Below are 71,914 nucleotides of genomic sequence, written 5' to 3'. Positions count from 1 at the left end.
ACTAGCACGTTATTTTAGTTACTTCAATCCATTTGTAATGTAGTGCTGTTTAACTACCTGCAAATAACAACCCGCTTTTTCTAAATCTTTTGGTCTCCCTCCTTTTGTTTTCCCCTTCCCTTACAAGACTGAAGCACTTTCTTTAACCGTCTTTTTAAATGATTACCGGTTGAGACATTGTTGTTTTGATATCCTATTTTTGCAGAGCACTGGATGGATGGGTGAAGGGTAGCCAAGTAAATGATTTTCAGCGGCTCTATGATTTGGTTGCATGGGAGCACTTGTCAGATAATTGTTTTCCAGAGCTACACCAGCACTTGATTGACAATAGGCTGACTGACCCCAGGAAGCTTGCTGTGGAGGCAGACCGCGGGGTCAGTAACAGGGTCCAAAAAGGTTGTGTGGGAGACTCCGCCAAAGGTGGCCAGGGTTCCCAGCGGAAGAGTGGGGGGACAAGGGTAAACAGAAGGAGTTCCAAAAAGGGCCCCAAAGTAATTCCTAGTGGAACCAATGGAAAAGTTCCTAGTCTCCCACTGAAAAGAAGCCATGGGTCCCTACAGATAAGCCTGTTCAGAAGGGCCACAGGTCATGTTTTGGTTGTGGTCAGGTGGGTCACTTCCAGGGGGACCCTAGGTGTCCCAAAAAGATTACCAGTACATCCACTGGTGCACCACCCCAGGAGATGGCTAGTGTAGCCTTGGGTGAGGAGTCGGGTGCCCAAGATGGGTGGGGGACCGCAGAAATTACCCTGGTATCTTTAGGAGACAGTGAGATTGTCCCAAAAGCTCATCTGCCTGTTAACACTAAAAGATACAGGCAGTGGGTGACCATCAATGGCCACAGTATGGAAATTCTGAGAGACACTGGAGCCAGTGTGACAGCTGTCAGTTGTTGGCTAGTGTCTGGGAAGCAGGTGGTCCCCAACACATTCTACCCAGTAGTTTCAGCTGACAACTCAGAGTGCCTCTGCAAAGTGGCACAAGTTCCCTTTGAGTGGGGGGGGGGGTCTCAGGTACCTTGAAAGTAGCTGTGAGGCCAGCCAGGCCTATTGACTGTCTGTTAGGCAACAATTTGGAGAGTTTCCCTTGGGAGAAGGTGGAATGTAAGTCTCATTTGGAGATGTTGGCTTTGCCTGAGTGGGCGTGTGTAACCACTCAGTCCATGGCAGCCTGTAAGGGCGATCAGGAGGACCTGGAGCCTGAAACAGTGGCCCAGGTGCCTGCCAGAAAGAGAAGAGGCAGGGGGTGGGGGAAACCGGCCCGAAGATCTCAAGATCCAGGAGGAAGCAAACCTCACGGGGGATGCCCTGGTGCCTTCAGGTGAGCAAGTAGCCGAACTGGGGGACCTGCCTGGGCTGATCCGTTGGCAGCAGGAAGTGGGCCCCTCCAGTGAGGAATGCTGCCAGGAGCAGCAGAAATGCCCTTATCTTGTTGGTTTGTGGCAGCAGGCTGCAAATCAGGCAGCAGGTGATCAGTCTGGATCATATTGGATTTACTGGGAGAACGGTCTCCTGTATAGTGAGCCTAAGGTTGCTGAGCCTGGGTCAGCCTGTCTGCTGGTGGTACCTCAGAGCTTCAGAGCCTTCCTACTGGGGCTGGCTCATGATGTGCCTTTGGCAGGGCATTTGGGGCAAGACAAGACCTTTGAAAGACTTGTCATCCACTTTTACTGGCCCCAAATGCGTAAGAACTCTGACACACATTGTAGGTCTTGCCAGATTTGCCAGGCAAGTGGTATGAGTGGGAGGAAGAGCAAGGCCCCCCTCCAACCTTTCTCTGTAGTCAGCACCCCCTTTGAGAGGGTGGGTATTGACATTGTGGGGCCTCAGGATACCAAGACAGCCATTGGCAACAGGTTCATCCTGATCTTGGTGGACCATGCCACCCGGTACCCAGAGGTCATCCCTCTTCAGACTGTGACGGCCCCCGTGGTGGGTCGAACCTTGATGGGGATCTTCTCCCGTGTGAGTTTGCCCACTGAGGTGGTGTCTGACCGGGGTACCAACTTCATTACAAGTATATGCCGTTTCTGAGGCAGGAGTGCGGTGTTGCCCACAAGTTCACCACTCCTTACCACCCCCTAGGTAATGGGCTGGTTGAGAGATTCAACCGGACACTGAAGGGCATGATTATGGGTCTTGGCGAACCCATGAGGAGTAAGTGGGACGTCCTCTTACCATGCCTGTTTGCTTAAAGGGAGGTACCGCAAAAGTCCTTAGGGTCCAGTCCCTTTGAGCTCCTGTACGGGCATCCTGTAAGAGGACCTCTAAGTCTGGTCAAAGAAGGCTGGGAGAAAGCTCCCAGTACACCTCCTCAGGATGTATATAGCTACATGCTGGCCTTCAGGAACCAGACTAAGCGCGCATGTTAGTAATCCTCTCCATAGTACTCTGCCATGGTAAAGGTGTCTGCCCCACAGTAAAGACCAAAGACTAAACAAAATTAGTCCGGGACAAGTAAGTCCCAAGTAGGAGCAGTAAGGGGGAGTAGAATCTAACTCCTAATCAGGCCAGGCAACGATAGATATTCAAATATGCAGTATCTAGTGGAGGGAGTGCCAGCACAATACTTTAGGCAAAGCCTAGGGCAATTTTTCAACCCTGTGCTACACCTGGGCTACAGGGCATCTCTTGGCAGCAAGCCACGAGGGCCTGGGACTGGAAGAGTATCACCTCTTCGCGCATTCTGTTCAAGCCTCCGAGTATCGGGGGCAACCAAAATGGCCACCACGCTTGCGCAGGGCTACCCAAATGTGAAATAAAGAGAGGGCTGTGCGTCAGACAGACGCGCCTCCTCTCTCTCATCTCCCGCCTCACAGAAATCAAGACGTGGGCGGCTGGCGCCTCGTCGGGAGGCAGAGCGCCCCCAGTGACCCTAAAATACAAGTAAACAAGAGCGGCAGGACCACGACTGAACTCCGCTAAGAAATGCCAAATGTACAGATTAAGCAAAGACATTCACCACAAAGCAATACACAAGAGGCGCAGAGCGCTACACAAACAATTAGCGAGATCAAGTTAAGTTAACAATGAACCATTACACTCAAGTATAAGAAGAAGTGCACTTAACTGGTAGCAAAGCAGCAAAGAAAGAGGATACTCTTACGTTATTATTTGGTTATATAGGGTGGTGGCTCTATGGTTAGTCATGTGATAGTAAAGTTTCATGGGAAATGTAGTATTTTTATAAAGTTTATTGTGATTGGCTGCTGTTTAAAATAGTAGTAAAGAAAGAGAAGCATTATCTGAGCCTCCGGTCCTGACATAGAGTTTGCCTATTAGTGTCAAAGCTTCCACGTTAAACAACAGTAGAAGTTACAGAACACAGGATAATGTGCTGCATGGCTAAATACGTATAAGACCCCAAGAGTGAGACCCATTGGCAATGCCAATGCTTGTTTGCTTAAGAATAAAAAATCTGCTGACATTTGCGCCAAGAATTTTCAATTCTATTAAGGACACTGAGGCCAGGATTATTGCTTCACTTCCTTTGCTGCAATTTTTCAGCAGCCAATGAGAAAATGTTTAACACCATCACAACTACATTTCCCATGATGCCATGTTCTCTAACCTACCAATCAAAGACCCCCAGTCCGCATGAGGCATCCATTTTACAAATCGCGAGCCTCTCTTTTTGCATCGAAAAAGTCAGTCATCCAACAGTGATAAATCCCCAGCTTCTACAGCCCAACTTTGCGGCCATCCTTGAAGTAAAAGCAACAGCTCACGCCATAGCCAGGACACGAAGTGTCAACCTTAATCGGGAACCTGAAACAGGATCACTCAGTCTTCTGTTCAGAGCCTGAAATGAAAAATACGTCATAGCCAGGACACGAAGTGTCAACCTTAATCGGGAACCTGAAACAGGATCACTCAGTCTTCTGTTCAGAGCCTGAAATGAAAAATACGCCATAGCCAGGACACGAAGTGTCAACCTTAATCGGGAACCTGAAACAGGATCACTCAGTCTTCTGTTCAGAGCATGAAATGAAAAATACACCATAGCCAGGACACGAAGTGTCAACCTTAATTGGAAACCTAAAACAGGATCACTCAGGCTTCTGTTCAGAGCCTGAAATGAAAAATAATCAGTAATATCCGTGCAAACACCCACCAGACAAGGGCGAGTAACACATTGTAGCAATCATGATAATGACTTAATGAGCGAGATAATCCTCGCCTCCGTGTTCTTAATAGAATTGAAAATTCTTGGCACGAATGCTAGCAAATTTTTTATTCTATTACAGGACTGGAGGCCTCAGATTATTGATGGTTTAACGCTTAACAAAAACCACAGACATAATATCACCCACAAGTTAATAATAAAACTGTTTAAAAGTAGATTCAGAAGACCAATCAGCAGATTTCATTATATCTTGAATAGTGGAACCCAAGATGTATGACTTAGATGCCATTGCTCCTCTGACAGAATGAGCACCAAAAACATGCGTATCAATACCAGCCTCTGCCATGACCGATCTCAGCCATCTAGCAATTGTGGAAGATGTAACAGGTTTAAAAGGCTTTTGTAAAGCAATCAGCACTCTTGTACAACCTTCAGGTCATAGAGGACGTGAACATTCATCGTACACTTTTAAGCATTGAACTACACATAGTTTCTCATTAGCAGGAAAAGCATTATATTCAATGCAATGTGAAAATGTTTTTGTTCTGCTATAAAAAGTGAACGAAACTCCTTACGGAGTGAAAAGTCTACCTGTCAAGTCAAGAACCCTCACATCTGAAATGCGTCGACCAGCAGACAGGCACAAGAGCATAGCCAATTTGGCCCACAATTGTTTTCTGGACAACTGGGAATTGTCTGGCCATCATTCGAACAAGGCTAAAACCAGGGATACATCCCACAAAAAAGGATACCTACCCTTAAGGGATTCACCGCTTGAATACCTGTAAGCAGCTTACAGACCAATGGATGCATACCTACCGTCAACTTGGACGTGTCCTGCAGGCATGGCAGATCGTTATATACTGACCCGTAAGACAGGCCCTCTGAGGCCTTATGAGAAAAAAAAATATTACTTGGGATTACTCTGTCTCCACAGGATCAACATACCATTCCAGGTACCAACCCACCCAGCATCTCCAGGCTGAAGAATTCCGCTTCCTGGTGGAAATTGCCCAGGCCTGTTGAATGAATCTGGAAGCTGTCTCCGAAATGCCTGGCAGCGTCCACTGTTGCCTGAAGGCCTCCAGGCCATCAGGGATAACTGCCCGATATTGTCAGAGGGTACAACTCCCCCTGAGGGCCCTGGAGCCTCGTCCAAGACCAAGGGAGAAGAAGAGGGCAATCGTGGAGCTAGCATCTGGAACCATAGTTGAGGCTTCCACAGAGGGGTGACCAAGACCATGTCCCCTGATTGGCGAAAGATCGGAGTTGCCACCTCTAGAATAAGGATAAACAGGGGAAACGTGTAATTCCGAGAGAGTGACCAGTCCTGCGAGAAGGCATCTGTTGCCCTCGCGAGATGGTCCGGCCTCCAGCTGTAGACAATCTCTAGCTGGGAATTCACCCTAGAGACGAACAGGTCTATTTCACTGCGGCCCCAAATTGAAGGAATCATCTGAAAAAGGGATGGATGGAGCTGCCAATCGCTGTAATCCCTCAGGTGCCTGGAGTTCCAGTCCGCCACTGTGACCCGGAATTTACTCTGCTATTATTATTGTAGATCTCACTGTTGAGATGTCCATCCGAAGGGAGAAAAGGTCCAAATCGCAAAGGATCCCGCCAAAAGCTCCAGGCAATTGATGTGAAGGGACAGTTCCTGAAGGGACCATCTGCCTCCCTTGGATACTTCCCCATAACGAGCCTGCCAGCCAACGACTGGCGTCGGACTCTATCACTTCTTTCGGAAGGGAGCTGAAGATGGCACTGCCATTTCAGGCATCCACGTGTCCCAACTACCAACAGAGTTCAGCCCTCACTTCCTCTGTCAGGGGAACCTGATCCAAGTAAGACAAGCCCTTCTGAAGATGGTGAATCTTCAGGCACTGGAGCGCCCGATAATAAAGAGACCTGGAAATATGGCTTGGATCGAAATGCCAGAAGACCGACTAGGCATGCGATAGCCCACACGGATACCACCTGCTTGGAAAGGGTTGACCGCAATTCCTTCTTCAAAGTCACGCAACTTGGACTTGGGAAGTTTCAGTTGTGCCGCCTGGGAGTCGATCACGAACCCCAGAAATTCTATCAACTGGGAGTGACAGAGAACTGATTTGGACATGTTGACGATGAAGCCCAGGTCCTGCAGCAGTGAGATCTTCACATGTAAATGAAGGGAGGCCAGAGGCAACGACGGAGCCCTGATAAGAAGTCATCCAGATAAATCATCAAGCGAATTCCCTGCTCCCTCAAATGGGTCACTACTGGCTTCATCAGCTTGGTGAAGCACCATGGATCCGAATAAAGCCCAAAATGAAGGACCAAGTATTCCAACCTCCTGCCCTTCCATCGGAACTGCAGAAAACGCCGGTGAGGAAGAAAGACGGGAAAGGTTAGGAACGCGTCTTTTAGGTCCAACCGGGCCATCCAGTCCCTTTCCCTCAGCAAACCTGCCAACAGAGGGATACCCTCCATCTTGAAATGTTTGTAAGTGAGAGAATGGTTGAAATCCCTCAAGTTCAAGACCAGTCTGGGTCCACTTCCCCTCTTCTGCACCAGGAACACGTTGCTGCAGAAACCCACTGAGCTGTGGTAGCAGTATGCTAGCACGTTTTTCTGTAGCAAGTCTCCTATTGTGTCTGTGAAAGTCGTCATTCTCATGAGCAGAGATTTGCGTCTTTCCTTGGAGACGGTGCAGTTGGAGTTTCCTAAGAAACAGATAGCTCGCTGTGTCCAGCCCGCTAGAATGTCAGGGTCCTCCGGAGAATCAGTGTCTTTGACCACTAAAGCCATCTCTAGGATTTTCTCCAGGGGTCCAACCAGATCCTGTAGTTTATCTTGACAACCTCGCCATGTGCGGCCGATACCTTTCATTGGGTCCTTGGTGAATTTCTTCAAGAAAGTCAACACGTTAGGATCAATATCCAGGCTCTCAGCTTCTTTTGCATGTTGGGGCAAGGGCACTCAGCCCGCAAACAGTTGCGCTTCCTCATCAAAACCTTTACGCAGGTTTTCGTGTAGATAGTCTGCAAGCTCCAGGGTGGGAGCCCAATCAGAGGATCGAGGCTGCACGATGTCCTGGGGGTTGAAATCAAATGGATTTCTGACCTGCACGGTGGAAACAGACGATCTGGCTACAGACGATTTTTTTAGAAGACTTCTTTTTTGGTGGAGAAGTATGGTCGGTGGATTCGGTATCCGTGCCCGAGTTGGCATCTATGCCCACTTTGCGTTTTTGCTGCGCACTGGATGAGGCAGAATATTCCTGGTCCCCTAAAGAAGCCTGAGGTAGACTAAAGCATGAGGCTTAGCGGACGACTTGGCTTTTGTTTTAATAGCAACGTCAGCAAAATCTGATTGCGATCCAGAACCCTCCAGACTTTGGAGACCATGGGGCTTGGCGAAGTTCTCTAATTGCATCATAATCATTTTTAAAGCAGCTGCCAGAGCCTGATTAAGTGTATTAGTGACGGCTGTCTCTGTGGCCCTGTTAATTGACTGCTGGACGGAGGCATCTAGGGCATCCACCAACTTGTCCTCTAGATGGGGCCCTTGCTGTTCCTCATAGTTGGCAAACTACCCCGTGTGTGGCTCGACAAAAAAGTATAACTTGAAAGGATGTTTAAAGCGCAGGTTGACAAGGATTAACGCGATTAACATTGACCAAAATGGATTAACTACTGGATCGCCACGATGGCGCACACAGCTGTGCGACTGGCAGGGGCTAAAAGGACGCCCCACCTTCTATTGCTTTAATCAACCCGGTGCCAATTGGGCAAGGCACTATCCACCAGTCTGCACGCACTTGTTGTATAAGGAACTAAATTTGGATGAACAGTAGGAATAGGTGTGCATCCCTTCCCCCCACAATTGTTCATGTTCCTCATAGTAGCCATATTCACCCTCCTCAAAGGTGGCCAAATCCTCCATTCTGAAAGGCTTAAACGTATCACTCACTAATATGCAAAGTCTATTCCAGGGTAATTAGTCAGGGGGGAGCCAGCCCTTAGTGCACCAAGAATAACCTGACAAAAGGGTCTCCTTTTTTCAAAGCTGAATCACAAATTATTACAGGCCTACCAACAGGGCATCAAAGAGCCAAAATTATACGAGCCTGCACCCAGCTCTCAGGCAAACTCACGTTTTTGCAGCCAGAGACAGGCATCACCCCCACTCTTCGAGGGTTAGAAAGGAGTGTGCTGATCCGCATTAGAAGAACACCGATTGAGGAGGGGGGAAAGTAGATGCCGTGTAGCCCAAAAGGAGCCCAAATATAGCCCAATTGGGCTACACGCATCTAGCTCTGTGCAATGGAAGTCGCTGGCCTGATGAGGGAAGGCTTTGCATCACTGTAAAAGGAATGCGGCGATAGTCGCCGGCATATCGGGACTGAGCGCGCACCCCAAAGGGGAAACACAGCTCACTGAAGATGCAGTTAGAGAAACGATCATTGGCCCGCGACGTGAACGGTGCGGGCAACGATAGGAACACAATGCCAATATAGTATCATGCAATTAATTACAGGTCAACACGGTATAAAACATTCAAAACAATGTCAATGTAGACACAAGGCAAAACAGTATGAGGGAGAACCTCATGAGGCACTTAACTGGGCTGCAAGCAGCCAAGAAAGAGGCGCGCTTTATGTAAAATGGATGCCTTTTAAGGGCTGGGGGTGTGTGATTGGTGGCTTAGAGGGCATGGCATCATAGGAAATGTAGTTGTTAATGTGTTAAACATTTTCTAATTGGCTGCTGAAAAAATTGCAGTAAAGGAAGAAAAGCAATTATCTGAAGCCTCCGGTCCTGTAACAGAATAAAGAAAACTCTAGCTAACGGGTCAAGAATTTTCGGTTCTATTAAGGACCCGGAAGCAAGGATTATGCTTCTCTTTCTTTACTGAGGCAATTACAGCAGCCAATAAAACTTTAAACTACATAACCCAGAAGGCATAGTCCGCCTTCGCTCCACCAATCAGCATTCACACATCTGGGTATATAACATAGTAACACGAAAGTCCTTCCTCTTTCTTTGCAAACCAGTCAAATTAAATCCATGAACATCAAACCCAAAGAACTAGAACTTCGCCAGTCCTCCGCCACCATCTCGTCACCAATTCCACGAACAAAAGGAACTCCCCCATCGTCCACCGAAACAGCGGCCATTGTCCTTTAAGACCCTTCAGGTTATCTTGGTCTCACATCCTGAAATGAAAACAGGAGCCATAATATCTCATGGCTAGGAAATACGTCATCAGCACTGGGACCGAATGCATAACAAATCACCGTAACGTGTTAATATAACAACTGGTAACCCATATATCAAAGATAACAGTCAATAGAACAACACATCAATTCCTAGGGTGGGAGAATCCTCGCCTCGTGCCCTTAATAGAATTGAAAATTCTTGACACGTTAGCTAGAAAAAAATTGTAATCTATGTCTGTAAACGGAAGCTTCTGATTATACTAGTTTAAAGTTTTGCGACCTCATTAGATTCTACATCAACAATTGGTTTATGATAAAAATATTTTAAATGTCGAATCAGAAGAACAATCTGCCGCAGTCATAATGTCCTCCAAACGGGAACCAGTTATAAAAGCCTTTGAAGCTATAGCCCCTCTTACTGAATGAGCCCCAAAGATGGAGACATCCATACCAGCTTCACCCAGCAACCACTTAACCCATCTGCCCAGAGTCACTGAAGAGACAGGGCGGAGAGTTTTCTGCAAGGATATCAACAATTGACTGGTCACATCATTTCTTAATTCACAAGTACAATCCTCGTAGCATTTCAAACATTGGACTACTCACAATTTTTGTGATGTGGAAAAGCAGGATAACTCACACATTTGGAAATAGTCTTATTCCGCTGAGAAATTGTAAAAGACACTTCCGAAGGAGTAAATACTCTACCCGTCAAATCCAAGGCCTGTACATCCGAGACCAGACTGCAGGAAATGAGACACAACAACAGAGTAAGTTTCGCTGATAATTGTTTGCATGAAATCCCCTAGTTCGTGGACCAATTCCTGATGAAACAAAGTACCACATCCCACACAGTGGAATATCTAGGTTTTGGTCGTCGAACCAATCCAATCTAATCTAAGAGTTTACAAACAAGAGGATGCTCCCCCACAGGTTTCCCACCCATGTGCGGATGGCCCGCCAAAATCGCGGAACAAAAATAATCAACAGTTCTATACGCCAGTCCCTGGCTGGCCACGTCTGAAAGAAAATTCACAATCGTATGAATACCGGATCCCAGGGGATCCACCTCTCACTCACCACACCAATGAACCCATCTATGCCAAGCCGATTTGTAACGTTTCTGCGAAGCGGGAGCCGAAGATTGTGACAGAAAAACAATTGCGTCTTGCGAAACTCCCGGCACTTGCCAGCGTCCACGGAAAGTCTCCAGGCCATGAGAGACCACTGTGCCTGAACCACAAGTGGGTGTAAGAATCCCATCGGGTCCTGCAGAAGCTCCGAGAATCATAGAAGATGATCTGGGGAGCACAGAACAGGGTTAATGCAACTGGAAACCATGAATGCGCCTTCTAATAAGGAGTGATCAAGACTACCTTCGCCCCCTTGATGGCGATTCTGCCAGTACCCTCTGAACCATGGCGAACAGGGGGAATGCATAAAGTGTGGCCGTTGTCCAGGATTGAAGAAATGCATCCGAATTGAGCAGTCGCCAACTGTAAAACAGTAGTAGTTGAGTGTTCAATCGAGGCACAAAAAGATCTATTGTGCATGGACCCCACTTCAAGTTCAGTTGTTGAAACACTTTGGGGTGAAGTCTCCAATCACTGGAATCCCAAAGAAAATGGGAGTTCCAATCCACCACCACAGTGGAGCTGCCCGGAATGTATTCCGCCGTCTCTGAGAGTTGGTGTTGAAGGCAGTAATGCCAAAAGTCTTTGGCTATTTCTGCCAGTAGACGTGACCTCGTGCCCCCCAAACGATTGATGTACCGTACCGCTGAGACATTGTCCATTCACAGAAGGATACAACAACTTGTTTCTGTGGGGATAGAGTCAGAATAGCAAAAGACCCTGCCAGGAGTTTCAGGCAATTGATATGCAGTAGCAGTTCCTATAGGGACCATCTGCCCACCCCGTCTCCACTGACCTGCAACGGGCACACCAGCCCCATCGACTGGCATCCGATTCTATCACTGCTTCCAGTATGGATGCGAAAATGGCCTTGCCATTCCAAGCATTGATAAGATACAACCACCCTGGCTTCCCTGGATAGAACAATTTGCTCTGAGTAACTCAAGCCCTTGCGAAGATGCAATATCTTCAATCGCTGCAGAGCTCGATAATGCAGAGGGCCGTAAATATCGCCTGAATTGAAGAGGCCAAAAGACCCACCAGGCTAGCCAGAATCCTCAAGGATATAGTCAGAGAGGCAAGCGCTCTCCTCAACTCTTTCATGATCGAACAGCTGTATTAACAAGAGTCCACTAGGAACCCCAGAAATTCCATTGTCTGGGAGGGGATCATGACCGATTTGTTCGTATTGATGACGAACCCCAGATCCTGGCGGAGTTGGGTTGTCCAACATAAATGGAGTAACAGTGTCTTGACGCTCTGCAACATGACAAGAATGTCTTCTTGTTAAATGATCAGATGGACTCCTCTCTCCTGGAGGTATTGTAATACCGGTCTGAGCAACTTTGTCAAACACCAAGGGGCGGAGGAGAGGCCGAATGGCATGGCGATAAACTCGAACCATCGATGTCGCCATCGAAACTGCAGGAACCTTCGATGAGGCGGGAAGACAGGAACTGCCAAATAAGCGCCCTTGAGGTCAAGTCGAACCATTCAATCTCCAAGTGTATGTCCTCATCCTGAAGTGGCGATACCCAATCCAGGAATTTAACTCCTTGAGATTTAAAACAAGATGGAACCCTTGATCCTTCTTTGGCACCAGAAAAATCGTGCTGACAAAGCCGTGAGGGTGAGGAACTGATTCTACAATCGCCCCTTTCTGCAACAGTGACGCAACCTCATTGTCTATAAAAGAGCTCTCTGTAAGGGAAAAAAGGAGATGACTCAGTCTCCGATTTTGGATTGGGGAGGAGTAGAATTTGAGGTAAAAACCCTGAACTGTCTGAAGGACCCATGGATCTTGCGTTAAACTCTCCCAATTGTGAAGAAAACAAACCAATCCTTCCTCCCACCAACACCTCCCAAGGAGGAACGATCCTTACCTGAATAGGAGGTGTCACCGGAGTTGTTTCCTCCTCTATAACCACCAGGGATTTGCTTGCCTCTACCACCTCGATTGCGGGTGGGGTAGAAATTACCTAACCTAGTAGGGTAGAACGAGGGCACTCCGATTTTAACGTGCTGCGCATTTCGCACTCAAAGCCCTGCGTGTTCTCTTGCATGTAATGTGCAACTTCAGCACAGAGTACTCATTCTGTAGATCTTGGGTGGATAACGTTTGCAGGATCAGAAAGAAGATTTTTTATTGGAGGGGCCCTACGATCCCACATAATGTGCTTTATGCTTGCGTTTGGCCGCTGGGCGCGGTTTCTCTTGCACCTTATATGAAACTGAAGTATACCGCGAGGAAGGAGAAGACTCCTCTGCCCCCCCTGCGGTGGAAATGGAAGAGGTACCCAGGGTACCTGATGGATAGGAGCTTCCATACCCATGGTCTTTAAGGACTGTCAAGGCCACCTGTGACAATACTTTCGCCGAAGAGTTGAAGGAAGACCTCTCTTGGGCAAAGCCCTGCTCACCCAACTGCACATTTTTAACTGAGGATTCCCCTAAAGGGCCGCCCAACACTCGTCTGCCATAATTCTTTGATGGTTGGGTAATAGGTTGTAAGGCCTTAATCAATGTCCTGATCACCGAATCCTGTACGTGTGAATCCAGGGCCTCCACAAAGTGCTCCTCCATATGGTGTTCATAAGGCACCTCTTCAAACTCAGCGTATTCAGTGCAATCGTCTGCCTCCTCGGTGAAGTAAGCCATTGTGGTAGTGGAGAGTTGGAGGAGATTCAGGGGGAGAGTAAGCCCAGGGGTGATCAAGTATGGGACCCTCACAGGTCTAGAGCCTGAAGTCAGCAAGCTTAGATCTATGAATAAAATAAAGTAAAGCACCAGCCTGCTCAAATGTGGAGGGAGCCACCCCAAACTCTCCTAGGGCAGTGCCCTTTATTGTTTTTGAGCCCGGCAGGAGTTTTCTTTTTTTTTTCAGATTTATATAGCGCTAACTCTACCGAATATATTGGAGTGCTTTACATGCGCACCAGTTACATTACACAAGGACACATTAATGTTTTGTTTTTGGTAGGCACAGGGAGATTAAGTGATTTGCCCAGAATCACAGGATGTGGAGTCGACCCCGAGGCTCGAACCTTGGTTTCCCAGCTCTAAAGTCGGCAGTCTAGCCGTGAGACCACATCCTCTCCCGAGGGACCTAGGAACAGGCTGCTCATGTAGGACAGCACGAGGTGCCGATTGGAGTGTAATTATCTATGAGCAGCTGCTCGTGCATGCGCGAGTCAGTCAGTATTGAAATGGGGCTTCCTCATTTAGCAGCGCGAAGCGTGTCTGTCCTGCTCCCACTCCACCAGCAATTATGGGATAAGTGGATAAAGGGATCCTAAGCACAGCACCTGCAACAAACACCAATAAACATCCAAATGTCCAATCACATTATAGTGAAGAAACAAAGGTACACTTATCTTGCTGCTGCAGCAGCAAGGAAAGAGGAAGGACTTTCGCGTTACAGTGTTATATACCCGGATGGGTGAATGCTGATTGGTGGATAGAAGGCGGCCGAGATATGCTAATCGCTAGTTCTCTCTAGACTGGATTATTGCAATTCTCTTCTGACTGGCCTACCCAAATCCCTCCCCTCTAAAATTCATCCTCCATTCAGCAGCTTGCTTTATTTCAGGGTCCAAACGAAGTGACCACATCAATCCCACAAAGCCTTGCACACTTCCTCCCCTTGTTACCTGGCGAATAAACTGAAAATGTCTGGAGGCTCGAGACCTTCTCAGAATGCGGAAAAGTTTCTGCTTGATCCCCCCTCCTTCAAAAGGGTAAGATCGATGGCTCAATCGTTCTCAGGTAATGTGGTGAGAATCTGGAACTCGCTACCTCCATTGCTCTGTGCCAGCACCTCTACCCGGATCTTCAAAGCTGACCTCAAATCTCTTCTCTTCCAAAGACACTTTCAGAACTAATACCTTCATTCTCAAACCCCTATAGGAAGTTCGTTCATCGTTGTAAATTTGTAATATTTTTTTCTTGTACATTCCTCACCCTTGCTTGCTGTGTTTGATATTGTGTTCTTGCCTTCCATTGTTTTCCCTACCTCTTCTAGTCTCCTGTCTATTTTTGTAATGTTCTATTTTGTAACATTTCTCTCATGTAACTCAACTGGTTCTATTCTATGTCAGGACCGGAGGCGAGGATTATGCTTCTCATTTCTTTGCATTTATTACACAGCAGCCAATAAAAAAACGTTTTTATTCGTAAACTACAAATCCCATGAGCACTAGGTAGAGAGTACCCTATATAAGGTCTCACAGAGGTAACCACTTCCTCTTTCTTTGCTGCTCCGCAGCCAGTTAAATGCCTTTCCCTTACTACTCTCTTTTGTGTGGTGGTGTATGGGTTTGAGTCATAGCTTTAAGATTGAGTGTTTACGCTTATGCTGATCTCTGCTTACTGTAGGTAACGTGATTGTGCTGTTGTTTTCACTCGCGCAGGTTTTCAGTTATTAGTTACCTCTTTGTGGTGGCTTTACTGTTTCGGCGCGGCGCTCCTCAGTGCATGGTGTTGCTTGTAGCACTATCTGTATTCGTTCCGCGATATCGTTGGGAGCGCGTTGGCCTCCCCTGCCGGGCGCATCGTGCCCGAGGCAGCTTTAGGTGGAGTGGGAGTGTGGGGTGAGGACGCGCGTCGCATGATCGCTCAAGATCACTTTCTATAGCGACGGACTGCTGTTACCGAGCATGCCCGGCGGCCATTTTAACTCATTCTCCGGTGGAAATTTAGCGATACTGACAGAGCGGGATAACGCTCCCGATTTGAAAATACTTGTTGGTCCGTCCTATGCCCCGGTGACGCCCAACGCTACTGAAAGGCTGAGGACAGTATAATACAGCATAGGCTCTGCCTAGAGAGGTTTGGCAAGTCCTCCCTCCACCACAAAACACACTTTGATTGCCTGGCTTGCCTGGGGTTGTTTCCTCTCCCCCTGATTCCTCCATAACAATTGAGACACACTCTGTTGGGTTTATAATAGTGCCCGATTCCTGAGGCTCATACACAATGGCCGACTTCTTTTTTGAAGAAGACTATCTGGAGGAGCAGCCATCAGGCTCAATGAGCAGGACCTCGTTGAGGTCTGTAAATACAGCCCTGATCAGGGCGAGTGCACCCCTCAAACGCCACTTCAATAAATACGCGCTCCAGCAAGGGTGGATCCCTGCAACAAGCGCTTGAGCACCAACCAGTGGCAAAAAGGGTTCCAATCCTCACACAGAGGATTTTTCTCAGCTCTCCAGAGCTTTGGCGAATGATCATGCATATACTGCGCCAAAGAAGTCTACTAACTCTATTCAGAGAGAAAAGGGAGACTCCTCATCAGACAGAGATTCAGAGGAAGATGAAGCGCCCAGACCGGCGATGAAATCTAGGAAGGAGCACCACCCTGAGGTTCCCACACAGCCTAAGCTCCTAACGTTTGAACCGGCAGACATTGTCCACCCAGTACCACCGCGTGGCTCCTGTCGCAGGAGGTGGCGGATTACGTGCAATCGCACCTCCGACGTCCCTTTGACAAGGACATCAGGGCACGACTGTGGTTGGAGTGCCCAAGGCCGGATCTAGCAGTGTGAGTTGCGGAGACCACCGAGGTGGATCCTACAATGATCACCTACTTGAAAAAATATGCAAAAGACCCAAAGAAAGGCATAGACCGCGCATGGCGGGCATGCCAGGATAAACCATTAGACCTATCAGGACAGCTCACCAAAATACTTGAAATTAGGTTTCAGGCCAAAGAGTCCGGATCTCCGAGAGACCCAGATGCCCTGATAGAATGGGCGCAGCGGGCAGTGTGCCAGTTGGGCAATGCCAACTGCGCCATGTCGAGTGAGAGGAGGCGATCTATCCTCCTCAAGTTGGATCCTAAGCTAGCGGAGTTGTCTTCCTCGAAGGCGGGACCCGTAGCCCAGGGTCTTCTTTTTGGACAGCCTTTCTTGAAGGAATTAACAAAGTTTGTGGCCACCTTTAGTGGCTTGGATAATGTGCAGGAGTCACTCAAGTGCATCATCCGCCCGGTTTTCACCAGGGCCAGACAAAATCGAGGGCGGTTGTTCGGCTGTGGATACGATCAAGGTGCCCCATGTGGCCAACAGCAACAAAGAGGAGGCTATCAGGATCATAACTCTGGCAACTCCTCCTTCTATCCCTCTCGAAGAGGGAGGAACCGTTTCCAAAAAGGCAGATTTGGTGGCAAACAGGGCAACCATCAAGACTCCGGAAATACTGGTGAGACTCATTCCATGGTCAGAAGTGGTTCTGGGGGGGCGGATTCAATCTTTCCTACAGGTCTGGCAAATGATCTCGCAGGATGCTTGGGTCTTGGAGACGGTCAGGGGTACAAACTGGAATTGTACAAAACTCCCTCCCAGAGTTCCCCTCCCATACATTGTTCCAGTCAAGATCAAAGTTTCATTACAGACGAAATACAATTCCTCCTCGAGAAGGGAGCTATCGTTGTCACTCAGCGCCATCCTCGTGGTTTCATCAGCATGGTTTTCTTAGTCCAGAAAAAAGGGGGCGGATCCAGATTGGTTCTGAATCTGAAAGAGTTCAACGGGTGGATCATTTACCGACACTTCAAAATGGAGGGCATCCATTTGGTACAGGACCCTCTGCAGGAAGGGGATTGGATGGTCCGTCTAGACCTGAAAGATGCATATCTTTCAGTGCCCATCTACGCTCCGCACCGGCGATTTCTTCAGTTTCTCTGGCAGGGCGTTTGCTACGAGTACAAAGTCCTTCCCTTCGCACTTTCGTCAGCACCTTGATGCTTCACGAAACTCCTGTGCCCGGTCATGGAGTTGTTGAGAGCTCGAGGAGTTCGCCTGATTGTCTAGCTAGACGAAATCATTATCATGGCCCGTTGCCCTCGCCTAGTACTCATGCACCTAGAATGGGCCATCGATTTGCTTCAGAACCTGGGCTTTGTGGTGAATCCTCAGAAGTCCATTCTGTCCCCCATGCTATCTATAGAATTCCTGGATTTTCAGGTCGATTCTCAGAGCTGCCAGCTAATACTTCCCACGCAAAAGATCAGAGCAATCAAGAAGGAATTGAGATTGAATGTGAACAAGCAGATTGTATCCTTGAGGTCAGTAGCCCGAGTGGTGGGCCTTTTAGCCTCATCGATCCAGGCTATCTTTCCGGGACCTCTGCATTATCTCACACTCTAACGTTTGAAGATTCAACATATCCGCAAAGGCCTTGAATATGCAGAACGGCTTCCTCTTTCCGAGGAAGCGAGGTGGGAAATGTTGTGGTGGTTGAAGCACATGGAGTTGTGGAATGGCAGAGCCATATTCGGATCCAGTCCCGAGATAGTGATCGAATCGGACACCAGCCGCTGGAGCTGGGGAGCCCACTGCGGTCCGATTTTGACAGGGGGTTGTGGTCTCCGGAGGAGCTTTGCCTACACATCAATTGTCTGGACCTGTTGGCAGGCTCGTTTGCAATTCGCTGTCCCTCCCCACAGAAGACGAATTGCTGTATTCTATTCTGGATGGACAATGTATCGGCAGTCCGATACGTGAACAAACTAGGGGGAAAGAGGTCACGGATTTTTGCAGAAATCGCCAAGGATTTTTGGCACTATTGTCTGCACCACAAAATATCAGTCGTGGTGGAATATCTCCCGGGGCGCAGCAAGGAGGTGGCGGATTGGCACTCTCGATACGTATGTGATTACAGCGATTGGAGGCTTCATCCTCGAATGTTTTGCTTCCTGAATCAAACGTGGGGTCCTTGTCAATTAGATTTGTTCGCATCCCGCCTGAACAAACAACTTCCTAAATGTTTCAGTTGGCGTCCGGATCCGGAAGTGATTGCCTCGGACGTGTTCCTGCAAGTCTGGCCTCCCGGCCTTTGCTATGCCTTCCTGCCGTTTGCAATGATACCCAGAGTCCTGGCGCAGGCCAGGCATCAGCAAACGGAGCTTCTTCTAGTCACTCCATTGTGGAAAGCACAAGCTTGGTTCACGGTAATTCTAGAAATGTCTTGTGCTATACTAATTTTACTTCCACAGACATGGAACCTGTTGCTGGACCCTCGCAAGCAACCTCATCCCTTGACAATAGCAGGGCAGCTCCCTCTGGTGGCAAGGCAAGTTTCAGGGATAGAGGGGGGATCCCTGGCCTTTCGAGAGACGCTAACGCCTTCATTAAACAGGCATGGTCTGATAATACCCCCAAGCGGTATTCATTAGCATGGAACAAATGGTGTAGCTGGTGTGCTCAATGGGATTTTGATCGCACTACAGCAAATGTCTCCATGGTCATGAATTATCTGGCTTCCCTGTGCTCATCGGGTCTCGTGAACAGAAGGGTTAATACCTTTCGGTCTGCGATATTGGCAGGACATGTCCAACTAGATGGCAAACCTGTAGGTGAACATCCCTTGGTTTGCAAATTGCTTAGAGGCATTAGGATGGTCAAACGTCTGTGTCCAAAGTACTCATTCCTATGGGACGTCACAGTGGTTTTACCGTTTTTAGAAACCTGGCCTGCTAACAAAAATCTATCACGCAAGCAGATCTCTGCCAAATTGGCCATGTTGTTATGTTTGGTCTCTTGCAAGAGAGTGTCTGATATCCGAGCTTTGGATTTGGCAGGTTGCTGTTTCTCCCCTGAAGGGGTCACTTTTATTATCTACAGACGTACCAAGTGTAATATCACATCTGTTTCATATCCTAGTTTTCCGGATAATCCAAAATTTTGTGTGGTTCAATGTCTTAAAGCGTACGAGGTGAGTACGGCTGTGTTTCGTTCTAATATGCAAGGTCAACTATTTATCGCCTTACAAAAACCATTTCGTCCAGTGACCCCAGCCACCTTAGCTCGCTGGGTGCGTTGGCTCATGAGCGAAGCAGGCATTGATGTTTCTAAATTTGGGGCTCCTTCTGTTCGAGGAGCAATGGCGTCTAAGTCATTTGCGCTGGGAGTTACGCTTACCGATATAATGACTGCAGCTGATTGGTCGACAGAGTCCACCTTTAAGTCTTTTTATTATAAACCTATTGTGGATGTAGCATCAGTAGTGGTGGCTAAGCTTTGAAGGAGCATAATCGGAGCCTCTGGTTCTGACATAGAATTAAAAATTTGCGAACAATTCGAGACAAGAATTTTCAATTCTATTAAGGACACGGAGGCGAGGATTATCCCACCCAAGATTATGTATTAAACTGAATCATATGTCATGAATTTACAGTGATCACTGTCAATGTTTCTTTTGATTGTACTATTGAATTATTTCCCACCCTGATTTTGAAGGACTTAATGTTTCACGATGATTCCTAGAGTGACCGTTATCACAGGATTTTCCTCTTTGTTTTCAGATACAAACGGCAAGTGAGGAGCTCTTCCTCCTTTTACAATGGTTCGTTGGAGTGTTCTTCCTCCTTTGAGGTGTTGCGGTCTTTCACCGATCTCAAGACACGTAGTTTCCTCTCCGAGAACGGAAGTTTCCCTGTTGGACTTCAAGATGTTTGGTTATTGTAATGGATTGTCTGGTCATGGACAGTATTCAAGATTAAATGGTTATCTCAAAGAAGTTGGACTTAATGGTTTTCAAAAAGACTCACACAAAGAAAGAGGAAGTGATTACCTCTGTGAGACCTTATATAGGCTACTCTCTATGGTTATGGGGCACCTAGTGCTCATGGGATTTGTAGTTTACGAATAAAAAAGTGATTTTATTGGCTGCTGTGTAATAAATGCAAAGAAATGAGAAGCATAATCCTCGCCTCCGTGTCCTTAATAGAATTGAAAATTCTTGTCACGAGTGGTTCGCAAATGTTTAATTGTACAGCGCTGTTACACCTTCGGGTAAAGTCTGCACTATATAAAAATGCACTAAATAAATAAATAAATAAAATAAAAACAAATAAATGTCTTTTGGGTTATGTAGTTTAAAGTTGTATTAGCTGCTGTAATTGCTTCAGTAAAGAAAGATAAGTATACATAGTACGAAGCCTTACATAGAATCAGATAAAAATCAGATCTATTGGCAAGTATGTTGTTCTGGACGTGCCTACTTGTTCAGAAGCGTTGGCTTAAACGTGCAGAATGGTAAACTTGTCTTTGCGCGTGCGTTTCAGATGTATGAAAGCACGCGCGGAACAATGAGCATCATTCTTACACGCATTCTTTTAATAGTTTAGTATTTTATGGTCCAATTGTGCTCATGAGCTGTTGGAGGTATCTCTGTTCTGGGCATGCGCAATACATATATATATATAAGGGCTACGCGCCTTATAGATATAAACCTGTTCTGATTGTGTCTCTGCTCAGGGCATGCGCACTTGTAAAGTAAACCAAGCCTGTTTGGACTTACGCTTTGGATCGCGTCTCGGCTCTGTGCATGCGCTGTATCATTACAAGCTTGATTGGCATGCGCTCCGGAGTAGTGTTTCTGCTGTGGGCATGCGCATTGTGTGTTTCCTGCCCCATGGTATGTTTTGCATTGCGGGGCATGGCTGTGTCCTTGGGCTCCCTGCGGGCTCCTCTGAGCCGGATGAAGTGCGTGAATCCGTCCTCTGCACCCGTGCGGTCTGCGGCCGACCCATGAGGGGGGAGACACCGCAGTAGGGGGAGAAATGCCCCTCCCGCATCCCGTGGCGGTGAGTTTCAGCCGCCCTCGCCTGGAAGCGTCCGTGGTCTGCCGCACCGCCCTGTCCGTGCAGGCTGAGGCTCGGCTGCTCGGCGCCGCTCTCCCCTGTTGGAGTAAAAAGGCTGATCCACCATTTAGAACTTCTGAAATGGTTGGAGATGAAAGGCAAGCTCACACCTCAAACCCTGCAACACCCGCTGCACAGACATCACTGCACAGCTAGAGGGGCTCGAGCCGAGCCCAGGGTCCCGCCCACGAGCCGAGCCAAGGGTCCTGGCCACGAGCCGAGCCAAGTGTCCCGGCCATGAGCCGAGCCAAGTGTCTCGGCCATGAGCCGAGCTAACGGTTCTGTGCACGAGCCGAGCCCAGGGTCACGAGCCGAGCCGCCGAGCCAAGGGTCCCGGTCTCGAGCCGAACCAAGGGTTCCGTGCACGAGCCGAGCCAAGCGTCACGAGCCGAGCAAAGGGTCCCGGCCTACGAGCCGAGCAAAGGGTCCCGGCCTACGAGCCGAGCCAAGGGTTCCGGCCACGAGCCGAGCCAAGGGTTCCGGCCACGAGCCGAGCCAAGGGTTCCGTGCACGAACCGAGCCCAAGGTCCCGGTCCCGGTCACGAGCCGAGCCAAGGGTCGGCTCTGGCTCCAAGAGCCCGTGCACGAGCCGAGCCTTAACAACATTTTCATGTAAATCATACAATTAACAACATGTTAGCAGATGACTTGGTGTCTTCAAAATTCAAAATGTGCGTTTCCTTAGCACGCAGAGTTTAAGATCGTACTTCAGATTATTTATTAGATGTGAGAGTTTTCAAATATGAACTGAAAGGCACACCTGGCCCGCCGCGATGACCTCCGCACCAGTGAACGCGGAGGCGGGTCGGTAGTTGTGTGCACCCTCCAGGGGTCTGAGATTGGAATTTGAGTTGGAGCGACATTCATGTCTGTTAAAGGCAATTGAGGCTTTTATAAAGCCCGACTTTGCATATTTAAAAGGTTTTCCGATATGTGACAATGAACATAAAGGAGACTAAGTGAAATAACATATTTGCTTAGAATCACACAATTTGATCTACCAGAGAAGCCAAGATTGATATCAGATGATCAATTTTCACACGGTGCAATTAAATTACTACAAGGGCATCTCTTAGTGACACCAAAGGTTAATATTTTCCTCTTCATTCTTAGAGGATGAGATTGGAGAGTAGGTGACATGCAAAATCCTTATTTTTATTTTTGGAGGTTTTACATTGCATGATCTTTGTCCAACGACATAAGAGCGCTTCACAACAGACACAGTCCATGTTTTATTTCAGCACATGGAGATTTACTAGGATTCACAGGGTATTGAGCCGAGGCTAGGATTCAATCCTGATTCCCTATGTTGCATGGACGGCAGCTGACCACAAGGTCTCATCGCTTCCGTGAAAACTCTGCCCGCTTTGGACTCAAGGTTCCAAGAGGAACTTGAGCTGATCAGAGCCAGACATCTGCCTCGAAATTGGTTCCAGCTTGCAGTGGCTCACTCACCCCTACAAACATCCACACTGCTACAAACATCTGCACAGATGGTTATCTCTATATGTGTTCGCTGACTGTTCCTTCATTCAGCCCTCCCACACCACATATATCCCAAAACATCACATCCCATTTACACAGAAACAAAATCTCTGTGCCTCCCCAGAACCATTCTACATCACATATGTTCCTTCCCTGAAATACAACCACCACTCCCCACACTACCAACACACTTCCTATCCCTTATTACAGACCCTTCTCTCTCCCGATACCACTAAACACCCAATTATGAATTTCTCAAATCCAGACTCCATTCCCATCCCGAAAACCATGGCTGCAAAGCAACCCCATGACCTGTGATGCCTTCAGCCTCAGCAGCCCTTGTCCTTTAGCCAGTGACGCGGTGTGTGCTGGGATTTTCAAGTCCTTGCCAGTGGAGCACGCTTATCTATGAGGTGCTAGCAGCGTCCGAACTCCTGCCTGTGATGTGTGTGGGTGCGTGTGTGTGGGTGGTAGGACCAGTTTTCCTTTCAGTTAAATCATTGAGATATTTTATTCATTCTCCTAACTGAAAGTCCCTGTGTTCTGTCTAGGTTTTGGGCCCATCTCCCAGTGACAGCCAGGAGTCCATTGACCAACCAAAGGTTGAAGGGGAGGAGCAATCTGCCAGGTACCATCAGCACTCAGGGGACTGGGTGGAGTGGGACCGTCAGGACTCTATTCGCCTGGTAAAGATTGAAGAATCAGACGACCCCTCTTCCTGTAACAGCTGGAGCTCTAATGACTGGGTGAAGGATGAAGTAACGCAGAAGTCCAATAAACTTAAGAAGCTGCCTGAAGGGGAGGAGACACCTGCAGAGGATTACAAGGATGACATTCGTATCATTAAAGTTGAAGACGAGGAGATACCAATTGAATTCTGTCAAGAGTCCAAGAACCATTGGAAGAATGACATGCAGGCGAAACCCACTAAAAGAGATCCACAGGACTTTAGGAAATGTAAAGATGGTGAGAAGGGATTTTCCAGGGATCCTCAGGATTCAGCGGAAGAAGGGAGGATCCAAGACTCAACTGAAGGTAAGGAGAACTGCATCGAGAAAGACTATTTCATACCTTTTGTGATGGGTTCCAGAACACACTGCATTCATCACTGGCAGGCTAGCACATAGGGATTTTATAGAGTACAATATTAACCATTTACACGCACCATCTTTTCTGTATTCATGCTGGAACAGGGTTATCAAAGAGCACGATGCTTTTAGCGATGTATGTGTTTGAAGAAACAAGGGAACCCAATTGGAACGGTCAGGGACCTTGGGTAGTAGTTCGTTACAATTACAAATGTCCCTGACAGGGAAGATGCATAGAAAGAACAATAAATACAAGCCTGACATAAGAGCTATATTAAGGCTGTCCATCCGGACAGAGTGATGTTAATAACGTTTCAGATCACAAAAGCAATAATCAAGTGGGACACTTTGCTTTTGTGATCTGAAACATTAAGAACAACTCTGTCCTGCTGGACAGCCTTAATATAGCTCTGATTTCAGGCTTATATTTGTTGTTCTTTCTATGTATCTTCCCTGTCGGGGACATTTGTAATGTTAGCGATGTATGAGCAGGCACCAAATGCCGAGGTAAACCTTGGCCCAGGTATCGATTAAAGCACTAGGCAGAATAATACTCGTGAGGTCTTAGCATCCCAAAAAGCACACCTAGGTGAGCACCGTGGCATTCCAAGCAACTATACTTCAATGTACTGGCTTGTGTGGAGAACGTCTGCTGAAGCTGTGGGGTCAGGTGGAGCCAGACATTCAGAAAGCATCTTATTTTAAAAAAACGCTTCTCCTTTGCCCTTCCCTACCGACTCTCTTTCATGATACTGGTCGCTGTACTTGCCTAGCCCTGTGTCTGTTTCTCTCTCTTTTTTTGCTCACTTCTGTCCTAGCTCTAATTTAGTGAGGCAGTAGAAGGAAGCTGGATTCCATGCAGGGTGTAGCAGCGGGTGACACAGGACACACAGCCCTATCTACCTAGTGCTAATATCCTCATTAGCCTTGTGGCTGGTATCCTTACCTCAAAAGTTATCAATAGTTGGTCAGTAGAATATAAGATCCTCGTTCTTGCTAAATAAAAGTGAAAGGCATGCTTGACATCCAGGTTGTGTAACATCTCCTCACTTTAGGAGGCTTGAATAGAATGGATAAATGCCAGGGGAAGGATCTCTCGATTATGATGGAATTCAAAGAGCACGTTTGGTACAGAAGTAGGATGAGTCCTTCGGATCGCCTTATTCTGGCAGACTCATAACTGCAGTGCAAATTGACTACAGCTCGGTTATATGCCTGGCTTACGAGACCGTTACCAAGAAAGAAGTCTTCATGTAAGATGCTTTAAGTCACAAGAAGCCAGTGGGTCAATACATTTGTGCATCAACCTGACTTGGACTAGATGTAAGTCCCAGGAGTCCATGGGGTGCTTCACTAGATGAAACAAATGCATTAGTCCCATCAGTTGTCTTGTTACCAAGTCTGTGCCAATAGAGAAGGGCCCCTTAGGCCTATTTTGACAGGCTCCAGTGGCCGCAGTGAGTGCCTTGTAGTTATTGACCTGCCTGCTCTTGTTGGGTTAGTGACCAGAGAAAGACCTAACGCAAGCTACTGAGCCTGAGGTAGGTTAATGTTCCTCAATAGTAGCCACTGACAGAAACCCAGCCACTTTATGTAACACGGGGTCTCTGTTTTTCCAGCAGCCACCAGGACTTGCAGGTTTTCCCAAGAGAGCTCTAGGTGTGCAGAAGTTGGCTCCTCAAAAACCATGTGATCACACAGAGCAATGGTTGGAAGGGGTGGAGCATCCCCCAACGCGAAGAACTGGCTGACTTTTTTCTCTGGGGGAGGTTGATGTGGTTTTTCTGAATCGATGGAACGGTTCTAAGAACCACACTTGCCAAAATCAAGTCAGAGACACCAGGATGACTAAGCACCCTAGGCTATGTCTGATCTTCTAAAGAACCCTAAAAATCATAGGTGCTTGCTGATAGTCACACTAGAATGCCCCTTCAGTCCATCTTCATGCTGTCTAATGTTTAGGTAAGTGATTAAGGTGTCTATGCATGGATGACCCCAGGTGTTGCGATAGTGCTGAGAATTTCTAAAGAATTAACCACTCGTAGCAAGAGGAACTGCTTTCTCCTGCTGTCCACTTTGGTGTTGTCCAACACTGCAATGCAGCTATCAGGGCATACTGCAGAGACTTTCTGCTGGCTTTACCAAAAAGGTTAGTCCGTCAAGGAGGTCAGTTATTACTGGGCATCTCTCTTATTTACAGTTGAACTCTCTTAAGGGTAGATTGGTCTAGCAGTCATGAACTAGGCCCTCATTTTGAATGTGCTGGAGTTTGGCGCAAATAAAGAATACATTCAGGCAAATTACAAGTTTTCGTGATGATACGACGCAGTAGTATGACATGCTTTTACTTGTTCTTTCCCCCCACTTTGAGAAGAAACTGCTGATATTTTCTGGTAGGTCAGATCAGATGGAAAGCCTCAGCATGAGGGCCTTTGGAGGTAGGGGCTTTGGTTTGAGGAGGTCGAAGGGACAGAGGAGCTTTGAGTCTGTCCATGGGGAACACTATTGGTGCCCTATTCAATCAATCAATCAAGGAATTTGTAAAGCACACTACTTACCCGTGAGGGTCTCAAGGCGCTGAAGGGAGGGAGGAACCGCTACTGCTCGAAGAGCCAGGTCTTGAGATGTCTTCTGAAGGTGAGCAGGTCCTGGGTCTGCCGTAGGTGGGTGGGGAGGGTGTTCCAGGTCTTGGCGGTGAGGTAGGAGAGTGATCTGCTGCCAGTGTTCTTTCGTTGGATGCAGGGGACGGCCGCGAGGGTGAGGTTTGCTGAGCGGAGCTGGCGGGTGGGGGTGTAGAAGTTGAGTCTGTCGTTCAGGTAGGCTGGTCCGGTGTTGTGGAGTGCTTTGTGTGCGTGGGTGAGGAGTTTGAAGGTGATACTCTTGTCGACGGGGAGCCAGTGCAGGTCTTTCAGGTGGGGGGTGATGTGGCTGCGTCGGGGTACGTCGAGGATCAGACGTGCGGAGGCGTTTTGGATGCGTTGTAGTCGATGCAGGTGTTTGACTGGGATTCCTGCGTAGAGTGTGTTGTCGTAGTCCAGCCTGCTGCTGACGAGGGCCTGTGTAACAGTTCTCCTTGTTTCGGACGGGATCCACTTGTAGATCCTGCGGAGCATGCGGAGGGTGTTGTAGCAGGAGGAGGAGACGGCGTTGATCTGCTTTGACATGGAGAGGGAGGAGTCGAGGACGAATCCGAGGTTGCGTGCGTGGTCGGTAGGTGTGGGTGCCGTTCCCAGCGTTGTAGGCCACCACGAGTCGTCCCAGGCCGAGGGGGTGGATCCGAGGATGAGGACCTCCGTCTTGTCCGAGTTCAGTTTCAGACGGCTGCTCTGCATCCATTCGGCGACGGCCTTCATTCCCTCGTGGAGGTTCGTTTTGGCGGTGTGCGGGTCCTTGGTGAGGGAGAGGATGAGCTGGGTGTCGTCGGCGTAGGAGATGATGTTGAGGTTGTGCTGACGGGCTACTTGTGTGAGGGCGGCCATGTAGATGTTGAACAGCGTCGGGCTGAGTGATGATCCCTGGGGTACGCCGCAGATGATGTCGGTGGCTTCGGATAGGCAGGGTGGGAGTCAGACTCTCTGGGTTCTGCCGGAGAGGAAGGATGTGGTCCAGCTGAGGGCTTTCTCATGGATCCCGGCTTCTTGAAGGCGTGTTTTTAGGGTGCGATGGCAGACCGTGTCGAAGGCGGCCGAAAGGTCCAGGAGGATGAGGGCTGAAGTTTCGCCGTTGTCGCCTGATGTCAACTGTGGCGGCGATGAGGGCTGTTTCAGTGCTGTGGTTTCGTCTGAACCCGGACTGGGACGGGTCCAGGATGTTGTTGTCATCGAGGTGGCGGGTGAGTTGCGCGTTGACGATTTTCTCGATGACCTTCGTCGGGAACGGGAGGAGGGAGATGGGTCGGAAGTTCTTGAGGTCCTTGGGGTCCGCCTTGGGCTTCTTGAGGAGAGCGTTGATTTCGGCGTGCTTCCAGCTGTCCGGAAATGGGGCTGTCTCGAAGGAGGCGTTGATGACCTTCCGTATTGTTGCTGTAGGCTTCAGGCCGGGATCAGCCCCTGCCCCTGGAGCGTGAAACAGAGGATCTGGTGTCTCCGGGCCTGAAATAAGATTCGGAGCTTGTGAACCCGGTAATACAATGCCCGTAGACACTGGAGCACTCGTAAGTGCAGGTGGCAGCATTTCAACGAGAAATATCATTCTGGGTGAAAGTTTACCACTTGTAATGAGGGCCTTATCAAGCGATGATTATTTGGAACTCAGTGCATGATAAAAAGCAATAATACTCGGTTACAATAAAAAGTTTCAGGTCATTCTTTACGATATCAACGCACTTTAGGTAAAAGGTGTTATTACCCAACTTAATGTTACTTAGTTGACTTACTTCAGAAGAATGGAAGGCTAGACTGCATTGCTGAAGTTTGAACATGTGTCATGCACATCGCAGCAGAGGCGAGCCATCAGGTGACTAACCGTCGTGCTGTGCGTGGGTAGTGATTCCCAACACACCAGCATGATCGTATGATCCAAGTTCCACATCCAAAGCTCCAGTGCCCATTCGAGGGGCTTGCTGTTGGGATAATGAACACAGCTGTGGACCCATACCTCATAGAAGGTTGTTGACATTCGGGCACTGAAATGGAACCTGGAACACCACTGGATCGACTGCATCCCAGTGACAATGAGGGGAACTGGTTTTAAAGACTAGTCAAGTAGTTTATTTGCATAGTTAATTAAAACCGTTACAGCACAAAAAATATGTTCAATTAAAAATATATAAAACTCTTGTATCTAAAAACCGTGCTAAAAAAGCTTTCTAATTCTGTGCAGATATAGTAGCTTAAATAACTTGTCAGTTTTACCAACTTGAATTATATGTTCGAAGTGTCCTCAGACCCCTTGCACGTTTACATATATTTTTTCTGACTAGGTTCCTATTGTCTGCATTTCTGGCATTTTGCTGTTCTGCAGTTCAATTGTGGATTACTAGATGCAAAACATGCCAGCAGAGCTTGCCTCCTGGTGCGAATCCCTCGTTGATTGAAAGGTTGTTTCAGAAATTTCTTTCGTGCTGTTGTGAGTTCTTTACAGGAGCACAGTAGATGCGGCATGTCTTCCAGAGCCGATCCACATAAGCCGCACACAGAGCCTGCTTTGTTGCATAGCCAGGGAGGGAGATGCTGGGCGCAGGGGAGCAGTCCAAATCTATATTTCATAAAAGCAAATTTTATGTTTTTATCATATCCCAAGTTGAAGTACGCTTGGGTGCCCGGCTTCGTATATGTATTCAGGGTCATCCAACCGTGGGCTCTCTTTGAGAGTGCGTCCTTGTCCTCTAGCCATGAGAGGAGTTTCACTGTCTTCCACGCTAGATTTTTAAAGGTTGGAGTAGTTGTCGGTGTTTCCCAAAGTTGGTTTAGCCCCAATTTGTGTAGACTGCTATGTAGATATTTCGCAGCTGGTAGTGTGGGGTGCGATTGTAACTCCTTCCACAGCTGTTCGTTTAGCGTACCCCGTTCGGCTTTTCGCACTTTGTCCCATGCAATGATAAAGGCCCCTTGTCTACCAAATTATTGTTTCAAAACGCCAAATTCAAGTCTGATTTGCGCAGGTGAAGTATATTTCGGCAGCCCAAAATTAACCCTATATGCGGTTGTTACTGTGGCATCAAGTGTATTCGCGTCCCTGCCTTTGTGTGCCTCGCTATCGTAGGTGATTGTTGGCAAAAGTTTTGCCAGAACCACGTCAACGAGCGGCAGGATCGATGGGCCAGTTAATTTAGAGTTTAATGTTTTTAGGGAGATTGCTAGTACTAGACCTTTGTGCCTTATGATGTTCTTCTGTGCCACAAAGCGGCCGCCTGTATCCAGCTTCACACCTAGATATTTGTATTCAGTTGTGTCTTCTATTCTAGTCTCTCCCCAGAACCAGGCAGCGGTTTGTCGCCTTTTTTCCCCCCCAACTGTCATTGTTCTCATTTTCTCCAAGTTAATCGTTAGATCGTTAGCTTGGGAGAAATCCCGCGTTGTGTTTAAAAGATGTTGCTGCCCTAATTTTGTTTTGCTGATCAGGACTATGCCATCTGCGTAGAGGAGACAGGGTAGTGAGATGTCTCCTAATTTCGGGGAGTGTGAATTACAACTGGTTAGCAGCAGGACTAGATCAGCAATATACAGATTAAAAAGAGTGGGTGCTAAGACACAGCCGTTTCAACCCTTTGTCCGTGGGTATGCGCCTCAACAGATGCGTACCGTTGCCCAGCTTCACCTGTAGCCATGTATTCATATGCAGGTTTATTATTAATTTGAGTAAGGGCTGAGGCAGCCCCCAGCTGTGCAATATGGACCAGAGTCTGATGCGGTTGACGTGATCAAAGCCAGCTTTATAATCAATAAAGCATAGATGTAACGACATCCGTGTGACCTCAGCCTTGTCCATAAAGCATAGCCATGCTTAATATGTTAGTCATTGCCCCGACCGATTTTGCCAAGCCAGTCTGTTGTAGGGGAATTGTGGCTTTTTCTTCCGCCCATGTCTGGAGATCCTCCACTAACAGGCCGGCAAAAAATGTAGCTTCGTTATCTAATAGTGCCACCAATCGGTAATTTTGTGGTTCCGACTTCTCACCGGATTTATGGATTGGGGAAATGATTGAACCTCTCCATGAACCAGGCAGGATATTCAACGTTCTAATTTCTCTGAAGAGTGGGTCCAGTGCTTCTACCCAGAAAATTGCCTCCTGTTTGTATAGTGCTGGTGGTATTCCATTTGGGCCAGGAGCGCCTTCTCTTCTCCCCTTTCCTATCTGCCGTTTGATGGCTCCTATATAGTTAGTTCGGAAGTCCTCAGTTGGTAAGTCTGACCCTGATTTCCCAGAGTCGGCAAGATTGTTTTTGGCCCAGGACTTGGGTGTCGTTTGGCAGTCTGCTTCATTTTGGCATGCTTGACCCTGCTCTCTGCAGTCAGTGCTTTGGTGGAAGTGGGACCTGAGGTAATTTACCCAGACTTCCTCTGAGATGTTCGAGGAGATACCATTGTGATTGTTATGGATAAATCGATTTATAGTGCTCCAGAATCTGGTGCTGTTATTGTGTTTGACATCGGCATGTAGTTTGGCCCAGAGATCTTCCTCCATAGCTCTGTTCGCATCCCTTTTTAGTTTTTTGAGGACTGCCCTTTGTTTCCGTAGTGCTTGTAGTTGTATTTTATCGCTGGGCCTGTGCCGAAGGTGTCTCAGTAGTTGGTAAATCCTTTTTTTTTTTTTTTTTGCAAGCTTGATTTCTTGCTTTGCGGTGTATGATACGGGCTTTGTGCCACTAAATCTTTGCTGGTTTGTTGGTTTGGTCTTAGTCGAGTATGATTCCATCACTGACAGGAAGTTTTTCCATTTCTCAACTTCGCCATCTCCGACCCTCGCAACGAAGTGATGTTTTGCGTTTTCCAGCATCTCACTGCCTGCGGCTATTTTGAATTTAATTCGTCTTAGGTTAATGGTGGCAGTTAGTCCTTGAATCTCCCGACAGCGTTCAAATGTTGGAGTGACTGTTCTCAGTTCTATTTCTTGAGGCCGATGATCACTATCGCCTTTATTGCCCAACTGAAAAGATGCAATTTGTTGGAAAAGGCCTAGGGAGACAAAAGTGTAGTCCAGAATTGAGCTTGTTTTTGTGGAGCTGTATGTTGTTACAGGAGGGTTATCTTCTGGCAATCTGCCATTTAGGGCCCTCATGTTGAGATGTTCCAAGTCCTCCAAGGTCGTTTGTCCTATTTTGGTTTGTTTGCACGCTTGAGGTTTTCCTTGCAGCGTGATATTCCAATTTGCGTTTTGCAAAAGCACTTCTTCGTCCAAGGAGGAGCCCATTAGGTTACAGTTTAGGTCCCCGGTTAAGATGAGATCAGTTGTTGGTCCCTCTATTAAACATGTCTCCGCAAAATTGCACATTTCCTTTACTAGTTTGGTTTTGTATTTCGGTTGAATATACACATTGATTATCATGACGTTAGTGTCCCTTTTGTTTGTCAGTATTGACGAGAAGGATGCAATAACTGCTAGTGATGATTGCGTTGTGGGGCCAGAATGAACAATTGTATTTGCCACGTATGTGAACTGCCCTCCTTGCAGATGGCTGTATTTTGCCCCCCTGATGGCATTTATGTTGAAGCGCAAGAATCCTTGGAGATGAGGAGGGTCTGTTACCCATGTTTCTTGGGGTGCCACAATGTCGAAGGCCCTGACATAGGTGACAAAGTCCAGATCAGCTAGTTTGTTGGCGAGGCCATTTACATTCCAGGAACAGATCCGTACTGTCCCCTTTTTATTTGCTGTGTATAGCGGGCAAGGATCGCGTCAATCTTTTGTGTTGTTAATGGTTCTCGCGATCCATCTTGTGTCTTCTTTCCAAGCTAGCAGTATTAAGGGATCGTTACAGCTTCTTAGTTCCTCTGATTGATGCCTCATATCCATATTACAGTGCCCTGTGGCTCCTCTCAGCACGGATGTGGTTGATCTAAGAGCAGCCGTCTCAAGTCCCCTCAGGGGAGCAGGGTTTAACAGATCTGGATATCCTGGTTTGAAATACGGGGCAATGGTTCTCCCCCAGGACTTTAGGATGTCGCTTTCTGAGAGTATTTTATATGCTATTGTTGGAGAGGTCCATGTTGCTCCTGTATGAACCATGTCGCATTGGTTTCCCTTGCCCCTGCCCGGTTGGAGGCATCTTTTTGATTATGTAAGATGGGCCAGCTGACCTCATTTTGTGGGCATCCCAGTGCCATTTGGTTTCCTTCTGTAGGGCCTATATTTCCTTTCCATTTTGGGCGCTGGCTAGTTTGAATTTGTTTTTGAGGTATCAAAGTTTTTGGCAGTTGGTTGTGAGGCTGTTATGTCTGTGAACAAGAGCTGGCTATTCCGTACGTTCTCTTCTTCCCTTTTGGCTGTATGTTCGCTGAGGGGGGTGTCCAGGTTCCCCTGATCTGTGTTCCTCCCCACGGCAGTTTTGCCGTTTCTAAGTGGAACTCGAGGGTTATCGAAGTGTCCGGACTCCTGGTTTGTCATTGTGATTTGGGTTCTCATCCCTTTTTCTCTTTCAGTTCTGGTTTTAATTTGCAATGGAGTTTCCAACTGGGTGAGACTGGGAGGGGTTGGCTCCAGCCTCCTCCTGTACTACTTCAAGTGCACTGTTTTCCTGCTTTCTGCTTGGATAGTCTTGGGAACCACTAGATATATTTGAAGTGCTCTTAATGATGATAGCTTCTAGTGTAGAATTGTTCTGTTGTGTTATCCCTTCATGCACTGGCGATGTCCTAGTGGGCTGTTGCTTTGTCCCTTCTTGCGCTGATGATGCCCCAAAGAGTCATAGGCATCCGTTCCTGATGGAACTTTGTTTCTGATTCCGACCTTTCCGTTTTTGTGCACGTCTTTGTTTTGCATTTCTTTTCAGTTCCCCTTTGACTGTCTCTGCCTGTTGTAACGTGTGGCTATGGCTACGGCTACGAGAAAGTGCTGTTATTTGTGTGCTGTTGTCATTTTTGGTAATGATTTCCGATTGTTCAGTTATAGATGGTATTTGCTCCTTGTTGGCATGCACAGGCTGGTAAGTTACTGTGTCTTCCCAGTGTCCAAACAGAGTTTGCCCTTTAGTAGGCTGTGTGTGGGCATTATTTGATGCCTTTTTGACTTGTGCCCATAAGTCCGTCAGCATTGCTGGAAGGGTTGCTAGTTTGTCCACATTTGGGCTGCACCCACCAGTTCGATGATTGACTGGCGTGCGATCCTGAGTACTCTGCAGCATCATGTTCAGATTTCCCAGCTTGACATCAGTTGATACCACGTAGACAGCCAGGGTGTTCAATAGGGTTAATTGCAAATCCATTTTATCGGTCTGATATTGCAGGGCCTCTACCAGGAGTTGCACAGTTTTAAGCAAGCTTGCCCAAGCATCCCCATGGTTGGTTCCTTGCACAACCTCTTTGAGATTAACAGCCTCACTGTTAGTTTTTCTGCCATTGTCTGTTTTTGGTTTACCTCCTTGGTTGGCTCCAGATTCCCCCGGTGTGCGAGTGGACAGCTCATGCTGCCCCTCCGCTGTCCCCTTACTCCTGTTCTTTTTTGGATTATCTGGGGATTCGCTTCTGTGCGTGTCCCCCCGATAGGCTGCCAGGAGGGCCTCCCACTCGTCCTTATCTAGGTAAGTGTTGATCCGGTTCTTCTAGTTCATCCAGCGTGCTGGTTTGAGGCGTCGCCGGTTCACATTGTAGGTGTGTTAAGACAAATCGTACTTCATGTTCTGGGCTCAGTTTGTCCCTTGGGTTTTCAGGTGATCCCCCTATTGCCTTCAGATCTTCCGTATTATCTACCAGGTTGCCCTCTGGAGTGTCGGAATTAGTTCCCAACCGTGGGTTTGCTGTTGGATTGTCTAACTCGCAGATGGTTAGTGACTCTAATGATACGCAATTTCCTCCGTTGTTTTTGTGTTGGTTGGTAGGCCTAGGCGTTGAAACCATAGTGAAATTGTGCGCGTTTGCAGGGTTGCAGTTGCCTGAGGCTTCAGTGTTGTTTGCTCGTTCTTCCCTTGCACCATTTGTCTCAGTCTTTCCCCCATCTTGCGGGGAAGTTTGTGACGCCTCTGAGTGCAATTTAGTGTGCTCTTTCTCCGGGGTCTTGAAGTTCCAAATTACAGCGACTGCGGGGCCATGTGGGTTGTTGTTGAGCTATCCGACCCTTGCCTTTCCTCCTTGGGGGATAGACCCTTCAATCCCCTCCTCCTTGCATCTGTCCTCTTGGCGGGTGTTGGAAGGCCCGCAAATGCCATGGGACATGAAAGTAGGGTGTCGCCTGCAATTTTTTAAAAGCCGAATTTAGTGTCGATTTTCGGTTGAAATAGGCAACATTTTAACGTTTTGGTCACCGGCGTTAGGTTGCTTCACCTCATTAAGTCTTGTGATATTTCAATTATGGTACTGTCTTCCCGCATTGCCAGTCTGGTCTTAACCTGCGGTTCTCCCTCTGTGCCTTCAGGTGTTTTCAGCTTCCTTTTCCGTTTTGTAGTAATGTTTGAGTTGTTACTAGTGTTACTTGTTCTAGTAGCAGATTTCGGCCCCCCACGCATGCGCCCTGATCTCATGCTTTCAGTTCTGTGAGGTCCTTTCAGGCTGTTTTAAGCTGTTTTGAGCTGTTTTTCCTTAGGCTTTTTAGAGGCTTTTGTGGGCTGCTGCAGATTGTGCTGCTTATGGCGCTTACGCTGCTTGTGCTGCTTGTAGTAACCGTACTAACAGTGCTTAGTTTGAGTGCTTTGAATGCTTACTTTAGTTGCTTGCCTTAGGTAGCCTTGTCTGTGGCGTCGTCTTTTTCCCCCACTCGGCTGCTCACATTCGTATGTGAAGGACCACGGGGAACAGCAAGACAACGAGACAGCGGTGAGACAGCAAGGACCACCCACCATCCTGCTCATAGGTTCCCCACTTGCTGCACCATGAAAAGATCCATGCACCGCTCCTTCGTACCAGTGCTCAATGCTTGAAAACGCCTGAAAGCGCTTGAAAATGCTGGAAGCAGTCCCCTGCTGCGTAGAGCAAAACTTAGAGCGATGAACAGACTTTTGTGGGGGGCCGCTAGCTGTCACGGCCCCCTGCCGGCGTGCAGATCGTACCTTCCGTCCTTTACTCCTTTGTTCTAGTCCTCTAGTCTAGTCCTCTGTCCGCACCACGCCAGCCAGCCCCTGCCAGGCGGCACTGCGCCACTGCACTGCGCCACTGCACCGCTACGGCACGGAGAAGGCTTGAGCGAGGGGTGGGGGGTGGAGGGGGCATTCTGTGGCCACGGCTTCTCGATTCCTCGGTTTCTCAGTCGATGCTGATACACAGCCGCCGCCGCTCACCCTCCCCACAGCTTCTTGCTCCGCTCCTCACCAGTCGGCTGTAGCAAAACGCGGACTGGAGTATAGGTGCTTCAGATTGGATGAGAACCCACTTTAAAGACTAGAGTCTTACGATTGCTCTAAAGTAAACTGATTTCTCACACATCACAGGCCCTGGGCAGATGTTCAGTGTGTTATGAAATAAGGATGACAAGCCTCAGGCAGCAGACCATCTCGAATGGCCTAGACTCAGTGGGATAAAGGTTGGAACCCACTGGTAATAGAAGGGAGTAATATGATCTTCCACAAAGATCAGTGGGCAATGTAGGGTCATCAGCAGGTGCAGCGGACTTATCCCTTAGCTTTAAATATAAGCTAGACTTTCTAATACTCAACGTGTGCGAATCTGGAGGTTCCAGCTGGTGTGAAGTGGTGTTGCCCTTTCTCAAGGCAGTGCTTTGCGGGCCTTAGTTAGGGTTTGGCAGACAGGGTACTTTGTCAAAACGTAGTAGCTTATATAAAATGCCCTTGGCTATAATACGCTTCTAATATGGCAGACAGGATATTGAAAAGGTTTTTGAGGGAATACCCTGTCAGGTAGCCTAATTAGTGTCCATAGTGCTTCAGAAAAAGATGTAATCATCACACCCGCAAGCTAAGTTTTGGTGAAATCAACAGGTGCCAGTCCCAGTCACTGGTCTGTGAGAGAAGTGGTCTGTTAGGAATGCGTCCTCCGGTGTCAGTGAACTCGAATCACCTACTATAAGAAATTGGTGAATTCCTTTCCATATATTTAAGAGTGCTCCCAGACTTCCATGTTATAAGCATTTGAACTCTGTGGATAGCAGAATCATTTATGCTAGGATACAAAGCAGCTCTGCATTATGTTATAAAATTATAAAGTGCCTGGTTACAGCAGTTCAGAGTGTCCCAGCGCTAGATTCCAGCTGAAAGCCTGGTGAGAGAGTCGGCTAGAAGCAGGCTAATGACCTAAGGATTTTCTGAAAATACATTTTTTCAGATGTTTCCTGAAAAGAAGTTCGGAGCGTTCTAGTCTGAGATTTAGAGGTAGCAAATTCCAGAGTTTGGCAGCCAAGAAACTAAAAGAGCTGCCACTTAGACACATTCCTCAAATTTTAGGGATCATTGTCCGGACAGTCCCTGAAGATCTCAAGCACCGTCTTGGGAGATATGGTTTAATAAGGGGAAGAGATAGTGAGGCCCTTTCAGGCCTCGAAAAATCTACTCGTCCACTCACAATGTCGAGTCAGAATTTATCAGGTCGAGGTATTTTTGGAACATACTAGTCCGTTCTGTGAGGTGTCGGTAGATGTCTTTTATTTTTCTAACACATAACATTTAAAGTGAGCCTGTAGGTGGATAGTACAAATATTTCAAAATATATCAGAAAATATGAATGTAAATTTTTTTGATAAATAAGAAGTGTGATGCAAACAAAGATTTAAATAGGAGCAAAGCAATTCAGAACACTTTATTTGGTGATGTGTAATGACACATATTTTCAGAAATGTAATTTCCAAACATTATTGTTTGCACACTATATCATTTTATCAGTAAAACCACGTCAGTAGGACATTTTGTGGCCATTTCAGTGTAAAATCTGCGGATTGCAAATGCCCGTGTGCTACCACTTCATGCTTTAGTTATGTATTTATAATTAAAAGTGATAGTTTTTAAACATGATTAGAGAAACCTTCCTGCCCCCGCCCTGGTGACAATGCTGTTAATGAACTAAGAGGGAAGTTGGGGGTCATGTGTCTCCTATATGTTGCCAGATTTGTATTATATATGGAGCAAAGTTTGGAATATTAAATCAAACGAGTTTTTTTGTACAGCAGACATGCGGCATTCACATATTTGAATGTGCTCTCATGTGTGATTAATGAAGGCCCACGATCACATCATTTGAAACCAGTTTATGGGTCAAGAGCATTACAAATAGGTCGAATAGATTATTTAAGTCACTAGACCTGCAGCTCTAGTAACAATGTTATGATTTTTCGAGGCCTGCCTTTCTGATTGAGGATTCTATGAACAAAGCATAAAGCTTTGAAAGAAATTCTCTCCCCAAAAGTAAGCCAATGAAGTTTAGCAAGAGCTGTGCCAATAGGCCAGCGTCTAGGAATGTTCAAAAGCAGATGTGCTGCATCATTTTGCTCACTCTGCAACATTTTCAACCTGCCCTTAGCGGCCTCTAAATAGAGCATGTTACAGTAATCAATACGTGATACCAAGAGTGCTTGGATTACAGTTTGTTTAGTAGAGTCAGGCAGGAGCCCTAAGATATTTAGAATCATCTTTGGTGTTCCAAAGCAGGTTCCAACAAGGGCGGAATTCTGGTCATCAAAAGATGGGGTGGAATCAAACCAGATGCCAAGATTTTTCACCTTTTGGTTTTGGAGTGGGCTTATGGCCTAGTTTGTTCGTCCACCAGGCAGTGGACCATAGAGAAGGTTGTTTTCCTCCCACCCAGATTTCGGATTGCCTGCATTAAGTTTAAGGCAGCTGGAGTTCATCCATATGGCCAAGTCCACCAGGCATGCTCTGAAATCGTATGCAGCTTTGCTGTTGTCCTGCGCCAAGGTTATGATCAATTGGGTGTCATCAGCGTAGGATACTGTTTTGACACCATGACACTCAATTACTTCTGTAAGAGGGCACATATACAAATTAAATAAAGTTGGACTCCGGGCAGAGCCTTGTGGCGCTCCCTGCTGCAGTGGTTGTATCTTGGAGGTATAGGGCTGCTGAAGAACCTGAATGTCTGACCTTTGAGAAAGCCCGCAATCCAGCTCAGTGCACAGCCCCCCACGGCGAGCCACCATAGCCGTTCTAATAACAGACCATGGGACACAGTGTCAAAGGCTGCACTTAGGTTGAGCATGACTAAGACCGCTCTCTTGCCCCGAGAGGCGCAGTGACTCTTAAGCAAATAAAAGAGCATATTATGTGCTGAAGAGTGGTCTGAAACCGGACTGGGACTCGTGTAACAATTTCTTCTCTTCCACAAAATTCATCAACTGCTGGTTGATGTTTTTTTCGGCAACCGTAGCCAAGAAAGATAGCAGAGATATAGGTCTCAGATTCTCAGGTTTGGGGGGTTTCAATTCAGGTTTCTTTAAGAGGGCAACTAGAATGGCATGTTTCTAATCCGATGGAACACATCCAGGGGAGAAGGACAAAATTAGTAGATTACAGAGCAATGGCCTCCACACCCCGTTCAAGTATAGCGGGGGAGGCTGGATCGAGTGAAGATCCAGATTTCACTTTGGAGAGTAAAAGGTGAGTCTCAGCCACTGATACAGTTTATAGACTAAGGAAGCCTCCCGATGGAGTGGATGGTAGTTGTCCAGGTATAGGGAACTGGAAGTTCCCAGCACTCTCAGGAAAGAGCATAGATGGTGTCTATTTTCTCTAGAAAATAGAGCACAACCACAGTAATCGGCCGAAGGGAAATTTGTTCTAAAGAAGTCAGTGACTAAACTATCTGAAAAAGCTCCCTCGAGGAGTTTCCTGACCGCTCAATCTTCTCGGCATAGAACTGGGCTTGCGTGTTTCTTAGTTGTTTATGATATTCTTTCAGCACATTGTATTTTTATCCGCTACATTATAGTTCCTCTGTCAAAGGCGTTCCATAACTGAGAGTTCATCCGTAAACCATTTTTCAGAAGGTTTGGAGCAAGTACTAGTAATTGATTTCGTGGATGCTGGAGATTCCAAAGCATTGTTAATCCATACTGCTGCCTGACGGTTGGCAGTATGGGGCAGGCGTTAAGTTCTGGGGTTTCCTGGTTCGAAGCTGCAGTAATGGCTGGTGGTGTAATCGGAGACCATTTATGTACTCTCCTTGTATGAGTTTGGACAGTGGTAGAGGAGGTACCCGAGATCTGAAAGGGGACCATGCAATGGGGCATGGAAGAAACCGCATCCACTAGTGTGGAGTTTGTAAAGATTGGATCAAGAACATGGCCATAAGTATGGGTGGGAGTGTGCAGTAGCAGGTTAAGTTGAAACAGCCTAAGGTCTTCACCCAAGCGGGCTGCTATATTGCATTTGTCCTTTCCAAAATGAATGTTAAGGTCCCCTATAATTAGTAAATGAGGGTATCAAATAGCTCAGGAGGGTATATTGTCCATTAGCAAACTTAAGGGCTGGGCCAGGAGGACGATAAATAAGGAGATCTGTTTGTGAGAGATAGGGTAAAGAAAGCTGCCTCACCGCTGGTGATCTTTGACTCCATAAAATTGCAACGCAAGTGTTATTTAAAAATCGCTGCGAGACCCCCGCCCCTTTTATTGGGCCGATCGAGTCTCAAGATAGCGTAGTCCTGAGGTACGGTGTCAAGAATGTCGGGTGCTGCTTGGGCTTCAACCAGGGATAAAGCAGCTGGTTGAGAAGAGATTATTAGGTCCGCAATCTCATGCTTATGTTTAGGTAGACAGCAAAACACACAAGATGATGGACGGAATGTTGTACATTGGCAAAACATTCACCCCCAGTCACAGATCTGGGTTTTATCCATCGTTATTTTGCTCACCACGCCACCCCAGTTCAGACATGGCCATATGCGAATTAGTCTTGACCCTGTGCCTCCTGGGAACAGTCCAGCCCGAACTGCCAAGCCATGTCTTTCCTAGACCGGAATCGAGCATCCTAGGACCGGTTTCGGGGTTTCAGCCCTCTTCAGCCTGGATAGCTTGACTCCAGTGGCGTAGTGAGCACGGGACCCACGTCTGGGCATACCCTTCCCAAATAGGGCGAACAGCAAAACACACAAAGTGATGGACAGGGTCAAGACTGATTTGCATGTGGCTGGGTTCAACTGGAATGACATGGTGAGCAAAAAACGATGGATTTAGGCCCAGATCTCTCTACTGGGGTGAATGTATGACATTGTTCTGCATTCTGTCCATCAATTGTTGTTTTTGCATTTGTCACCCCGAGTGGGACGGGTATGCTCAGACTTGAGTCCCGTGCTCTCCATGCCACTGGAACCAAGCTATCCTGGCTGAAGAGGGGTGAAATCACGAAACCGGTCCTAGGATGCTTGTTTCCAGTCCAGGGAGGACCTGGCTTGGCAGTTCGGGCTGGACTGTTCCCATGAGGCACAGGGTCAAGACTGATTTGCATATGGCTGGGTTCAAACTGGAATGGCATGGTGAGCAAAAAAACAATGGATTTAGGCCCAGATCTCTGTACTGGGGTGAATGTATGACATTGTTCTGCATTTTGTCCATCAATTGTTGTTTTTATATGAAAAAACAACACCCAAAAGACTTAAATGTCCTCTTGCTTGCCATTGGGATGGGAATCTCTAGTCCGTAGGACTTTTGAGGGTTTAGGGGTGAGGGTGTGTCCTGGTGCTAGGATGAGAGATGCCCACACCGTTATTTTATTAAAAATATATATTGCTGCCATAGAATGGGCTTTCTGCCCCCCAGGGAGGCAGGTCAGTGGTGATTGCCCCTTTTACTTGGGGTGGGGGCATGGCCATGCTGGGTAGCTTCCATCTCTATATTAAAAATAAACCCTGGAGTCTAGTTGGATTTCTGCCCCCCTCCTTGGGCCAGGTCAGGGATAATTACCCCCATCTTCCCCCGGGGAGGTGGGCAGAAAGTCTGTTGCCCCATTTACTTGGGATGGGGCATAGTAAAAAAAACAAAAAAAATCCCTGGCTTCTGTTGAGCTTTCTGTAGCAGATCAGGGTAATTACCCCATCTGCCCCCAGGTGGCATAAAGACTGTTGCTCCATTGAGCTGGGGTGGGGCATGGCCATGGCCGGTCGCCTCCCACCCCTATATTACAAAAAACCCCTCCCCTGCCTTTTAGTGGCCTTTCTGCTCTCCCCCCCCCCCCCCCCCCCCGGGGCCGATTGGGGTTAATTGGCCGAAATACTATCTCTCTTGCTGGGGTGGGGGCATGGTTATTACCATAGTGGGCAGCGCCCACACCATTATTAAAACAGAAAAAAATATCATCTTGTGGTATCTAGTGGACTTTTTGCCTCGGGGGGGGGGGGGGTAGCAGATTGGGGATAATCACCCTATCTGTCCTTGGGGGGGGGGGGGGGGTAGAAAGACCAGACTGTCACTATAGATAATGGGGATGATGATAATGGGCAGCCCCCAACCCTATAATTATTTTTTTAAATGACCCAGTGTCTCGTGGGCATTCTGCCTACCCCCCCCACACACACACACAGGGTGGGACAGATCAGGGGTAATTTCCCCCATCCCCTCCCAGGGGGGTGCAGAAAGACTGATCTGCCATGTTGGTGGTGGGAGCATAAGCCCCTGCCAAAGAGGCCGCTCCCCCAAAATCCCTGGTGCTGGTGGGCGGATCTCTGGTTGGCGATCCCCAAGCAGGGATCCATTGAGAGGAGATATCATTGGAAATGGAGATTCTCCCCTTTCCAAACGATACCTTTCAAACCCCAACCAGTGCTTGGGGGCTGAAATATGCCCCGAGCACAGATGCAGTGAAAGTAAATCGAGCCCATTGGCTCCTTTTACTTTCACTTTAGGGCGTGCTAACCATCATTATACAAAAAAAATACGGACTGCTCAGGAAGCCAGAGTTTAAAACATACTAAAGGAGTCCCTCTTGTGCTCTGCACCACAGGGGGCTTTAGGTGCCTCCCCAGTGTTGGCCAATTGCGACACCCACATCGGGGAGGGAATGAAACCATCTACCATTAACCGTTGGCGGCCCCTATAGGGTTAAGCTGGACACACTACACGGTTGTTCATGGTAGTATAGTAGCTGATCTGCAGCATGGTATTGGTGCACTTACCAAGAACGAATCTACTGTTTGTTATAGTTAGTTTGGGCGAAATCAAATTCTAGATTTTGGATTCAGCTTCACTAGGGGAGTTTGCAACTTTAGAGGGGTAACATTTACGTTCGTGTTTTTTAGATTATTATTTGTTGGCTACTTAACTCATACGCGCTTTGTCGTTGTTCCAATACAATATATGAGGCATTTTCATTTACTTATTTAAAAAATAAATACCCAGCAAATATTTCCTTGTTTTTACAAATTGGGCTCTTGTGTGGCTTCCTAGTTGTGAATTTTGAAATGACAATATTATGAAGAACATCGGCAGGTCTAAGACAATCGGCACCCATTAAGTCGAGTCGGTCTTGGATGTGGGCAGTAGGATGTCACCTGTGCAGATCCAGATACGATACCAGCTTTGCCATGGTGGGACCTACAGAGACATGGGTCGTCGGCATCAGATGGCACAGCGCTGTGGAGATTGAGAGATTGAGTTAATAACTAGGGCTGTCAGTATCTTGAAGCATAGGTTCACTCTCAAGAGTAGTTCAGCATAAAATCAATCACTGTACCCAATAACCTGATTGAGATTTGTTAAATAATAGGAGTTCTTGGCACTTGGTATTTTGAACTCTTAGAGAAGTACCATGCTATTGATGCCTGTTGGATCTGAGGAGAGAAGGGGTGTTAATTCTGTACTGGACATTGAAGCTACTTGGGTTGGGCTTCTCGAAGGAGATCTGATTTGCCGCTGATGTAAAAATAAAGCACAGGTTGAGGGCACATCTGGTTTACATTCATTCACTATAAGAAGGTGCATTTGAGAGGAGCGCTAGGTGGCGCTAGCCAAGATGGCCGCGCTGAGGTGAGGCTCCTGGATGCTTGACCCCTCGCATCCGCCCTACATCCGTTGTGGCTGTCCCAGGTGTCCCCTGATGACCGCCGAGTGCTGAGGAGCTGCTGCCCTGTCCCCGGTGCAAGTTTCGGCCGAATTCCTGCAGCGGGAGCCGAGATATACAGCCGAGACGCGCCCAACTGGTCCTGGAGACGGCAGTGTCCCCTAATCGAGCCCCCGGCGCACCACGAGGGGCGAAGGCCGCGAGGCCGCCGGAGGCCGGCCGGGGCCCAGAGGACTTGCGGAGAGGAGCCTGGGCTGGTGCCGGGCCTTGGGTGAGCTTGGGTGAGCTGGGGGGGCGGCGGACGGTGAGCGCCCCCCGGCGGTGAGGCGGCCCTGTCCGGCGGGCGGCTCGGCCCGAGCTGAGTGGGACTGATTGAGGGGCTGACTCCGGCCTCGCCGCTGCTGATGCCTGCTATTCCCTGGTGCTGGGCCGACGCTGCCTAAAAGGGGGCGGGCCCTCCCTGGACCCCTGCTGGCCTGTCCTGGTGCCATCCTCTCTGGTCGCCCCGGGTGTGGCGTGGCCCCCACGGACCCTGTGGACATCTGCTGTGCCTGGAGCGGGGACGTTCCCTGGCGCCTCCGGTGCTGGCCCGCGAGGACGACGGTACCGGACCTCTTCTGCCCTGCACTGCCACCCGGGGGCCACTGCCGGCCGGGGGGTCCTCCCCCTCCCGCACCTTGACTGTCCACCCCGGCGCTGTGCCTGATCCGTCGGAACCGGACCTTGAGTGGACACGGCGTCCCCTGGAGCCCTGGGCCTACACGTTGGACGGAGGATCATCGCTGGCGCAGACCGTGGCGTGAGGCCCGCGGCGTGGTGAGTGCGGTACGGCCCGGATCAGCCGGAGGGGGTGCGTGTCGAGCGGGCTCTGGACCTTCCATTGTTGGGGATCAGACGCGCCTTCGCCTTCTCCTCGAATCCCCTCATTTCTGGCCAGGTGCAGGGGGCGGCTCCGCTTGGCGGGTGGGGGCCGCCTGCCAGTCCACTGCGCCCGCCCTTGGGGCCGGCACGTGCCCCCTGGATCCAACATGGGCAAAGAAAAGGGCTCCAAACCACCGGCGGCGTCCCACCAGACGCGGATTGATCAATTCGCCAACTCGGACCCGCCGGGTGCGGGTGGAGGGGGGTCGCCGGCCCCGAACAAAGACTTGGCCGTCATCCTCCAGGCCATCGAGGCCTCTCGCACATCCTTGGAAGGGATGGTTGGGGAGGTGAAGGTCGATGTTGCGCTCCTGCGGCAGGACCTCCGCAACGCCACGGCTCGCATTACCGAAACGGAATCCCGGATCTCTACAGCGGAAGATGACATTCGCTTGCTACAGGACCAGGTCCGGGAGCTCACGACCCACTCCAAGGAACTGCACAGGCGGGCAGAAGACGCCGAAAATCGCGCCCGTCGCAACAACCTTCGCCTGGTGGGCTTTCCGGAGGGGGTCGAGTCCGGCCGCGCAGATGACTTCCTCGAAACGTGGTTCAAGTCCTGGATGCCAGCGGCCGGTCTGTCGACCTGGTTTGTGGTGGAGCGGGCGCACCTGTCGCTGGCGGCCAAACCTCCGGTGGGAGCCCCCCCGCGCCCCTTCATTCTTAGGATCCTCAACTTTCGGGACAGAGACGCTATCCTGCGGGAGGCGCGGGGGAGTGGCCCTTTGACTTTCAACAACCACACCATCATGGTCTTCCCAGATTACACCCGGGATGTCCAGGAGCAACGCCGCTCCTACACGGAGGTCAAGCAAAAGCTGCGTTCCCTGGGCCTTCAATACCAGCTCTAATTCCCGGCCCGCCTACGTGTCGTTTTCCAGAACACGACACTGTTCTTTGACACTCCCAGGGCGGCTTGGACATGGCTCACTGAGGAACGACCCCTGCGCCAACCCGGTGAGTCGTCCTCCAATTCTGTGCCCCGGGGCCACGGTGCAGCTGGGTCGCAGCGACCGCGGCGTAGGAAACGCACGTACTCGAGACAGCGCCGGGGTGCAGTGACGGCCCGGACCCGGTCTGAGAGTACATCTGGGAGACGGGTGAGGGACTCTTCGGCCTCTTCTGGCACATCATCCCATGCGGTTGGGGGGTCCCGGCGTCGTGTGTCGCCTCGTCTGGCCGGGTCTCAAACCCCCCTCAATGTGCAAATTGACTTGTCAGACCTCTCCCGCAGTCCTGCTATATGACTTACGGTCTGTTCATACATCCACAGGCGGAGGCGGCGTCCCTGCCGGGTGGCGGGGGTGGAGGGCTCTGCAACCTCACGCTTTCCCGCAGCAACCTGGGACGAGACACTGGAAATCCGTGCTTCAGGAGGGGTCCACCACGCTCTTTACACCCGAGCGCTTAGGCTTGGGGTCTTGTAATTGTTGGTTTAGTTAGGGCGACAGATGCTTCCGTTCTTGAAGTGTAGGGTGGGGGGTGGGGTGTTGGGGTTTGCTGTTTGTGGGTTGTTCCTCCTTGGGGGACTGTTTTGTTTGGTTTGGGTCTGTTTTTCTTTGAGCCTCATCTGCAGCATCTCACTTCGCGTGACGCCGCGCTTCTCCATGCCGCCACCAACACAGGCGCCGCCGTCAATTGCCCTCCTGCGCTGCCCGCTGGCTTCCCCTAGCAAGAGATCCGTAGCCCTGGCTTCCCCTGGCCACTCCATTCCCAACGCGCTTCGTTCCCGCCACTACCATGGATGAACTAGCCTCTAAGGCTCAGGTGCGCGTCCTGTCCTGGAACGTGAACGGCTTACTAGATAGACTCAAGCGCACCGCCGTCCTTAAGTACGCCCAGCGCGCGGAGACTGATGTGCTCTTGCTTCAGGAAACCCACCTGCTTGGCGAGAAATGTCCCTTTCTGGCGCGCTACGGGTATGACCGGGTATGGCACTCGGGGTTCTCGCGCGGATCGCGGGGGGTCGCCATCCTAATGCGCCGCTCCTTCCCTTTTGTGTTTACCCGGGCGATTCACGACCCCCATGGGATGGGGATTGCCGTTTGTGGCACGCTTGAGGGTCGGCCGCTCAGTCTCCTGTCACTCTATGCGCCGCCTACCGGGCTATATCAGGCTCTATCTCACGCCGCATCGTTATTGACAACTCTCCCACCGGGCGCTCTTGTTCTGGGGGGGGGGGGGACTTCAATGCTGTCTCGGCTCCGCTGCTCGACTCCTCGGGTCCGGTTTCGGCGCCCCGCGAGCAAAGCAGATGGCGAGTTGGGCGGAGGCCCAGGGCTTATGCGATGCATGGCAGATCTGGCACCCACGCGCACGTCAGTACACTCACACCTCGGCGGCCCACCACACCCACGCGCGTATTGATGCGATCTTTGTCCCCCCTGCCGACTGTGTAGGCATCCAGGATGTCCGCATCCTTCCCAGGGGGATTTCCGATCACTCTCCAGTCCTCCTGGGTCTGGGCCCCCCACCCCGTGGGGCCCGCCAGATGTGGCGCCTCAACGCCTGGTTCCTCCAGGACAGGAAGCTCCGTAGGGAGGTGGGGTCCGCACTGACGCAGTATTTTACCGATAACGACTGGTCGGTCTCCTCGGTGGCTACCCTGTGGGAGGCCTGTAAAGCCACCGTCAGGGGGGCAGCCAAGGCACAGGTGGTGCGGCACCGCCGGGCGCAAATCCAGCAGCTCACTGCCTGTGAGGCCCAGGCGCTACCTCTGGAGCAGTCCCTCTCTGGGACCGGGGATCCGGCCGGGACTCGGCAACTGCGACTTTTGAGGGAGGAGATCCGTCAACGGTCGCTTGATGCGGCTAAGCTCCTCTGGCAATCCTCGGTGGCGAGGGTATATGGGTGGGGCGATAAGAATGGTGCGCTGCTGCATCGGCTAGCCACTTACCCCAGGGCCTCGCGCATCATCCCGGCGGTGGTTGACTCTGCCGGCCTGCTCCAATCTTCCTCCGCGGCCATCGCGGACGCCTTCGCTCAGTATTACTCGCAGCTATATCGGGCCCGGGTGTCAGACCTCTCCTTGGCTTCAATGCTTGCCGCTAGTAACCTACGGCTTCCCCGTCTTCGGTCCAGCGACTGGGAGAGTATGGAGGTGCCCATTTCCCCTGAGGAAATTGGGGATGCGATAGGGCGCACGTCCGCGGGGAAAACTCCGGGTCCGGACGGCTTCCCCCAGGAGTTCTATGCCACCTACAAGGACCACCTGGTCCCACGGTTGGGTGCCCTCTACGCTGAGGCGATCAAGAACGGCTCCTTCCCTCCGGAAGCCGACATAGCCACGATCGTGGTCCTGCCCAAGTCTACGCCGCCTTCTTGTGATCGGTCGGCATACCGGCCGATCTCTCTTATCAATACTGACATCAAACTTTATGCGGCGGTCCTGGCCCAGAGGCTCCGGCCCTTTCTGTCATGCTTGGTGCACCCGGACCAATGCGGTTTCATGCCGGACCGCGGCACTCGCCATTGCCTTCGTCGTCTTCACGTGGCCCTGGCTCACCGCCAGCGCATCTCTCCGTATCTCACCCTTCTCCTTGCTGATTTCGAGAAGGCCTTCGACTCGGTTGGGTGGCCCTATCTCTTTGAGGTCCTGACCCACATGGGCTTCGGCCCCAAGTTCGTTGGAATGGTGCGGGTCCTTTACGCGCTTCCTCGCGCCAGAGTGCTGGTTAACGGGGCACTGTCGAGGCCCTTTCGGATTGGCCGGGGAACGCGGCAGGGGTGCCCTCTGTCGCCCCTCCTTTTTGCTCTTGCAATGGAGCCCCTTGCTGCCCTGGTCCGAGCGGATCCTCTTCTTCAGGGCTGGGAGTGGCCGGGCCGTGTGTCGGACAGGATAGCTCTTTACGCGGACGACGTTCTGCTGTATCTTAGTGACCCGGCGCGCTCGGGTCCCCGGGCGCTTCATCTCTTGAGCCGCTTCGGTCGCGCCTCTGGCCTTTATTTAAACCCGCAAAAATCGGTTCTTGTGCCTCTGCACCCCTCCCGGGAGTGCTTCGACTGGCAGGACAATATTCCCCTCCGTCGGTTGTCCTTCAAGTACCTGGGCATCTGGGTCTCTCTCCTCCCGGAACTGAGCTGGGCTCTCAATGTGGCTCTCCTGGTCAAGAAAGCCAAGGTGGATCTGGCGCAATGGCAGTCGCTCCCGCTCAATCCACTGGGGAGGGTGGCGCTTTACAAAATGATGATTCTCCCCCGGTTCCTTTATGTATTGCAGAACACTCCTGTGTCCTTCCCGAGGCCTTGGTTCCGCGAGCTGGACGGGTTGGCGACTAGGTTTCTCTGGGGCGGTGGGAGACCGAGGTTGGCCTTGTCGACGTGTCGCCTCCCCACCTTTGATGGCGGGCTCGGCATGACCAACCTTTACCTCTACTATTTGGCCACCCGCCTCCTGATCATTCATGATTGGTTTGGAGGGGGATGGTCCGATCCGGCCTACAGGGTGGAATTGGAGGGCCTGGGTTTCCCCTGCATTTTAGACCGCCTGTATGGCGCCCCCATCCCCGCCTCCTGCCCAGACATCACCAAAGCGGTCTTCCTGGCCTGGCGAGCGGCGCTTCGCCATACCCAATGGACTGGGAGGCTGACTCGCGCCACTCCCCTTTGGCAGGGGACATGGCTGAGAGACGTTGCGGCTCTGGAGGGTTTCAAATCATGGGACCTGCTCGGCATTTCCCAGTTGGGGGACGTCTGGCGGGGGGGACGCATGTACTCGTATTCGGAACTGCAGGCGCGCTTCTCCCTCCACTCCTCTCAATTTTATAAGTACCTCCAACTGCGACACGCCATGCGCACCTACACTCCTCTGGACGTTCGGCTGCCGGACCACAGTCCCCCAGAGGCGCAAGTCATGCTGGGCAACCTGGGGAGGGGGTATATCCCGAATACACCGTTCTCTTATTAACAACACCCCCACGGCCCGGGAAGACCTGAAGGAACGGTGGGAGGTGTGGGTGGGTCCCCTGGACGAGGTCGACTGGCGGGATGCCCTTATGGCCCCCAGGCTGGTGACGGCCTCCGCCAAATTGAGGCTTATTCAAATTTACTATCTTCATACTGCCTACCTCACACCGGCTCGTCTGCACCGTGCGGGCCTCTCCGCTGACGTGGCCTGCCCCCGCTGCGGTTTTGGCCCGGCCGACTTTATTCATATGGTGTGGTCGTGTCCAGATTTGGGGGGCTACTGGAGGGGCATGGAAACCGATCTTATGGAGGTCTTGGGCTGGGTGGTGCCACATAACCCTAGACACACTCTTCTGGGCATCACTGATGGTCTCGATGGCACGCGTGCTGAGAAGCTGTTCCTTATGACGGCATTAATGGTGGCAAAAAGGGATATTGCGGCTGCCTGGAAGCACCCACAACCGCCTAGCCTGGCCAAATGGAGTGCTGGAGTGGATTGGTGTGCGGCACAGGAACGGGCCCTCTATCAGGCGCGGGGTTGCCTTAAGAAATACCGTAGGATCTGGGGGAAATGGTTGGGCAATGTCTTATGAGGATGTGGTTCCGGGGGGGAGGAGGCGGGGGGGGGCTTTGGGTGGGGGTGGTGTGGTATTGTGTTGTGCGTTTGTAAAGTGGCGGCTCGACAGGCTCAATGTTTCTTTTGTTGTGTCACTAAAAATAATAAAAACTTGGTTATCAAAAAGAAGGTGCATTTGAAGTTGAGGTGTAATCTGCTTGACTTAGAGGGAAAATAACAGAATGAAGGGACTTGGGGCAGATGTATTAGATGTTTTTGTGGTCACAAGTAGAAAGGTTTTCTACTACGTACTAATGCCATTTTAGGAATCTGTCCCTTTTTTTTTTTTTTTACCAACTCCTAAACTGTCTTTGCAAAACTAAAGCCAGATCACTATTTAAAAGGAAGTGTGTTTAGGTGTCCTTTCGAGATATATATGTTAATGTTCTGAAACTGAAATTCAGTTGCCAAACATTGAAAAATTAGACTCTCGGTTTGGGATAGGAATACATTTAAAAAGGGAAGGAATCCTGTAGGACCCCCGTGTCATTTGTAAATGTAAAACAAAATGTTTTTTGGGGGGGAAGTAGGCAGGGACCACTGCCAAGTTTCAAAATAACTTTGCACAGAAAGAAAACATTTCTTTTAAACACAACATTTACTTCTAGGAAAACTGGTAGTATTAAAAAAAAAAAAAGTTTACTTTATTAAAAAACGCTCACAGGCATGGTGGTCCGCTGACCCAACAGGGCACCAATTCGACTGAGTTGCAATCTGTGAGCTTCCAAATTAATAATAATGAGGTAGGTTGGATTGTGACCCTCGTGAAATCTGTAGTCAGTGAACTAACCTGTCAGCACAAAGCCTGGTTTGTTAAATTCCTTACTGATCACAAAAATACTGGTGACAAATTGCGACCAGATTTTTGCTGCCAGTTAGTAGGACAATGGGCCCTAGGTGCTGCCAACCTGGCTGTGACATTTATTGCAAGCCAGTAAGGAAATAACACCATAAAAGGTGTTCTGCAAATGGCTCTTAGGTGACAGAATGTTTATGAAAAGAAGAAAAAAAATCAATGCCCCCCCCACCTGAAAACATTAAAATAGGGATTTCCTTGCTTCCCGTAAAAAGAATCTGCCCCAGAGCAGCAAATGGGAAACACTGCAGGCGGGAGAACAGAGGCATCGCAGGTGAGGGCTCCTAACAGGGAAAGTACCTCTCAGTCTGTGCTAAGTTAGCAGATATTCACATTTTGATTCGTCTCATTAATCTAGTGTGCCTTTATTTGTAAGGGGAAAGAAGCTTTGTATCTGGAATGTATATTCGTGTCTTGAAATAATTCCCGTTCGTCCAGAATGTTTAGCGCAGAAGGCTCCGCATGGTTCCAAATGGGACAGGGGCAAAGCTTCTCCTGCGGGAGATCTCCTGGACTCTCCGCTCCCTAAGAGATGTTTTCACTTTGCAGATGCACAGAAGAAGAGGAGGAGCCCTGCAGAAGAAGGACCTAGAACCGCCCCTGAACTGGTAAAGAAATGAACTTGCACCGTATTCTAACACTGTTTACTTGCATAGAATGTGGGAAACACTTCATGGTTTGGGGTAAAAACGTAGACTCAAATGGTATGTACTGGACAAATCATGCAGTGAAGGATGAAAACTGAAAAGGTTTGATTAGGTATGTAATATGAGTCAAAAATGTTGTCCTGTGGACGAGAGGTTCTCTCCCTCTAAATGAAAGGGAGAGTAGAGTCGATAAACGCTATTGCACCAAGTAGATGACAACGAACGCACCACGCGGGGTGAAAGAATGGGCAAATGGAACCTGCAGTTGTTTCTAAAGCCGGCCTGAAAAAAGAACATAGCACTTTTGGTAGCCACAGGGCAAGGACCGTGGAACAGTATTTCTGCAGCAAGGTCTACGGGGCTTGTCTTTAAGGGATACACGTGAGGACATGCCTTATCATGTGGGCATCCATTGCATGGAGGTACAACATAGAGCTAATTAGTTTAAGAAAGATTTAAAAAAAATACAGGGTGCTGAGAGAGCAAGGAGGGAAGGCTAGAGAGGATTCTGGGAACAGTGTTGAAATAAGACCACAAACTCACAGGAAGGAGTTGTGAAAAGTGCAGGCTGGAAACAGCATATGGACAGGGCCTTGCTACCTGTGAAAGCAACATTAAAGAACAAAGAACATATATTAGAATAAGGTGGATTATGGGGACTTTGGAAATGTTGGAGTGGGCATTGGCATCCTGAAAAGAAACGAGGTAAAGGAGCAATTAAAAGTACATTTGTTATCAGGGCTGTGTTCATAGCAGAAACATTGTGTTGCATAATACATTTGACACAGCCCGTGCAACATGTTTTTTCTCTACATTAGAGAAGTCAACATTCTTAGACAGGATATTTGTACATATCTGTCTCTCTTCCATAGGCTTCACATATACTGCCAGCACAGCCTCCACTATACTTGAGGCTCATGATGCACGGAGGTGTAGGCCTGTGCCTTCTGGGACTGAGAAGTGCTTTACTCATGCCCAGTCCACACACTCACAAGATTCCCTAGCATAGACCTGTATGTTGATCTGTCCTGACTTGGGAAGGAGGTTGCTGCCCGTCAGCATGTCTCAGTAAAAGCTTACTGTGGTTGGATGCACAGTAACCCAAGGAGACATTATGTCAGTGTGTGGAGTTTAAAAGAAGCTTCACATGGAGGTTCATAGGTCAAGAGGCCTTGAGGAGCGATACAGGACGAATAATACCTCATCTCGCAGGTCTGAGCTGTGCACTACCATGCAGTAGGACTCGGCGTGAAGGATGGTATTAAATCACAGCAACTTGCCGCACATCACCGCGGCTCTTATCAGAAGCAGAGAAATAAAAGTTACGGACATTGATGTCCTTAGTTGTAGGACTGCCTCCCATTCACCTTAAGTATTTATGTAGCGGGGACTTAGCTGCAGGGATTTGATTAAGTATTTTGTGCACATGCGTATAGGGTTGCTTGTTATTTATTGTGTTATTCTTGCCGGGGGTGTATATTTGATACTTGGGTGCCCATGACCTTGCCTTAAAATAACAAGGATTAAAAATGCAATAGGTCTCCCCTTTTAATAAGTTAAAGCCATTTGCTTTGCTAAACAATACCATTAGCAAAGCAAATGGCTTTAACTTAATCAAAGGCGAGACCGATTGCATTTTCAATGCTTGTTTTACATTCCCACGGCGGTGCCTCAAAAAAAGGACTCTGCAATGGGAATGCCAAAAACAGTTCTTTTACAGCATAGACTGGGGTGCAAGACACAGGGGGGCACAACATGCACCCCAGGGCCCAGTGGCACAAGCGGACCCTGTAGGGCCCCCTTTGTTTCCTCTCTGCCACGGTTTTCATGGAGGAGGAACTGCCATGAATGCCGGGGTGGAGAGGAAACTTGTAAAATGTGTGGCGGGATCGCGGCGGTCCCGCCAAGTATATCGCTGCCTCTACACCATCACATCACCACCCAGGAATGGTGGTCCCATGGCGGCTGCGGCACGGCAATGGCGGTCTGACCTCCCTAATTTTAATAGGGTGGTTGAAAGATCGCCACTGTTACGCCCCCTAGAGTCTGGCAGTCCATGGACCACCAGACTCGTAATTGAGGCCTCAATCTTATTGCAAAGAGACCTATTACGCTGTCTGGAAGGCGAGACCTACAAAGGAGCGCAAAAGGGTCTACAAGGAAAGACCTCAAAGTCCTTACAGCATGTCCCCAAGACGAACCCCATGGCACTCCATTCATTATTTGAACAGTAAACATTATGAGCAACTGTGAGACTGGCCCGGTATCGCTCCATGCTGCATGGGGGAAATGTTTCCTGGGCCACAGCTTTCAGGTGTGGGGCAAACCCCAAAAAAGGCCTGCATCTGAGGATAACTCTTCCTGGTAGCTCAGTCGGCAGTCAGCTGTGTCGTCTCATTCATCTCAGATATATTCTAGGAATCTCTCTGAGGTCTTTGGGTATGAATCAACTGGTGCATACAGCAGTGCTTGTTTCACACTAGAGAGACGGTGGTCAAGTACACAGTTTTGCCAGAGTGAAGCCTCGTACTGTCGTGGCATCCCTCTGCTGCAGCCGTGGGCGAGGACTGCCACAGAGATGTGCACTGAGCGCCTCTTCGGGACTGCATCTGATAATCTCAGATCCGCTTCCGGTACCCTACAGCATGTCGACCCGGTCCTGCCTATCGAGGGTCAGTCATTGTCCGATCGGCAGTGCGGGTGCTGAGCACTCCCTGCTGCTGGAGAGCAGAGCCGAGCTGTTTACCAGCTGCTCAGCCTCCCTGTGGAGCAGGAGCGGGGCTCTCAGTGGCCGCCTTCCCCATTCATTCTTCGCTGCACCACCAGCATCCGATCCGAGCGGCCATACAAACGAGACAAACCACTCCCAGCCAGGCGCTCACACGACAGCCCATCACACAGAAGAGCGATTAAAGATGGGATGGGGGAGGGGGGCTACAGCTTGGAAAGTGCTTAGTAGTAAAAGTGCCACACGGGCTAGCTATTTGGAGAAATCGAAATTATTCACAATGGCAACTTAAACATTGATGTGGAAACTAATAATGCACCCTGCACTTTATATAATAGAGAAAGAAGAAGGACAACAAAGGACAAGAAAGGAAAACAAATGACACGGAAGGGAAAGGACAGGGGGCAAGGAAAAGAAAAAGGAAACGGAAGGGAAAAGGTCCTCTTCCCTTGCCCTCTACTGGTCTCTGTTCATAATGGCTTCACGCAAACTGATGCTCCAACCCACCCTGCATAATCTTAACACCTGCTAGATATAGTTAGGTATTAGACTAAATACCTCCACCACCCAAGAGGTACCAGGCCCTACATTACGCCCCGTCGTAGCGACCACTCGCCATCCCATCCATTCAGAGCTTTGAGGTGACATTACTGTGGCGTGGGGCGCTATGGCTATAAAAGTAACAAACGCCACGTAAAATGGGCGTATGGAGTGGGTTGGAGAAGGAGTTAGAGGTGGATGGACCGACGGACGGAGGGATGGATGGATGAATGGAGTTCAGGGCTCTTGATGACAACACAGACGATGAGTCACATTGAAGCCTGCACAGACTTGGGTCAATGCAAAGATTAATTTCAAAAATAGGAAACAACGTGTTTACCAAGTTCTCTGATAGCATTGATCAAATGGCGGAGAATTTCTCCTCCTGGATACACAAGACCATGAATATCTTAGTCCCCATAAATCATAAACCTAGGCTACAGAAAAACTCCCAGCCGTGGTATGGGGATACATGAAAAAAATCAAGACAAGAATGTTGTAAACTGGAGCGAAAATGGTGGAAAGATTATGAGGAAAAAGAAAGGAAGCAGTATCAAAATAAACTAGCTTTTTCTGGCCACTAAATCAGGATACCATAGCAAGCAAATTAGAGCAGCCTGTGATGCAAATAACACGCTTTTCCAGGTTATAAAAAACTTACAGTACTGGTTCGCCTTAATGTAGCAATCAACAACTAAGAATTCCTTGATTCCGTTTCCTACTTCTTTCAAGAGAAGGTTATCAATGTTCACAAGCAGTTCACTACATCTAATAATGCCTCCACAGTCACAATGCACTGCCCTAACCTTGAGGCAAAGAGCTCGAATTTTAATAAATTTGATCCACGAGTAGGAGAGCAGATAAGAAAACTGATCCCCATCATTAAATCAGGCTCCCCCAATGATCAATGCCCACCTAACATATTCCATATGGCACCAGAACCATTTGCACCTCGACTAGCCGATATTATGGCAGCAATGTGCAATCCAATGACTGGATATCAGCGTCAGTTCTCCCACTTTTAAAGAAACCCAATCTTGACACTAAAGAAGTTGAGCAAATGTAGGCCAATTTCTAGGCTACCTTATCCTGCTAAACTGGCAGAAAGAGTTCTTAACCAACAACTAACAGCCTATATTGATAGCAATCACTTGCTGGATGATACCCAGTTTGGCTTTAAGAAACTGCACCGTACTGAATCCGCACAGGTAGTGACCTTTGAAGAAATAAGAGTCACTCTTGATAAAGGAGGGAACGCTGCCCTGGTGGCGTTGGATCTCTACACAGCGGAGTATCGGAATAGGGGGTACAGCACTTAGCCTTCTGCAATCAGTCCTGACAAATAGGCAGCAAAGAGTCTCGGTGGATACTTTTACCTCCCAATCCTATCACCTGCCCTGTGGGGTACAGCAGGGTTCATCACTGAGCCCCACGTTGTTCAATCTCTACATTAACCTATTGGCTAAACTCATCAAGTCCTTCTCATTCTCCATGGCATCTTACGCAGATAACACGCAGATTATAGTGTCTCTCGCCCAAAACACGACTGACTCTGAAGACTCCTTTAGGGAATGTATGCAGCAAGTAAACAAATCGATGAATAATAACTCTCTGAAGTTGAACTCCTTCAAAATGGAGGTTATTTTGTTTGGAAACAACCCCACATTTTGGTCACACTCATGGTGGTCAGCGGAACTGGTATCACTTCCTGACCCAATTCCAAAGGAAAAAACCTGGGGATTCTGATTGACAAAGATCTGAAGCTGCAGGACCAAATCTCTAAAGTCACCTCGGCCTCTTACCACTTTCTGAGACTTATAAAAAAAAAATTGAGAAATATCTGTCCTTCGAACTCCTGAAAACTGTGGTAATCTCATTAGTTTTGGCAAGGATCGACTATTGCAATAGTCTTTATCTTAATATTTCGGCCGGACTCTGCAGAATGCTTCAGCACGCTTTCTCCTAAAGGTGTCTAGATTTGAATGTGCTAAGGGAGCCATTAGGGCACTTCACTGGCTTCCGGTAAAGCAGCAGATAGAGTTTAAAGCTCTGTGCACAGCTTTTAGGATGCTGCATGGGAATGGCCCGGTGTGTTTCAGTGAGCACTTTAGATGGTACACTCCGAGCAGGACTACTTGCTCGAGGTCTGCAAAAAAATCTCGTAGTTGTTCCTTTTAGGAAAGCCACGTGAGGGGGAAAAAGTTTCTCGAGATCGACTGCTCTGTTATGGAATTCCTTGCCAGGGAAGCTTAAATCCTCCACCTGTTTACAAGGTTTTAGAAAATCTTTAAAAACCTGGCTCTTTGCTTAAAACTGGGAACCTTCAAGGTTTCATAACTTGTCTGCTCTTCATAGTGCTTAGACGCCTCCGGGCATTAGCTTGCACTCAATAAATATTTTCATTCATTCATTCATATATTTTCATTCAGTCATTCATTCACTCCATGACATTTGAATGCTTGACAGGAACAGTAATCTTCTATCGCTGTGGAGAGCATGTTTGGTGTGCCTCTTGAGGTCCCGGAATGGACTGACATCAAGAAACTGGCCTATGCCTTCACACACATAGTAGATTAGTGTGAGACTGAGACCAAAAATTCCAAAACTAGACACTGAGATGAGCGCTCAGGGCAAGGAACGCAACGGTACACCAAGTAGAGCACATTCCAATCCCAGCTGTCAAATTAGAGCCTGGATGGAGACAGGGCCCTGATTGCATACCACGCAGTGCAATACATCCCACTCACTTGCTTAGTTTCATGAAATTTATCACTGACTCTGTTTCACAGTTTCACTGCCCTATCTTTCCTCATGTACATCACTTGCACTGACTCATTCGGACGTACCGACTTACAAAACAATGTAATTTTTTTCTTCCTCACAGCGGTTCCCTTTTGTATTCAGCATCGCCGACTCAACCACACATGGGCAGTGGCCTGGTCCACTCAGAAGTCCTCTCCTCACACCGCGCTACAGGGACACTTACCAAAATCCCCGACTGGACCTCGCTACCTCTAGCAATCTCCTCGACCTCACAGGGCACAGTGGTCTTGGCTCATAGGCAGTCCTTGGTGCTCGGGGCTCCAGGGGAAGGTGGTCTTTGATTTTCCCTGGGTGATGTCGTCTTACCCAACTGGCAGACTAGCAGGCCGTAACCCCAGTCCTGGTCACAAGCAGAAATCTTGCAGAGCTTCTCCTCCTCGCACAGCCTGACTGGCAGCTTGACAGATGGCAATTTTGGGGCCTTTAGCTCCCCTTCTTAAAGTCATTTTCCCAACACCAAATGTGATTCAGCGTCTGAGTCGTTGAAGTTTAAGTTGGGGGGTCTGCTTCCTTTTGAAGTGCCCTCTGCCCTGCCTCCAGAAAGCAGTCTGTCATATAAGGAGTGACTACAAACCTATTCGCCTCACAACACAGGCCGCGGGAGTGACTAGAGGTTCGCACCTGGATGTCAGCCACAGTGATGTGTGTAACAAAAGGTTACCCCAGGGCCTCAGTCCTGCTCCTTGATTCTCCCATCCGCCTCTTCTCCTTCCTGACATGTGCCCAAGCCCCTGTCTTCTTACCTCTCTCTGAATCAAAGAGCATCCTTTAAAGTGTATTGAAGAGCCTGGCTCTTACTCCCGCTAGAATGTGTCCCACCCTGCTTGCAGGAATGCAGCAACCCACAAATCTGTCTGTTGGGATTCCTCTACCTCCTCATTCAGCTCCCAAAATGGAACCAGAATCTTCCATGTATTGTACCATTCATAGGCACTCATACATCCTGCACAGCTCTACATACAAACTTGATGTAGACCAAGGGGGGGTTAAGCACGCAGCAGTGGAACTTTAAATGAGTGAGCCTGTTGGCCTCACTCTTGTGACACACGTAAAAAGAGCCTGCTCACTTCTACTGATAAACTACACGGTATGCTGCCACAACTGTGGTCATGCTACTTAACTCCTTGCAAAGGCAGTAGCCTTCCACCACTATGAGGGTAGAACTTGGGAGTCCCTTCCAATTCAACAAGACCGCAGTCCATGAGACAGACTTATCTCATGGCTCACATGCATGATCTATGTTTTCTCATGACAACAAAAATCAGCACCCGGGATCCTGACATCATTGCAGCTGGGACACTCGGGGCAAGGGTACACATCCATCACCATGCGAGGGACTTTTCCGCCCAAACTCCCTCTCATCTAGTAGTAAGTATTCTCCATTTTTTAGTCACTCCACCTTGTACCTCCCACATTTACTACTAAAACATAGGGCTATGTGTGTGAAGATTTCTGTAGTCGAGCGGAGATCTCCGCACATAAGATAGGAAGGCATCGGCAGAAATCTTTGCACTTAGGTTTGTAAATAGCGTTTTGTAGTTCTTGAGTCCTAATGTTTTAGTGCTACTAAACGTCAGTTCAGGATTTAACACAATTCTGAGACCAAAGATGTCGGCTATAATGTTGCTCACATTATTCCACATTGATCGCGGGTAGCAAACATATGCGTATCATTCGCTTCGGGGAGACTGCATCTCTTACATCTTGGTATCGGGGCTCGCACAAATCGTGCCATCTTGTGAGTAGTCCACTATAGTCTAGTAATAGTGAAGAAGTGATTCTTTTTTTATATTATTTAGATTGGCTTGTTCAACTGAAGAGTTCAGTAGCTTTAAACAGCATTGCCAAATCTGAGGTAGCACAGAATCTGAGGTCCTTTCCTTCCAAGCCCCGTAGGGTTCACCCAAGCTTTATACTCAGCCTCCAAGATCTTCCAATACCATAAGGAGACCTCCTTACTTATGGGCTGCACATCTTGCAAAAGTGCTTCAACCTCCCAAGCGCAACCAAGCTCCAAATTAGCACTTCCGTACTAGGACAAAAGCTGTACATATTTGAATCTAGGGAGGGAACCCCCAGTCTTTACCTTAAGTGCCTCCCAAGGTAGAAGACCTTGCACTGTAAAGAGATCCCCGCTCCCTCAGAGGGTGACTCAACCCCCCCCCCCCCCACGTCCTGTATTGGTGGGATCTGATATGGAGTCGCACAGTCTGTTGGGTAGGACGCAGAGGTCTCTACTTTTTTACCTTTTGCTTAGCGAGAAGGGATATCTGTAAACGCTGGCTAGATTCTGCAGCCCCTTGTCCGGGAGATTGGTTTAGAGCTTTGCATTGGACTTGTAGGATGGACTTGAGCTGTATCTCAGGTAGTGCAGATAATATCTAGACTGATTTTTTGAGATGGAGTGGTGCCCTGGATTCAGAAAAATGAGCAGTCCTATGATTACACCGAAGCCCCAATATGATATGGGTACAAAAGCCCTCGTTGGTGTGGCAGGGCCACTGCTCATGCATCAGGTGTGAGTGCCGCTCCTTGTTGTTCACCTGGGATTGCAGTAGCTTTTGGTAATATAAGGACAAAAAAGTACTACTAAATGTACTACAAAATTAAGTTTGTGAGTACGCCCAAGAGTTTTTAACATTTTATCTTTCAATATCTGAATAGCTCTGAGTCCCTATATCACATTCAAATCCAAATGGTAGCTTTCAATCAACATTACCCCGTGGTGCATCTAATCTGCCTTCTCAGTTGTAAAGAAATCCCTACTCAAAAGGAATAAATGAAGTGCACAACATCCAACCTACTGTTATCGCGCTTGCTGAGCTATAGCCGGAGCACATGTCCGGATCTGTTGCATGGCATATTTTGTCTTTGCTAGGTACTGCCCCACTGTCTGTCCTCAAGTAAATATTCATGTTCTGTTGTCGATCCATCCTAAACTCTTTTTTTTTTAATCCACGTACTCCCATCAGCTTCGTGGCTTATTGAGAGGAACATACCTCAGACATTCACACACAACACATCCTCTTTACACCCAAGTCATACCTTCTGGTGAGGGGGACAATTCACATTTAGAGCCTTTCCCTGTTTTCTTCTATCCTCTTGTCCATATTGCCAAACCTTTCTCATTGATTTCCATAACCAAGCTTTACACACTCGTCGGCTGATAGGCTATTGCGACACCTTCCCATAAACTGAAGGGCTTGTGGGAAAAAAGTGACCCTGAAGCCCATGCACAAGAGGAGTATCACTGATCGGGTGCATACAGACTCCTCTTGGTCATGGGTATGGTTTCCCAGTAAACTTAGGGGTATAGGTTCACCATGTGCTTCCTGTAAAGTAGATACTGTCTAAAGCGCTGTGCTCCAGAGCCGTTTCGACACTAAATAGAATCACAGGCTACGGTTACAACATTTCTGAGAACACTGTTGTTCAGCATGGAATATGCTCATTCGTGTTATTTGTAAGAAGTGCTATTACCTCTCTCTTTTCTACAGGTGACCAAAGCATGGACAGAAAGTGCAAGATGGGGATTTAGTAACATGCTTCAGAAAATTGATACAGTGAAAAGTTCTGCTTGGCTGAAAGAGAAGCTGCCCGACTACAACAAAAAAGAAACTGCTTCTAGAATACGGGAACTGGGAATGGAGAAAATGCCAGAAAATAAAAGTGATCTTTGTTACCCAGTGGATTTCACTTTACATCAAAGTCTTAGGAGAGCAAACGCGAATGATGAGAGTGAGAGTAACGCAGGAAATGAAACTGCTCTCAGTTGCAAGCAAAGTATTCGGATAAACTGGAGGCCTGATGCAGTCCCGGGTCATGAGAATATTTCCACTGAAAGGGGGCAACCTGATATTTACAGGAGAATACAAATGTGTGAAAACCCAGATGTGCTTACTGCATATGAGAGAAAACTGAATTCTAAACTCAATCCCATAGTACCTGAAAGAGGTCGCAATCCAGCAAAACCTTTTCAGTGCCCTCAATGTGAGAAAAGCTTCATTCAAAGATCTCATCTTGCTCAACATGAGAGAACTCACACTGGACAAAGACCTTATCAGTGCCATGAATGTAAAAAAACATTTAGCCAGAAATTCAATTTAACTAAGCATGAGAAAACCCACACTGGGCAAAAGCCATATCAGTGTTCTGGATGTGAGAAAAGTTTTAGTGAGAAGTGTAATCTGGTGCAGCACGAGAAATTACACACAGGTGAAAAACCTTATCGATGTTCTGAATGTGGCAAAACCTTTAGTGAGAAATACAACCTCACTAAGCACATGAAAACACACACTGGTCAAAAACCCTATCAGTGCTCTGAGTGCAACAAAATCTTCACTTGGAAATCTAGCTTGACTATGCATGAAAAAAAACACACAGGACTCAACTGCTTTCCGTGCACTGAATGCGGGAAGAGCTTTCGACAGAGAGCCAGCCTAATTCTGCATGAGAGAACCCACAAGGGACAGAAACCTTACCAATGCCCTGAATGTCAGAAGAGGTTCACCTATAAAAGCAGCCTTACACTACATGTGAGAATACACTCGGGAGAAAAACCTTTTCAGTGCCCCGATTGTGACAAAAGCTTCACTCAGAAAAACAGTTTGAACCTGCATAGAGCAAAACACACAGGCCACAAACCCTTTCAGTGTGGAGAATGTCAAAAAAGCTTCAGTTTTAAAAGCAGTTTAATCCACCATGAACGCAGACACCGGGGAGAGAAACCCTATCAGTGCTGTGAATGCCAGAAATGTTTTACTCAAAAATCTCATTTGACTCAACATCAGCGAACACACAGGGGAGAAAAGCCTTATCAGTGCACTGACTGCCAGAAGAGCTTTAGTCAGAAGTCCCACTTGATTCAACATGAGAGGACACACACAGCATAAAACATGGTATCACAGGAAAGAAAGTGAGAGGATGGGCCCTCAGTCTCCCAACAGGTGCCAGAGATCCTAACAAATAGCTGAGGTATGAAGACCAAGAGCGGCGATTTTAGAGATATCAGATCCTCAGTTTATGGTGTCTTGCTTAAAAAAACACTCAGGATTATGGAATGACTAGTTGTAAAATAAAATAGAAAAGCAAAACTTGTAAACAAAGCAATAAAGGGAATCCCTGCCATTTTACGTGCATTATTATAAGTGCCCCATGATTGATGAGAAAAGCTGCTGCAACAGCTTTGATCAACGGTGCCTGGAAGTGACAGCATGTGGACTCTGGAAAGCACTTGCTGTACATTTGGTAGATTAATCCAGATGATCAAATAAACCTGTTCCAATTTTGGAATACATTATTTCTTGCCATTAAATGTATGCAAATATAACCCAAACCAACTAAGGCATAGCAAAGCATAAAAAGGGCTTGGCCGACTGGTATACCATTTCAGGTTTTGGACCTCTGTTGGGGCACACCACAAAGAGGTGTGGAGTTCAGGAGAAATAGCTACTGGTGGACACAAATGAAGAGATGAAAGAAGACATGACGTAAGAACAAGATGGACACAATAAGGTAGGAATATAAGGACACAATGAGAGGTAGAGAAAAACTAGTTGATACCCTGGGAGACCCTGGTTACAAAATACTCTCACTTTCAAGAAGAAACACCTTCCAGGAATCCCTCTGCGCTAGAAGCCATAGCAAAAGAAATTGAGGAAACATAGATGGGACCGATATCTGGTGCCTGGTCTACTCGAAGAGCCTGATTTACACTTCGGCGGACGGATTACTCCATCACAACGGTGACCTGATATCCACTGAAATATGTTGTGTTAAAAAAATGTTATGTTAAAAATATTTATTAAGCGTGTGTACACCAAGCGGTTTTATGGCGCTGTGAGCAGAGAGGAGGCAGCATCGACAGGACAGATGGCGGCATCGACAGGACAGATAGCTTACTCATATGCCTGAGAAAATAGCCAAATCTTGAGCTGTTTCCTGAACTGTATCCCATAGGATATAAACGGATTTATATTTAAGATATCGGTCACCGTTGTGGCGGAGCAACCCTTCCGCCGAGATCTAATTCAGGCCTCAAGTCTGAGATAATAATGTTCTGTCAGAGAAACCGTCCTGCATATGATCAAATATGAGTGTAGTAGAAGCTCACACTTATCTCCTTTCATTTAAATAGAAGTATGGGACAAAACATGGTGCAGGGCCACATACGGCGACGAGGCACCAAAATAGAAACCTTTTCAAATGAATTAATGGATACAGTCACCGCCAGGCCTAAAATCAGACTCCACATTGTGCTCAAGTCATATCTGTTGGAGGCCATTAATGGACTAGACAAATAAACGCTTAGGGCTAAGGGTACACAATTGGGAAATTACATTGTCATAGTAGAAAATGCTTTATTGCTCGGTTGCGGACAGTTCCTGAGCCACCACCAATAACTACAGTTTTGGTCAGGTCATGGGAAATTGAAAGTTGCTCTCAATAACGCCTCTTCTAAACATGTGAATGCTTGGACTCCTCTCTTAAATTGTGAACCGTTAAAAGTGAAGACAAGCTTAGAAAAGCAAGCTTACAGAATTTCTGACTTCACTAAGGAAAGAGCAAATCGATAATTTGATGTGCCTTGTATACACCAGTAGTAAACTGATAAGTAGAAAATGCCTGACAACTTTTTCTGAAAATGTTTGAAACAGGAATGTTTTTCATCTTTGTTTCTTGCAATGTGAAGCTTCTGTTGCTCGGACACCTATCACTGTGCCTCGTCTTAGTTTATTCTTAGACATCATTCCGCTATTTACTCTATGAACTATAAAAATAAAAATATATATTTAAAAAATGCACTGGAAGCATGCATCGTGTATTTCACTGACTGTATGAGCGCTTATAAAATCAATCTGATATCACAGAGACAATGGTGTGGGTTAAAAAACCAATGCACTCTATTGTGGAACCTATATCAGTAAATACGCAAGGACAAGAACGATTTATCATTCCTGCATTTAAACATGGATCCTATTGAGAGGGACAGACCTAGGGGCAAGGGTAACCGAACACTCACTGTGAAAAGATAGTCAATTGTCCAGTCAGTCTTAGCCCCAGAATGGCCAAGGGAGTAAATATTGTTAACTAAAGGCGGAGACGTGGTCTACTGGCTTCTCTGCTGAACTTCAATTCTGGTAACATGGATTTTAATCCAAAGTTTGGCACTTGACAATAAATTTGAGATTCTTGGGAATCCATTCATCTCCATGTGCCTCAAGTTATTAGTATGTGTGGTGTGCAGTACTGCCCAAGCATGTACACTTCACTCAATGAAATTCGCTGTCAGGCTCCACCAAGCCTTGCACAGGATGAATGTGGGATCAGGTTAGGGAAATATTCCTAGCTGCAGATGCTGGATGGAGAAGAGGTTGCAGTAAAACATGGACAGGCCGCCTGTAGAGAAAACCACATACAACTTCAAGCAGTGAAGCTAACTTTGGCAGTATGCAAGCCTTATGAAATACACTTGCAAGCATTTCATGGATTAATTAATCCACAATAAACATTATTCATCCACCTTGTGACCTCAGCATTACGTTCACTCTTGCATGGCAGGTGTCCTGAATAATACCCAGATTGTAGCCTCTAACCCAGCTGAGACGAGTTCAGCAAGGGTGAACAAATCCTTGAAGTCACCCTTTAAAAAAAATTGTAAATAGTTTTAATACATTTTCTGCAAAACAACACATGACATCAAACATCATGGCTAACAGAAGTTGTACTTTGGGATTCAATGTACAGTCTAGTATCAACCTTGAAGCCACCCTTCACCCCGCCCAGAATGTGAGTATCATTTTCAAGGACGCCAGGGCGGTAACTGGAAGAGAGGGACTGGAAGGGACTTCAGGAAGAGCAGCACCGGCATTGCAATAAAGCATGCCAACATATGATTTCAACACACATGAAGAGAGGGATATGCAAAATGTATGTTTAAAGAGCTACTGTACTTCATTTTTGAAATCTCAACATGGCACAGTAATTCAGCATACATGTTACCAAATGACTCATTTAAACAGAAAGGCAAGGTACGTGGAAATCAGACACACGATGTAATAATATAATTGAGAGCTCGACAGGAATTGCAAACTGCAGATTGAAAGAAGACAGAAATATGCATAAAAAACAACTCGCGTAATGCAGGCTCAACTACTAGACCAGTCAAGGTGGATACAAAACCTGGATCAATGCAGCCACAGCGCCCGCGGCTTCCTCCATTGAACTTCCTGCAGCGGTACTGGAAGCACTAACCCTTCACTTGCCTTGTCACTGGGGCTGCCTGAGTTGTTTAGTCAGCCACAGAGTGTACTGCAGTGAAATCCCTCAATATGTGTACACCTTTCATAACATCTGTGACATTCATTTTTACAGAGTCGTTCCAGGTAATTTGTAGTGGGGGAGATTTACGTGTTGCAGGCACCGAGGCGGAGGTCTCTTCAGGGTCACGGGCCACAATGTGATTGTTTTTTAACAGATGCTTTGCAAATTGTTTAAAAACCATAAGCCTTACCACAAAACCCTTCAAGCAGTGTAAATACTTCAAAGGAAAAACCAAGAAGAGAAAATATCCCTCGCACCCCTGCGCTCGACTCGTGTGGTACCAATTTCTCAATCGTCTGATGACTGAGCGTGTCACGTGTTTGAATGTTTCTTGGCACAAAGTCTCTTTAGAGCAGTTTGACTGGTCTAACCTCGAGCCTTTTTATTGTTTTTCATGTTCTGTGTTGTACACACACTGACTGCCATATTTATATTCTTCCATCTGTAGCAGTTACTGCCTCAGTCAAACATTAGGGTAAACAATATCATTTAATATTACAAATTATTCTTTATGATTGTGTTGATAATATTGCTTTTTAAAGCTGGAATTATTACATTTAAACTAGATATCCTCAATATCGAACTCATCAACGATAAGTCTTCCAGTAAACCCAGTTAGTTTGAATCTTCTCTTGTGATATTAGAACGCATGAGTTCCAACCAACATGCTTTTAATTAACACAGAGGCTTTGCTCTGCAGTACCAATATAATGCATAAAACGCATTTCATTTTTTAAACGGCTTCAAGGCCTTCATGCATGTAGGTGTGCCGTTCCGTAATCCCAGTGTTCTACAGGAGTACAAACGTTTCCAACTCTCAGAAATATAAAGTCATTAAGTGTCTAAAAGCATACTGTCCTGTCCAGACAGGGAGAGTTCAGAGCACTGAAAGTGTAGACGTTACACCAAAGATTTAACATGAGGAATTGGTGATAGATCAGACCACTTAAAGTATGGATGTCACATAAAAGATTTAACATGCAGAGGTATTGATGAAAGATGAGAGCACTGAAACCATGGACGTCTTACCAAAGATTTAACATGCAGAGGGATCGGTGATAGATCAGAGCACTGAAAGTGTAGACGTCCTACCGAAGATTTACCATGCAGAGGGATCAGTGATAGAACAGAGCACTAAAATAATGCACGTCACACCAAAGATTTAACATGCAGAGGGATCGGTGATAGATCAGAGCACTAAAAGAATGCACGTCACACCAAAGATTTAACATGCAGAGGCATAGGTGATAAATCAGAGCACTGAAAGTGTCAATCAATCAGGGTTGGTAAAGTGCAACTACTCACGCGGAGGGTCTCCAGGCACTGGGGTGTGTGGGGGGGGGGCTCCGTTGAGTGCTGGGGTTCACCCGAAAATCCAGATCTTGAGGTCCTTCTTGAGCTGGGGCAATGCGGGAGATTGCCGGAGGGGGAGGGTGTTCCAGGCTTTGGCTGCGCAGTAGGAGGAGGACTTTCCTCCCGTTCTAGTCTTGCTGATACGTGGAACCGTGGCCAGTGAGAGCTGGGCTGATGGGAGGTGTCTTTTGGGTGCGTGAAAGTGGAGGCGGCTGTTCAGGTATGCGGGTCCGGTGTTGTGAAGGGCCTTGTATGTGTGGGTGAGGAGTTTGAAGCTTATTCTTCTTGCGACTGGAAGCCAGTGGAGATCACGGAGGTGTTGGGTGATTTGACTGCGATGAGTGATGTTGAGGATCAGTCTGTCTGAGGCGTTCTGAACAGTCTGTAGTTTGCAAAGGAATTTCTTGTTGATTCGGGCGTAGAGAGTTTTTTTGTAGTCCAGTCTACTGCTGATAAGTGTGTGCGTAACGGTTTTTCTGGATTCTGTTGGAATCCATCTGAAGGTATTTTGAAGCATGCTGGGTGTTGAAGCAGGTCAAGGAGACTGGGTTGATCTGGTGGTTCATTATGAGTCAAGTATGAATCTGATATTTTCGTGCGTGGTCCGTCGGATTTGGAGGATTTCCGAGGGTGGAGGGCCACCAGGAGTCGGTCCATACGGAGGGATTGGAACTAAGGATGAGGACTTCTGTCTTTTCTGAGTTGAGTTTCAGGCAGCTGATCTTCATCTAGGTTGCAATGGCTTTCATTCCTTCTTGGAAGTTTTGTCTGGTTACGTTGCGTTCGTTGGTGAGGGAGAGGATTAGCTGGGTGTCGTCGGCGTATGAGACGATGTTGAGCCTCTGGTTCCTGATGATGGTTGCGAGGGGGCCTTGTAGATGTTGAAAAGGGTGGGGCTCAGGAGGAGCCCTGAGGCACTCCCCAGTTAGTCTCTGTCGGTTCCGAGAGGTAGGGAGGGTGTCTGACCCACTGAGATCTGCCGGTGAGGAAGAAGCAGATCCAGTCAAGGGCCTTGCCGCGGATGCCGGCGTCATGGCGTCTGGTGGCTAGGGTGCGGGGGGAGATGGTGTCGAAGGCAGCCAAGAGGTCCAGGAGGATGAGGGCACACTCATTTAATGTTCCTCACTGAAACCTGGCTCAGAGACAGCTCAAACCCTGACCTCACTCTAGCCATTCTGGCTGGTTACCGGGTGACAGGGGTCAACAGGCGTGGTAACAAAGCCGGAGGGGGGTGGCGGTGATTCTCCGAGCGGGCTGGGAAATTTCACACAGGAAGATCGAGAACATGGCGCCCCTCGAAGCTATGTTCTTCTGCGTTAAGATTGCTCCGGACCTCTCGCTGGCCGGCATCTAATCTACAGACCCCCGAACTCCCCAGTGTGCCACCTGATAGAACTGTACGATAATGTTGCTGACCTTTCACTCAAGCACACCTGGTTCACAGTCCTAGGGGATTTCAATGTCCACTTGGATAACGACAATTTCACTAAAGCAAGCCAATTGGCTGCAACTTTTGGCGGCTTTAACCTGACACAGCTAGTAAACAGCCCTATGCATTCTGCAGGTCATCCTCTTGACCTTATTTTTACAAATAATCATAATATGAAAGTATCTCCCCTGTTACCGCTTACTTGGTCCGACCACATTTTATACCTTTCAGCCTGGAGCAAAACTACCCCATTTCCAGACCACATCAAGTCCTAGAAAAAAGGAGGATGTGGCGTAACGTTACCGGAAATAGTATGACACCCGTACTCTCTACCACACCCTTCCAACTGTCGGGCTGCCCTGACACAGATTCAGTAAGTTTTAACAGCTGGATTTCCAATGCCTTGGACGTTGTTGCCCCCTCATTCCCGTTTCCTCATCCAGGCAGAGACTATATCAGCCCCTTGGTTCTCCCCTGAGATCCGGGTTGAGAAAAGTCACTGCAAAAAACTGGAGCGCTCCTGGAGACTATCCTATGACCCCGCTGCCAAGCTGGTTTACAGGAAAGCCTTAAAGGACTTTCACAAACTCAAGCGCAACATCATGAGGGATTATTTCACCAATAAGATCAGCTTAGCCGGGAATTGAACTAAAACTCTCTTCAAAATTGTCCAAGAGTTTACTAAGCCATTGGCCACTGCCAGTACGGTTCTGTCCTCCACCTCCCTCTGCACGGGACTGTCTGACTTTTTTCAAGACAAAATCCAAGCTATCTACATCACCTTCCCCTCCCCACAGACCACTTCAGAGCCCACTACCCTGCCTGTCGGCGATGATGCGCCGACCACATTTCATTCTCTTTCTCTAGATGCTTCACTGCAAAAACGTTTAACTTGCAAATCTGGGTCGCCTAAACTCCTGGCACCATGCATCAATGCCCTGTTAAATCAGCTTTGGAATTCCTCCTTGAGCTCAAGAATTTTCCTGGCAGTATGGAAACAGGCCTATCTCCTGGTGATTCTCAAAAAAACGGATTCCGACCCGGCTGCTTTTAAAAACTTCAGACCCATCTCCTCACTACCGGCACCATCAAAATTTCTTGAACAAATAGTCCAAGAGCAACTCTACAACCATCCAGAATCTAGGAATCACTTTCATGACTCCCAATTCGGCTGTAGAGCAGGTTATAGTACGGAGACCGCCCTCCTAGAAGTATCTGAGAGTGTCCGCGAGAGCGTCGACCTGGTCAAATCAGCTAGGCTTGTGCTACTAAACTTGTCCACGGCCTTGAACACGGTTGCCCACCCCATTCTCATGGACAGATTAAGAGACCTGGGTATTCAGGGTACGGCCCTGTCCTGGATCTGGTCCTTTTTGGGTAACCGGTCACAAGTCTTTATCCGCCCTATTACCTCTGTCGAGAAACCCCTGCTTAGTGGGGTTCACCAGGGATCTACCTTGAGACCTCTTCTTTTCAACACCTACCTCTCACCTCTTGCTGTGCTGGTTGAATCCTGCGCGGTGAGGGTGGTCTCCTACGTGGATGACACCCAATTGGTGTTCTCCTTCGAGGAGCAATCAGAAGCTGCCTTTGCTAACTTCAAAAGATGCCTGAGTAACAATTCAGCCTGGATGACACTGAACTGTCTCAAGCTTAACTCGGGCAAAACCGAGGCACTCTTCTTCAACTAAACCCCCCCCCCCCCACCCCCCCCCCTGCGCTATGGTGGCCACAGGAGATGAATCCTCCTCCTGAGCCCGTTGACTCTGTGAGAAATCTTGGTTTATGATTCGGCAATGAACTCTACTGTGAATTCCAAATCAGGCAAGTCTCCTCAATGCTTTGGGAAGCTACGTACTATGGGTAAATTCCTCCACTTCCTTCCTCTGGAGTGTCGAGGAACATTAGTCCATGCACTAATCACTTCTCACCTGGAATACGCAAACAGTCTCTACCTGGGTCTCCCCGCCTATCTGATTCGGCGACTGCAGATTATTCAAAATGCTGCTGCCAGATTGATATGCAAGATACCTTTTCGCCATTTGATCACGCCCCACATGAGAAACCTTCACTGGTTACCTGTGATCAGATGTATTGAATTCAAGGCCCTTACCCTGGCCTTCAGATTCTCCCGGGGACAAGGCCCAGTGTACCCGAGAGCCAGACTCCAGCACTACCATCACGACCGGGTCCTGAGACCCAACCGTCAGTGTCTCCTCGCCATTTAATTGTGTGATACTGTGTTCTATTTTAAAAAGCAAACCTCACTTACTGCACTCTTGGCAGCCTAAACAGCGGACCCCCGCTGCAACGAAACCCCTCATTGTTTGGTCGCCGATCCACGAGGGCGAGGCGCGTCTCGGACACGCCCCCTCGAGTGGCCACGCCTCCTCCTACGTCCAGAACTTCCACTATTTATCATGTGTCTTGGTAGGAAGCGCAGCGGACGAGCGCAGCGGGAGCGCAGCGGGAGCGCCGTCTGCGCGCCGAAGGCGCGCCTAAGGCAAGCCCGTCTGCGCCCGTCATCGACAGACCATCGCCTCTCGCCAGTCCCCCTGTTCCAACCAGACCCCTGCCTACACGATATGGTCGCAAGGAACTCCTTGCCTTGAACACTAGCCAAAGCTGCTCCGACGCCATTGGCATCCTAGGCCACTCGCCACTCCACTGTGCTCGATGCCACTAGCATGCCCGCTCGAGTGTGGGATAATCGCACCGCAACTACTACCCCGCCCCTGACGATACTACACCTCAACGTCAGATCCCTCTCTAAACACTACCTTGAGGTAAATTCACTTCTACAGGAAGAAAATCCGGACGTCCTGTTCTTGTGCGAAACATGGCTACGAGACGGCATAACTACCATCCCCAACCTGGCGCTCCCTGATGAGTTTCACTTGGTTACCATAAACCGTGAAACCCGGGGTGGCGGCATCGCAGTCATCTACAAAAAGAACCTCACTTGCTCCTTTATCAAAGAACCTCTCCCAGACTGCGAATGCGCTCAATTCAAATTCAGCATCAGTCCCCAGTCTACGTTATCCGGCCTTTACATATACCGCCCACCAGGCCAGGCCTCAAGGTTCATTGATGCTCTCCTCGAAATTTCCACGACGCTCATCACCAAATCTGCCAATTTCACCATACTAGGTGATCTTAATCTGCATTTTGACTTGACTAATGACCATACCATCTCTAGCCTTCTTGCTGACCTTTCTGCGCTACAACTTAACTCACTAGTCCATGCTCCTACCCACATGGCAGGCCATACCCTGGATCCGATCTTCACTAACATCCAAGAGGCAGTCACTGATATCCCCTCCCCAATGGGATGGACAGATCACTACCTCGTTAAACTTATGGTTCCTGCACCACATCGGCAGTTCAAAACTGAATCCAACCAACGCCTTAAAAGACCTTGGCATAAGCTCTCCACCCCCGCCTTACACAAAACCTTCGGCGACTTCCACTGCGAAACTCATCAGGAGATTGAAGCGGCCTACGCCTCGTTCACTACCTGGATTACCAATGGCCTTGACACTCTCATCCCAGCTA

General features: G+C 48.3%; 1 protein-coding gene across 1 annotated transcript; it reads left to right on the top strand.

Moving 5' to 3' along the window:
* The first annotated feature begins 20,857 nt into the window (after nucleotides 1–20,857).
* On the top strand, nucleotides 20,858–64,058 carry LOC146813487 (uncharacterized). Its single transcript, XM_085620250.1, has 4 exons — nucleotides 20,858–21,045; nucleotides 23,139–23,622; nucleotides 51,067–51,125; nucleotides 60,753–64,058. The coding sequence occupies exons 1-4, from the start codon at nucleotides 21,022–21,024 to the stop codon at nucleotides 62,145–62,147; spliced, it is 1,962 nt and encodes a 653-aa protein (XP_085476376.1). The 5' UTR covers nucleotides 20,858–21,021; the 3' UTR covers nucleotides 62,148–64,058.
* The last annotated feature ends 7,856 nt before the right edge of the window (nucleotides 64,059–71,914 follow it).

This window comes from Triturus cristatus, chromosome 7 (genome assembly GCF_964204655.1).
Source record: "Triturus cristatus chromosome 7, aTriCri1.1, whole genome shotgun sequence".
NCBI lineage: Eukaryota > Metazoa > Chordata > Amphibia > Caudata > Salamandridae > Triturus > Triturus cristatus.
The sequence above is the reverse complement of the archived record's forward strand: the minus strand, read 5'-3'. Positions and strand labels throughout refer to the sequence as shown.

What these genes read in the sequence shown, in the direction of transcription:
- LOC146813487 (XM_085620250.1), top strand. Translation starts at nt 21,022, where the DNA reads ATGCCCCTCCCGCATCCCGTGGCG. An exon ending in CCCTCCCGCATCCCGTGGCG is followed by an intron (nt 21,046 to 23,138) that starts GTGAGTTTCAGC and finishes TGTTCTGTCTAG; the next exon opens with GTTTTGGGCCCATCTCCCAG. An exon ending in CTAGAACCGCCCCTGAACTG is followed by an intron (nt 51,126 to 60,752) that starts GTAAAGAAATGA and finishes TCTTTTCTACAG; the next exon opens with GTGACCAAAGCATGGACAGA.